The 69,910-nt window shown below is 44.6% G+C and overlaps 5 protein-coding genes across 16 annotated transcripts; all 5 read right to left on the bottom strand.

Moving 5' to 3' along the window:
- Window positions 1–21,949: 21,949 nt before the first annotated feature.
- On the bottom strand, window positions 21,950–26,115 carry LOC115176711 (gastrula zinc finger protein XlCGF57.1-like). 4 transcript variants are annotated; one of them, XM_029736917.1, is made up of 3 exons: window positions 25,512–26,115; window positions 24,667–25,177; window positions 21,950–24,251 (listed from the first exon to the last, which is right to left on the bottom strand). In XM_029736917.1, exons 2-3 carry the CDS (start codon window positions 25,121–25,123, stop codon window positions 22,828–22,830), a joined length of 1,881 nt encoding a protein of 626 aa, XP_029592777.1. In that variant the 5' UTR covers window positions 25,124–25,177; window positions 25,512–26,115; the 3' UTR covers window positions 21,950–22,827. The 4 variants fall into 4 exon arrangements, with proteins under 4 accessions (XP_029592777.1, XP_029592778.1, XP_029592775.1 ...); XM_029736918.1 differs by having other exon boundaries at window positions 25,822–26,115; XM_029736915.1 differs by having other exon boundaries at window positions 25,540–26,114.
- A 2,430-nt stretch (window positions 26,116–28,545) lies between these two features.
- On the bottom strand, window positions 28,546–40,395 carry LOC115176386 (zinc finger MYM-type protein 1). The gene is made up of 3 exons (XM_029736395.1): window positions 40,110–40,395; window positions 29,245–31,907; window positions 28,546–29,107 (listed from the first exon to the last, which is right to left on the bottom strand). Exons 2-3 carry the CDS (start codon window positions 31,819–31,821, stop codon window positions 29,105–29,107), a joined length of 2,580 nt encoding a protein of 859 aa, XP_029592255.1. The 5' UTR covers window positions 31,822–31,907; window positions 40,110–40,395; the 3' UTR covers window positions 28,546–29,104.
- Window positions 40,396–41,076: 681 nt separating this feature from the next.
- LOC115177516 (gastrula zinc finger protein XlCGF57.1) lies at window positions 41,077–45,540 on the bottom strand. Of its 4 annotated transcripts, none has more exons than XM_029738360.1 (4): window positions 45,095–45,540; window positions 43,041–43,420; window positions 42,856–42,931; window positions 41,077–42,619 (listed from the first exon to the last, which is right to left on the bottom strand). In XM_029738360.1, the coding sequence occupies exons 2-4, from the start codon at window positions 43,386–43,388 to the stop codon at window positions 41,235–41,237; spliced, it is 1,809 nt and encodes a 602-aa protein (XP_029594220.1). In that variant the 5' UTR covers window positions 43,389–43,420; window positions 45,095–45,540; the 3' UTR covers window positions 41,077–41,234. The 4 variants fall into 4 exon arrangements, with proteins under 4 accessions (XP_029594220.1, XP_029594221.1, XP_029594219.1 ...); XM_029738361.1 differs by lacking the exon at window positions 45,095–45,540 and adding an exon at window positions 44,649–44,965; XM_029738359.1 differs by lacking the exon at window positions 45,095–45,540 and adding an exon at window positions 44,563–44,964.
- Window positions 45,541–51,177: 5,637 nt separating this feature from the next.
- On the bottom strand, window positions 51,178–55,333 carry LOC115177517 (gastrula zinc finger protein XlCGF57.1). 3 transcript variants are annotated; one of them, XM_029738364.1, is made up of 4 exons: window positions 55,253–55,333; window positions 53,154–53,533; window positions 52,967–53,042; window positions 51,178–52,712 (listed from the first exon to the last, which is right to left on the bottom strand). In XM_029738364.1, the coding sequence occupies exons 2-4, from the start codon at window positions 53,499–53,501 to the stop codon at window positions 51,328–51,330; spliced, it is 1,809 nt and encodes a 602-aa protein (XP_029594224.1). In that variant the 5' UTR covers window positions 53,502–53,533; window positions 55,253–55,333; the 3' UTR covers window positions 51,178–51,327. The 3 variants fall into 3 exon arrangements, with proteins under 3 accessions (XP_029594224.1, XP_029594226.1, XP_029594225.1); XM_029738366.1 differs by lacking the exon at window positions 55,253–55,333 and adding an exon at window positions 55,138–55,207; XM_029738365.1 differs by lacking the exon at window positions 55,253–55,333 and adding an exon at window positions 53,823–54,455.
- A 1,646-nt stretch (window positions 55,334–56,979) lies between these two features.
- LOC115177515 (gastrula zinc finger protein XlCGF57.1-like) lies at window positions 56,980–61,141 on the bottom strand. 4 transcript variants are annotated; one of them, XM_029738357.1, is made up of 4 exons: window positions 60,957–61,141; window positions 60,216–60,522; window positions 60,025–60,112; window positions 56,980–58,929 (listed from the first exon to the last, which is right to left on the bottom strand). In XM_029738357.1, the coding sequence occupies exons 1-4, from the start codon at window positions 60,974–60,976 to the stop codon at window positions 57,497–57,499; spliced, it is 1,848 nt and encodes a 615-aa protein (XP_029594217.1). In that variant the 5' UTR covers window positions 60,977–61,141; the 3' UTR covers window positions 56,980–57,496. The 4 variants fall into 4 exon arrangements, 2 of the variants coding, with proteins under 2 accessions (XP_029594217.1, XP_029594218.1); XR_003872418.1 differs by lacking the exon at window positions 56,980–58,929 and adding an exon at window positions 59,248–59,517 and having other exon boundaries at window positions 60,957–61,132; XR_003872419.1 differs by lacking the exon at window positions 56,980–58,929 and adding an exon at window positions 59,248–59,456 and having other exon boundaries at window positions 60,957–61,132.
- Between the last annotated feature and the right edge of the window lie 8,769 nt (window positions 61,142–69,910).

Here is a 69,910-nt window from a genome sequence, read left to right as displayed (position 1 = left end):
CTACAGGGTAGGGGGGCTCTGATAGGATGTCTAGGAGGCAGAGCAGTAGCCTACAGGGTAGGGGTACTCTGATAGGATGTCTAGGAAGCAGAGCAGTAGCCTACAGGGTAGGGGTGTTCTGATAGGATGTCTAGGAGGCAGAGCAGTAGTCTACAGGGTAGGGGGGGTCTGATAGGATGTCTAGGAGGCAGAGCAGTAGCCTACAGGGTAGGGGTACTATACTAGGATGTCTAGGAGGCAGAGCAGTAGCCTACAGGGTAGGGGTACTATACCAGGATGTCTAGGAAGCAGAGCAGTAGCCTACAGGGTAGGGGTACTATATTAGGATGTCTAGGAGGCAGAGCAGTAGCCTACAAGGTAGGGGTGCTCTGATAGGATGTCTAGGAAGCAGAGCAGTAGCCTACAGGGTAGGGGTGCTATACTAGGATGTCTAGTGGGCAGAGCAGTAGCCTACAGGGTAGGGGTGCTCTGATAGGATGTCTTGGAGGCAGAGCAGTAGTCTACAGGGTAGGGGTGCTATACTAGGATGTCTAGTGGGCAGAGCAGTAGTCTACATGGTAGGGGTGCTCTGATAGGATGTATAGGAGGCAGAGCAGTAGCCTACAGGGTAGGGGGCTATACTAGGATGTCTAGGAAGCAGAGCAGTAGCCTACAGGGTAGGGGTGCTCTGATAGGATGTCTAGGAGGCAGAGCAGTAGCCTACAGGGTAGGGATTCTCTGATAGGATGTCTAGGAAGCAGAGCAGTAGCCTACAGGGTAGGGGTGCTATACTAGGATGTCTAGGAAGCAGAGCAGTAGCCTACAGGGTAGGGGGCTATACTAGGATGTCTAGGAAGCAGAGCAGTAGCCTAGAGGGTAGGGGTGCTCTGACTGGATGTCTAGGAGGCAGAGCAGTAGCCTACAGGGTAGGGGTGCTCTGATAGGATGTCTAGGAAGCAGAGCAGTAGCCTACAGGGTAGGGGTGCTATACTAGGATGTCTAGTGGGCAGAGCAGTAGCCTACAGGGTAGGGTTGCTCTGATAGGATGTATAGGAGGCAGAGCAGTAGCCTACAGGGTAGGGGGGTATACTAGGATGTCTAGGAAGCAGAGCAGTAGCCTACAGGGTAGGGGTGCTCTGATAGGATGTCTAGGAGGCAGAGCAGTAGCCTACAGGGTAGGGATGCTCTGATAGGATGTCTAGGAAGCAGAGCAGTAGCCTACAGGGTAGGGGTGCTATACTAGGATGTCTAGGAAGCAGAGCAGTAGCCTACAGGGTAGGGGTGCTCTGATAGGATGTCTAGGAGGCAGAGCAGTAGTCTACAGGGTAGTGGTGCTCTGATAGGATGTCTTGTGGGCAGAGCAGTAGCCTACAGGGTAGGGGTACTATACTAGGATGTCTAGTGGGCAGAGCAGTAGCCTCCAGGGTAGGGGTGCTCTGATAGGATGTCTAGGAGGCAGAGCAGTAGTCTACAGGGTAGGGGTGCTCTGATAGGATGTCTAGTAGGCAGAGCAGTAGCCTACAAGGTAGGGGGGCACTGATAGGATGTCTAGGAGGCAGAGCAGTAGCCTACAGGGTAGGGGTGCTCTGATAGGATGTCTAGGAGGCAGAGCAGTAGCCTACAGGGTAGGGGTGCTATACTAGGATGTCTAGTGGGCAGAGCAGTAGCCTACAGGGTAGGGGTGCTATACTAGGATGTCTAGTGGGCAGAGCAGTAGCTTCCAGGGTAAGGGTGCTCTGATAGGATGTCTAGGAGGCAGAGCAGTAGTCTACAGGGTAGGGGTGCTCTGATAGGATGTCTTGTGGGCAGAGCAGTAGCCTACAGGGTAGGGGTGCTCTGATAGGATGTCTAGGAAGCAGAGCAGTAGCCTACAGGGTAGGGATGCTATACTAGGATGTCTAGTGGGCAGAGCAGTAGCCTACAGGGTAGGGGTGCTCTGATAGGATGTCTAGGAAGCAGAGCAGTAGCCTACAGGGTAGTGGTACTATACAAGGATGTCTAGGAGGCAGAGCAGTAGCCTACAGGGTAGGGGGGCTCTGATAGGATGTTTAGGAAGCAGAGCAGTAGCCTACAGGGTAGGGGTACTCTGATAGGATGTCTAGGAAGCAGAGCAGTAGCCTACAGGGTAGGGGTGCTCTGATAGGATGTCTAGGAGGCAGAGCAGTAGCCTACAGGGTAGGGGTGCTATACTAGGATGTCTAGGAAGCAGAGCAGTAGCCTACAGGGTAGGGGTGCTCTGATTGGATGTCTAGGAGGCAGAGCAGTAGCCTACAGGGTAGGGGTGCTCTGATAGGATGTCTAGGAAGCAGAGCAGTAGCCTACAGGGTAGGGGTGCTATACTAGGATGTCTAGTGGGCAGAGCAGTAGCCTACAGGGTAGGGGTGCTATACTAGGATGTCTAGTGGGCAGAGCAGTAGCCTACAGGGTAGGGATACTATACTAGGATGTCTAGGAAGCAGAGCAGTAGCCTACAGGGTAGGGGTGCTATACTAGGATGTCTAGGAAGCAGAGCAGTAGTCTACAGGGAAGGGAGATATACTAGGATGTCTAGTGGGCAGAGCAGTAGCCTACAGGGTAGGGTTGCTCTGATAGGATGTATAGGAGGCAGAGCAGTAGCCTACAGGGTAGGGGGGTATACTAGGATGTCTAGGAAGCAGAGCAGTAGCCTACAGGGTAGGGGTGCTCTGATAGGATGTCTAGGAGGCAGAGCAGTAGCCTACAGGGTAGGGATGCTCTGATAGGATGTCTAGGAAGCAGAGCAGTAGCCTACAGGGTAGGGGTGCTCTGATAGGATGTCTAGTGGGCAGAGCAGTAGCCTACAGGTTAGGGGTGCTATACTAGGATGTCTAGTGGGCAGAGCAGTAGCCTCCAGGGTAGGGGTGCTCTGATAGGATGTCTAGGAGGCAGAGCAGTAGTCTACAGGGTAGGGGTGCTCTGATAGGATGTCTTGTGGGCAGAGCAGTAGCCTACAGGGTAGGGGTACTATACTAGGATGTCTAGTGGGCAGAGCAGTAGCCTCCAGGGTAGGGGGGTATACTAGGATGTCTAGGAAGCAGAGCAGTAGCCTACAGGGTAGGGGTGCTCTGATAGGATGTCTAGGAGGCAGAGCAGTAGCCTACAGGGTAGGGATGCTCTGATAGGATGTCTAGGAAGCAGAGCAGTAGCCTACAGGGTAGGGGTGCTATACTAGGATGTCTAGGAAGCAGAGCAGTAGCCTACAGGGTAGGGGTGCTCTGATAGGATGTCTAGTGGGCAGAGCAGTAGCCTACAGGTTAGGGGTGCTATACTAGGATGTCTAGTGGGCAGAGCAGTAGCCTCCAGGGTAGGGGTGCTCTGATAGGATGTCTAGGAGGCAGAGCAGTAGTCTACAGGGTAGGGGTGCTCTGATAGGATGTCTAGTAGGCAGAGCAGTAGCCTACAAGGTAAGGGGGCTCTGATAGGATGTCTAGGAGGCAGAGCAGTAGCCTACAAGGTAGGGGGGCTCTGATAGGATGTCTAGTAGGCAGAGCAGTAGCCTACAAGGTAGGGGGGCTCTGATAGGATGTCTAGTAGGTAGAGCAGTAGCCTACAAGGTAGGGGGGCTCTGATAGGATGTCTTGTGGGCAGAGCAGTAGCCTACAGGGTAGGGGTACTATACTAGGATGTCTAGTGGGCAGAGCAGTAGCCTCCAGGGTAGGGGTGCTCTGATAGGATGTCTAGGAGGCAGAGCAGTAGTCTACAGGGTAGGGGTGCTCTGATAGGATGTCTAGTAGGCAGAGCAGTAGCCTACAGGGTAGGGGGGCTCTGATAGGATGTCTAGGAGGCAGAGCAGTAGCCTACAGGGTAGGGGTGCTCTGATAGGATGTCTAGGAGGCAGAGCAGTAGCCTACAGGGTAGGGTTGCTATACTAGGATGTCTAGTGGGCAGAGCAGTAGCCTACAGGGTAGGGGTGCTATACTAGGATGTCTAGTGGGCAGAGCAGTAGCTTCCAGGGTAAGGGTGCTCTGATAGGATGTCTAGGAGGCAGAGCAGTAGTCTACAGGGTAGGGGTGCTCTGATAGGATGTCTTGTGGGCAGAGCAGTAGCCTACAGGGTAGGGGTGCTCTGACAGGATGTCTAGGAAGCAGAGCAGTAGCCTACAGGGTAGGGATGCTATACTAGGATGTCTAGTGGGCAGAGCAGTAGCCTACAGGGTAGGGGTGCTCTGATAGGATGTCTAGGAAGCAGAGCAGTAGCCTACAGGGTAGGGGTGCTCTGATAGGATGTCTAGGAGGCAGAGCAGTAGCCTACAGGGTAGGGGTGCTATACTAGGATGTCTAGGAAGCAGAGCAGTAGCCTACAGGGTAGGGGTGCTCTGATTGGATGTCTAGGAGGCAGAGCAGTAGCCTACAGGGTAGGGGTGCTCTGATAGGATGTCTAGGAAGCAGAGCAGTAGCCTACAGGGTAGGGATGCTATACTAGGATGTCTAGTGGGCAGAGCAGTAGCCTACAGGGTAGGGGTGCTATACTAGGATGTCTAGTGGGCAGAGCAGTAGCCTACAGGGTAGGGATACTATACTAGGATGTCTAGGAAGCAGAGCAGTAGCCTACAGGGTAGGGGGGCTCTGATAGGATGTTTAGGAAGCAGAGCAGTAGCCTACAGGGTAGGGGTACTCTGATAGGATGTCTAGGAAGCAGAGCAGTAGCCTACAGGGTAGGGGTGCTCTGATAGGATGTCTAGGAAGCAGAGCAGTAGCCTACAGGGTAGGGGTGCTATACTAGGATGTCTAGGAAGCAGAACAGTAGCCTACAGGGTAGGGGTGCTCTGATTGGATGTCTAGGAGGCAGAGCAGTAGCCTACAGGGTAGGGGTGCTCTGATAGGATGTCTAGGAAGCAGAGCAGTAGCCTACAGGGTAGGGGTGCTATACTAGGATGTCTAGTGGGCAGAGCAGTAGCCTACAGGGTAGAGGTGCTATACTAGGATGTCTAGTGGGCAGAGCAGTAGCCTACAGGGTAGGGATACTATACTAGGATGTCTAGGAAGCAGAGCAGTAGCCTACAGGGTAGGGGTGCTATACTAGGATGTCTAGTGGGCAGAGCAGTAGTCTACAGGGTAGGGAGATATACTAGGATGTCTAGGAGGCAGAGCAGTAGTCTACAGGGTAGGGGGGCTATACTAGGATGTCTAGGAGGCAGAGCAGTAGCCTACAGGGTAGGGTTGCTCTGATAGGATGTATAGGAGGCAGAGCAGTAGCCTACAGGGTAGGGGGGTATACTAGGATGTCTAGGAAGCAGAGCAGTAGCCTACAGGGTAGGGGTGCTCTGATAGGATGTCTAGGAGGCAGAGCAGTAGCCTACAGGGTAGGGATGCTCTGATAGGATGTCTAGGAAGCAGAGCAGTAGCCTACAGGGTAGGGGTGCTATACTAGGATGTCTAGGAAGCAGAGCAGTAGCCTACAGGGTAGGGGTGCTCTGATAGGATGTCTAGTGGGCAGAGCAGTAGCCTACAGGGTAGGGGTGCTATACTAGGATGTCTAGTGGGCAGAGCAGTAGCCTACAGGGTAGGGATGCTCTGATAGGATGTCTAGGAAGCAGAGCAGTAGCCTACAGGGTAGGGGTGCTCTGATAGGATGTCTAGTGGGCAGAGCAGTAGCCTACAGGTTAGGGGTGCTATACTAGGATGTCTAGTGGGCAGAGCAGTAGCCTCCAGGGTAGGGGTGCTCTGATAAGATGTCTAGGAGGCAGAGCAGTAGTCTACAGGGTAGGGGTGCTCTGATAGGATGTCTTGTGGGCAGAGCAGTAGCCTACAGGGTAGGGGTACTATACTAGGATGTCTAGTGGGCAGAGCAGTAGCCTCCAGGGTAGGGGTGCTCTGATAGGATGTCTAGGAGGCAGAGCAGTAGTCTACAGGGTAGGGGTGCTCTGATAGGATGTCTAGTAGGCAGAGCAGTAGCCTACAGGGTAGGGGTGCTATACTAGGATGTCTAGGAAGCAGAGCAGTAGCCTACAGGGTAGGGGTGCTCTGATTGGATGTCTAGGAGGCAGAGCAGTAGCCTACAGGGTAGGGGTGCTCTGATAGGATGTCTAGGAAGCAGAGCAGTAGCCTACAGGGTAGGGGTGCTATACTAGGATGTCTAGTGGGCAGAGCAGTAGACTACAGGGTAGGGATACTATACTAGGATGTCTAGGAAGCAGAGCAGTAGCCTACAGGGTAGGGGTACTATACTAGGATGTCTAGTGGGCAGAGCAGTAGCCTACAGGGTAGGGGTGCTATACTAGGATGTCTAGTGGGCAGAGCAGTAGCCTACAGGGTAGGGATACTATACTAGGATGTCTAGGAAGCAGAGCAGTAGCCTACAGGGTAGGGGTGCTATACTAGGATGTCTAAGAAGCAGAGCAGTAGTCTACAGGGTAGGGAGATATACTAGGATGTCTAGGAGGCAGAGCAGTAGTCTACAGGGTAGGGGGGCTATACTAGGATGTCTAGGAGGCAGAGCAGTAGCCTACAGGGTAGGGGTGCTCTGATAGGATGTCTAGGAGGCAGAGCAGTAGCCTACAGGGTAGGGGTACTATACTAGGATGTCTAGGAGGCAGAGCAGTAGCCTACAGGGTAGGGGTACTATACTAGGATGTCTAGGAGGCAGAGCAGTAGCCTACAGGGTAGGGGTACTATACTAGGATGTCTAGGAGGCAGAGCAGTAGCCTACAGGGTAGGGGTACTATATTAGGATGTCTAGGAGGCAGAGCAGTAGCCTACAGGGTAGGGGTGCTCTGATAGGATGTCTAGGAAGCAGAGCAGTAGCCTACAGGGTAGGGGTGCTATACTAGGATGTCTAGTGGGCAGAGCAGTAGCCTACAGGGTAGGGTTGCTCTGATAGGATGTATAGGAGGCAGAGCAGTAGCCTACAGGGTAGGGGGGTATACTAGGATGTCTAGGAAGCAGAGCAGTAGCCTACAGGGTAGGGGTGCTCTGATAGGATGTCTAGGAGGCAGAGCAGTAGCCTACAGGGTAGGGATGCTCTGATAGGATGTCTAGGAAGCAGAGCAGTAGCCTACAGGGTAGGGGTGCTATACTAGGATGTCTAGGAAGCAGAGCAGTAGCCTACAGGGTAGGGGTGCTCTGATAGGATGTCTAGTGGGCAGAGCAGTAGCCTACAGGGTAGGGGTGCTATACTAGGATGTCTAGTGGGCAGAGCAGTAGCCTCCAGGGTAGGGGTGCTCTGATAAGATGTCTAGGAGGCAGAGCAGTAGTCTACAGGGTAGGGGTGCTCTGATAGGATGTCTTGTGGGCAGAGCAGTAGCCTACAGGGTAGGGGTACTATACTAGGATGTCTAGTGGGCAGAGCAGTAGCCTCCAGGGTAGGGGTGCTCTGATAGGATGTCTAGGAGGCAGAGCAGTAGTCTACAGGGTAGGGGTGCTCTGATAGGATGTCTAGTAGGCAGAGCAGTAGCCTACAAGGTAGGGGGGCTCTGATAGGATGTCTAGGAGGCAGAGCAGTAGCCTACAGGGTAGGGGTGCTCTGATAGGATGTCTAGGAGGCAGAGCAGTAGCCTACAGGGTAGGGGTGCTCTGATAGGATGTCTAGGAAGCTGAGCAGTAGCCTACAGGGTAGGGATGCTATACTAGGATGTCTAGTGGGCAGAGCAGTAGCCTACAGGGTAGGGGTGCTATACTAGGATATCTAGTGGGCAGAGCAGTAGCCTACAGGGTAGGGGGGCTCTGATAGGATGTCTAGGAGGCAGAGCAGTAGCCTACAGGGTAGGGGTGCTCTGATAGGATGTCTAGGAGGCAGAGCAGTAGCCTACAGGGTAGGGGTGCTCTGATAGGATGTCTAGGAAGCTGAGCAGTAGCCTACAGGGTAGGGATGCTATACTAGGATGTCTAGTGGGCAGAGCAGTAGCCTACAGGGTAGGGGTGCTATACTAGGATGTCTAGTGGGCAGAGCAGTAGCCTACAGGGTAGGGGTGCTCTGATAGGATGTCTAGGAAGCAGAGCAGTAGCCTACAGGGTAGGGGTACTATACTAGGATGTCTAGGAGGCAGAGCAGTAGTCTACAGGGTAGGGGTGCTATACTAGGATGTCTAGGAAGCAGGGCAGTAGCCTACAGGGTAGGGGTGCTATACTAGGATGTCTAGGAGGCAGAGCAGTAGCCTACAGGGTAGGGGTGCTCTGATAGGATGTCTAGTGAGCAGAGCAGTAGCCTACAGGGTAGGGCTGCTCTGATAGGATGTCTAGGAGGCAGAGCAGTAGCCTACAGGGTAGGGGTACTCTGATAGGATGTCTAGGAAGCAGAGAAGTAGCCTACAGGGTAGGGGTGCTCTGATAGGATGTCTAGTGGGCAGAGCAGTAGCCTACAGGGTAGAGGTGCTCTGATAGGATGTCTAGTGGGCAGAGCAGTAGCCTACAGGGTAGGGGTTCTCTGATAGGATGTCTAGGAGGCAGAGCAGTAGCCTACAGGGTAGGGGTGCTCTGATAGGATGTCTAGGAGGCAGAGCAGTAGCCTACAGGGTAGGGGTACTCTGATAGGATGTCTAGGAAGCAGAGCAGTAGCCTACAGGGTAGGGGAACTATACTAGGATGTCTAGGAGGCAGAGCAGTAGTCTACAGGGTAAGGGTGCTCTGATAGGATGTTTAGGAAGCAGAGCAGTAGTCTACAGGGTAGGGGTACTCTGATAGGATGTCTAGGAAGCAGAGCAGTAGCCTACAGGGTAGGGGTGCTATACTAGGATGTCTAGTGGGCAGAGCAGTAGCCTACAGGGTAGGGTTGCTCTGATAGGATGTATAGGAGGCAGAGCAGTAGCCTACAGGGTAGGGGGGTATACTAGGATGTCTAGGAAGCAGAGCAGTAGCCTACAGGGTAGGGGTGCTCTGATAGGATGTCTAGGAGGCAGAGCAGTAGCCTACAGGGTAGGGATGCTCTGATAGGATGTCTAGGAAGCAGAGCAGTAGCCTACAGGGTAGGGGTGCTATACTAGGATGTCTAGGAAGCAGAGCAGTAGCCTACAGGGTAGGGGTGCTCTGATAGGATGTCTAGTGGGCAGAGCAGTAGCCTACAGGGTAGGGGTGCTATACTAGGATGTCTAGTGGGCAGAGCAGTAGCCTCCAGGGTAGGGGTGCTCTGATAAGATGTCTAGGAGGCAGAGCAGTAGTCTACAGGGTAGGGGTGCTCTGATAGGATGTCTTGTGGGCAGAGCAGTAGCCTACAGGGTAGGGGTACTATACTAGGATGTCTAGTGGGCAGAGCAGTAGCCTCCAGGGTAGGGGTGCTCTGATAGGATGTCTAGGAGGCAGAGCAGTAGTCTACAGGGTAGGGGTGCTCTGATAGGATGTCTAGTAGGCAGAGCAGTAGCCTACAAGGTAGGGGGGCTCTGATAGGATGTCTAGGAGGCAGAGCAGTAGCCTACAGGGTAGGGGTGCTCTGATAGGATGTCTAGGAGGCAGAGCAGTAGCCTACAGGGTAGGGGTGCTCTGATAGGATGTCTAGGAAGCTGAGCAGTAGCCTACAGGGTAGGGATGCTATACTAGGATGTCTAGTGGGCAGAGCAGTAGCCTACAGGGTAGGGGTGCTATACTAGGATGTCTAGTGGGCAGAGCAGTAGCCTACAGGGTAGGGGGGCTCTGATAGGATGTCTAGGAGGCAGAGCAGTAGCCTACAGGGTAGGGGTGCTCTGATAGGATGTCTAGGAGGCAGAGCAGTAGCCTACAGGGTAGGGGTGCTCTGATAGGATGTCTAGGAAGCTGAGCAGTAGCCTACAGGGTAGGGATGCTATACTAGGATGTCTAGTGGGCAGAGCAGTAGCCTACAGGGTAGGGGTGCTATACTAGGATGTCTAGTGGGCAGAGCAGTAGCCTACAGGGTAGGGGTGCTCTGATAGGATGTCTAGGAAGCAGAGCAGTAGCCTACAGGGTAGGGGTACTATACTAGGATGTCTAGGAGGCAGAGCAGTAGTCTACAGGGTAGGGGTGCTATACTAGGATGTCTAGGAAGCAGGGCAGTAGCCTACAGGGTAGGGGTGCTATACTAGGATGTCTAGGAGGCAGAGCAGTAGCCTACAGGGTAGGGGTGCTCTGATAGGATGTCTAGTGAGCAGAGCAGTAGCCTACAGGGTAGGGGTGCTCTGATTGGATGTCTAGGAAGCAGAGCAGTAGCCTACAGGGTAGGGCTGCTCTGATAGGATGTCTAGGAGGCAGAGCAGTAGCCTACAGGGTAGGGGTGCTCTGATAGGATGTCTAGTGGGCAGAGCAGTAGCCTACAGGGTAGGGGTGCTCTGATAGGATGTCTAGTGGGCAGAGCAGTAGCCTACAGGGTAGAGGTGCTCTGATAGGATGTCTAGTGGGCAGAGCAGTAGCCTACAGGGTAGGGGTTCTCTGATAGGATGTCTAGGAGGCAGAGCAGTAGCCTACAGGGTAGGGGTGCTCTGATAGGATGTCTAGGAGGCAGAGCAGTAGCCTACAGGGTAGGGGTACTCTGATAGGATGTCTAGGAAGCAGAGCAGTAGCCTACAGGGTAGGGGAACTATACTAGGATGTCTAGGAGGCAGAGCAGTAGTCTACAGGGTAGGGGTGCTCTGATAGGATGTTTAGGAAGCAGAGCAGTAGTCTACAGGGTAGGGGTACTCTGATAGGATGTCTAGGAAGCAGAGCAGTAGCCTACAGGGTAGGGGTGCTCTGATAGGATGTCTAGTGGGCAGAGCAGTAGCCTACAGGGTAGGGGTACTATACTAGGATGTCTAGGAGGCAGAGCAGTAGCCTACAGGGTAGGGGTGCTCTGATAGGATGTCTAGGAAGCAGAGCAGTAGCCTACAGGGTAGGGGTACTATACTGGGATGTCTAGGAGGCAGAGCAGTAGCCTACAGGGTAGGGGTGCTATACTAGGATGTCTAGGAAGCAGAGCAGTAGCCTACAGGGTAGGGGTGCTCTGATAGGATGTCTAGTGGGCAGAGCAGTAGCCTACAGGGTAGGGGTACTATACTAGGATGTCTAGGAGGCAGAGCAGTAGCCTACAGGGTAGGGGTGCTCTGATAGGATGTCTAGTGAGCAGAGCAGTAGCCTACAGGGTAGGGGTGCTCTGATTGGATGTCTAGGAAGCAGAGCAGTAGCCTACAGGGTAGGGCTGCTCTGATAGGATGTCTAGGAGGCAGAGCAGTAGCCTACAGGGTAGGGGTACTCTGATAGGATGTCTAGGAAGCAGAGCAGTAGCCTACAGGGTAGGGGTGCTCTGATAGGATGTCTAGGAGGCAGAGCAGTAGCCTACAGGGTAGGGGTGCTCTGATAGGATGTCTAGGAGGCAGAGCATTAGCCTACAGGGTAGGGGTACTCTAATAGGATGTCGAGGAAGCAGAGCAGTAGCCTACAGGGTAGGGGAACTATACTAGGATGTCTAGGAGGCAGAGCAGTAGTCTACAGGGTAGGGGTACTCTGATAGGATGTCTAGTGGGCAGAGCAGTAGCCTACAGGGTAGGGGTACTATACTAGGATGTCTAGGAGGCAGAGCAGTAGCCTACAGGGTAGGGGTGCTCTGATAGGATGTCTAGTGGGCAGAGCAGTAGCCTACAGGGTAGGGGTACTATACTAGGATGTCTAGGAGGCAGAGCAGTAGCCTACAGGGTAGTGGTGCTCTGATAGGATGTCTAGGAAGCAGAGCAGTAACCTACAGGGTAGGGTGCTATACTAGGATGTCTAGGAGGCAGAGCAGTAGCCTACAGACAAAGTCAAGTGAAGAGGACGTTTTAAAAGGCCTAATCGGAGCGGAATGAGCCATGAGAGGAGGGAGGAACTAACGAACACTGACTAGCAGGTCTCCCCTGACCTCTCTCTAACTCCTTCTCTCCCACCTCTACTTTCCCTCCCTTCATTTCCTCACTTCCTTCCTCCCCGTCCGTCCTCCACTCTTTCCCTTCCATCTACAAACAAAGTTGCCCAGTGTTGACTGGACTCTGGAGGCTTCAACAGGAAGGTGGGGGAGAGAGAAAGAAGGGGAGATAGAGAATGAGAGAAAGAGAGAGAGAAAGAGGGGGAGGAGGAGATTGAAGCGTTTCTAATTTAAATAAACCCTTCGGCAGGCTGAAACTGGCAGCAAGCTTCCCCTCCACGCGCCAGTGAAAGAAAGAGGAAAAGGGAAAAGAGGGAGGGCAAAAGGAAAGAAGAGATAGATAGATGGATATAGAGATGTCTCCATGTTGGTTTGGTTATCCGCATGGGAGAGCTAGGGACGGGGGTCGAAGGGAATAGGCTAAAGTGGAAAAAGATAGGGAGGTATATAGAGGGGAAAGAGGTGGGACAGGTAGAAATAATTGGTCCCAAAGAGAAAGGAAAATGGAGAAGATACAGGAAGTGAAGAGGTAGGGGGAAGAGGAGAGAGCTGGGAAAAGTTAGGCGTTAAGGAGAGAAGTCACTGTGTGTGCGTATGTGTGTGTGAGAGAGAGAGATTGGGAAATAAGGGACACCGGCATGAGGTCATCCATTGGGAGACCTCCAGTCATGCTCCCTGTTTCAACCACACACACATTCAGACAGGGTCTCTCAGCGGTGGGCCGATCAGTCTAATTTCATCAAAAGTGGGCTTAAGTTTTTTGGCTTGTTCCCAGGACATAATGCTAGTCAGTCAGATTGTCTCCCCCTGCCCCAGCACAGCAGTGGCCCTCCCTCTCTATCTCTCACTGGGCCACAGATCACCCACCTGGAGGGATGGTTCAGTACAGCCACTAGGCTGAGCTATCATTAAAGTCCCACTGTTGAATGCCTGAGTTAAGGGTTGTTGGCCAGTGGTATCCTAAGGATTTATTTGTTCATGAAAAGTTTGTGGTTCGGAAAAAAACTGTCAGTTCAGTCAGTTCAGTCATAAACAGTAATAAAAGAAAAACAGATGGCATTTGCCTGCTTTCCTTTCAGCGTCACAGACATACAGTATATATTAAAACTATGAATGTAGTCTGTAGAAACTCAGAACCAAAGCATCCTGTCACCCTGCACTACATCAAGTATAGACTATCACCTAGCTCCATAAGAGGCACCAGTCGAAGAAACAGGTCCTATAACATGCATGTAGACAAAAATGACAAGATGCGATTACACAGTCCCGGAATAAAGGAGCATGTGCACATAGCGAGACACGCGACTCTGTTTGTGTATATGCAAGGTATGTGGGGAGGGAGAGAGAGAGAGAGAGAGAGAGAGAGATCACCCCCTCCTTTCTTCAAACACACACACACACACACACACCGAGAACTGGCTTTGGCTTCGGCGGCGCTGGAGTGGAGCGGAGACGACGGGAGAACCATAAATCTTCATATAGCGGCTGTTTTGATTAATGCAGCCGAGTCGAGCTAGGGGGCTGGACCTATCCCATTACGGCCTAATGGAAGATGGAGCGGCGCTGTCTCCACCACTAGGCCCCTGTCATTTGTTCCACTTTGCAGTCCATTTGGCCGAGAGACTACAAGCCACTCCATCAAAAATATTTTCAGAGTTAATTTCCGCCCGCTTAATTCGCCTTGATTCGGATTGCGTATCGAATGGCAGAATCGATTTTCGCCTGGCGTCTAAATTAAATAAAAGAGGGGGGTATACTTTAAGTCTGCGTTTTCTTGCTTTTCTCTTTTCCATTTCATTCTTCCACCCATTTTTCCAACCATCCTTTACTGTTGGTTCCCCTCATTCTTTTTTTTCGATGCATCTCATTTCCCACCTCTCTCTTAGATTTTGATATGTTTGGGGAGGAGGAGGAGGGAGAGTGGGCACAGATCCGTGGGTGTAGTTACAGATGAAGGTAGACCTATTGAAAGACAAGTAGTTTAGGTTGATAGATTTATGGATTTGTCATAAATTATAAACGGGCACAAATAAAGACACTCGTTTTGGGTAGCCTATGGGTTAAGTAGCATGATCCCACGCGGAGAGTAGCATCATGGAAGTGGTTGATCATGGGTTAAATGTAAGCAGGTAGTTTATTATTAATAATACATAATAGCCTAATGCAAAAAAGAAAAAGACAAACAGATACAATTTTAGGCGAACAGTAGCCTAACCAAGACAAAAACAATGTGGGAAATGTGTAAAGAGAACGGATGGAACAGGATGGGGTGAAGAAGAATTGGATAGACGGGAAAAGCGGGGTAAATTAGGGGCATCGGGGTGTTGAAGCGGCGAAAATAATAGGGGGGAAAGTACAAAAAAAATAAATGAAAAAAGGTAAAGAGCGCAGTGACAAATTGGTCGAGTGTGTCGCGAATTCCCTTTCAGATTTAAAGCCGCGTGTAGCCTATCGTCATATCTTTCCAGAGTCATTTATTTTCTCATTTCTCCTCCAGTCTCTCTCCCTCAGTCTCTCTCTCTCTCTCAGCCCCCACACAGGCTCCAGTCACGTGCGATTGAGGAGGGGGAAAAGTCAATACAAGTCTCCAGCGACAACTGTTTCCCCCCCGTCGGCCTCTAGCGTATCTAGCACTCTCTTCCCGGTTTCGCCTTTTATTTGTTTATTCGTAAAAGTTTATCTTTGTTTCTTTCCCGTCCTCTTTCTCTCTCCTGTCTCTCAACCTTTCCCTTTCTGTCACATTGCTTCATTTATTCTCCTCAGCAGTCAACATTTAGATATTGATTTGATTCTTCCTCCTCAACTGTTCACACTGAAATGAATGATTAGCCTAAATCCCTCTCGAGTCCAGAGGGGAAGTTCTTTAGAAATATGAACACAGGCATAGACATACATGGGGGTCACAGTTGATAAGGCCTCTGCATAGCCCACCCTGAATGGGTAAGACATGTCCAGATAGGAGGACTGATGACCAATGTCTACTAGTGATATGACCAGTGCACTCAACCCATCCCGATATGTGTCTCTATTTCAGACCCCACATCTGTTATTGTAAGATCTTTAAGAAAAACTGCCTGAGCACAGAATAATGAAATCAAAACACAACACACACAGTCAACAACCCTCTGGTAAGAAACACACCGTGTCAATATTAATCACACTGACAGAAAGTCGAAATATGGCATCTGCCACAGCCATCTTCCCTCTCTCCTGTCTTTCTTTGTGGAGGACGGAGAGATGGAGGGAAAGGCAGAGAGGGGGAGGTTTAGGGTGAGAAAGAAAAGGGAAGGTGCTTTAAATGGAGGAGTTGCAGGGTCCGTAGAGAAGAGGGGATTTTGAAAGTGAAGGTATATGAGGTATAGGCCTAATGATGTGCACAGTCTAGTTGCCTTGGTAATGTTTAGTGTGCTAGTTTGAGTTAATTCAGTAGGAAAGGTCTCAACATAATGCTAATGGCATCAAAACTAGGGTTAATAGTGTAAAAAGCATGGAGGGAAAATGACCACAACGCAGTAAATATATGTTTTGTTTGGTTGATGTGGAACTCCCTTACAATACACTTCCCTTTAAGAAATGAAGTGATTGAAGGCCAAGGTCTGAGGTTCAACAAGTCTCTAAAATTGAGATCCGAAGCCTGTCTGTCTTCATAGTTAGAATGACATCAGGATCTACACATTGTCAGGAATCACACTTGTAAGAGCTCAAACAATATAGAATCCATTCTCTGTCCCTCTACATTTCATCAGTCTTCCTGTTTCCTATGCTTCCCCAAATACACCCACTATCCTCTATTTATCCCTCAATCCTCTCGTCCTCTCCCCATCTGCCTCCTCCAATTGCCCCTCTCCCTCTTTCTCCCTTCTTCTTTGGCTATACGGTGGTCACTTCTCTGTTGCCGCTCCTTCGCTCGCTCCTTTCCTCTCCTCCTTGCTCCTTTCCTGTACCCTCCATTCTGCCCCTCTCTGTCCCCCTCCTCCCTCTCTCCCTTTCCCCTGTGATGAATGAGTCTGTCTACTGGGTGCAGTTCATATTTACTGAGCAGGGGAGCGCACACTGTCAGTCTCTCTCGCCCTCCACATTTCTATCCCTCCCTACACAGACAGAGGGAGCAAAAGGTTACATTGGGATGGAGGAGGAGGGAGGCCGAGGTCAGAGAGCCACGACAGCAGCGGCCGCGACAGATGCTAGCTGGATGGTACACCTGGACAAGCCCTTAATCAAGCAAAGAGAAAGTGGTTAGCAGTTCCTGTTAGTGATAGCCCTGGAAGTCCTCACTACATGTACTGACTAGGAAAACCTCTGGAACCATATAGGCTATATAACTAAGGCCCTGAGTTTTTCTAGGTCAGATCTTCAAAACACAGGCCCTATCTATAGGCCTACATGCCAGAGGGTGTAAAACAAATAGTTGGCAGCAATTGTCTAGGACAGAGGGTGTTATACTTTTTCAGCCTGCCCAGCAAACCAAAACTGTTTCTGTGAAAGTTCCCAGAACATTCGTTAGGTTGTGGCAAATGTTCTCATAACATAAAAACTGTCCAGTCGTGCTGATGATTATAGAATGTTTGTATAAAACATTCAATCTGATGTTGCAAAAATATCCCTAGAACACATTTCATCTGTTCTTTAAAAGGTTCCCAGAATGTTTCATTACTCTATAGAAACATTCTGGTGAGAACATTATGGGGATATCACAAAATATATGTTCTCAAAATACAAAAACTGTCCAGTTGTGTGGTTGATTCTGCCAGTTGTGTGTTTGATTCTTTTAGGGTGCAAAACAAAATAACCTGATGTTACCAGAATGTTCCCAGAACACATTTCATCTGTTCTTTAAAAGTTCCCAGAATAATTTTTTGGGTAATTAAAAAAAATAAAAAATTTAGTTATCATCCTAACATTAGATAAAACCATAACTTGAACTTAATGGGAATCTTAGCTAATGTTCTGGGAATTTTACCAGTTTTTTGGGTGGGACCTAAATGAGAAATTCAGTCTTTTCCATGGGCTCAAGCTCCTGAAAACATGCCCCCTTATGGGGGCCCTTTTTTGCAATTTTATAACAATTTTCAGCAATTCTACTCATTTTGCCATGGGATGGAGTGAAATCTTTTCAGTTTTAAAGGTAGACTCAGCGATATGACGTAGATGCAGAAAGTAAACAGCATTGTGGGTCTGTGTGCCCTCCATGTCCGGTTGGTATTCAGTCTTGATTACTTCAAGTTTAGATAAACTGGATAGATTCATTTACCAATCTAAAAATTATTCGCTGACATGACTGAGTGACTGTCAGTGACTGACATAACAAGATGAAAACTGCTGAGGCACAACCAAATTTTGAAATTGCACCTTGTGTATTTTACTATTCTAACACTCAACCGTAAGGTGAGAGCCCAGAGGGAGTTCCTAATAAATGTACAAAATATATAGGCTATATATATATATATATATTTTACTCTGACATGTCGCGATCCACCATTAACATATCAGTGGCCCACTTTGGGTCGCGACCCCACTAACATACTCAGGTTGTTCACCAGCCTCCTCATTGTACTCTTTACCAAACAATTGAGTTGTTTTTTTTCCTTCTTCTTTTGTGTAAACCAATAGTTTTTGGCATCTTTGGACTTGTGAGAGAGTGAGGCGAAATAACTATTACCAGCTGCAGCCTATACCAAAGCCACCCCAAAATACCCAGTTTCATCTACGCCTACACACCAGCGCGTCTCTCCAGTCTAATGGGATGTTTTGACCCGCATTTTGACCCCTTCATGAATGAGAGGAGTGGATGCAGACCTGGTGGAGCCCAAAGGGACGGGCCGAGAGCGGCTCCAAAGCCCCCATAGAGCCACCCTCTCTTCCCACACACTGGCCTCCAGGGCCGACGAGAGCCAAAACCACCGTACCGCGACGACACCGGTGACACCGAAGCACCATCACATACAATGTGTTCCTCTGCCAAATTGACAAAAATATAGACAGTAAATACGAGGAAAATTGGATACCTCAAATTACATCACAGAAAGAAAATCCCCCCAACTGGACTTTTATAGGATCCAATATGAGGTAATTCAATTTTTAGACTGCAACCTAAAAGACTACCAACTGTCTGTCAGGGGGACCGATTGAAAATGCTTTTGCTATTTGTCTTTGGGATGTCGAAGGCTAAATAAATGTTTGCTTTCATGTTTCGATTTATTGATGATTTGCAGTAGTATCCGCAATAGTATCATCTATATTGTACTGATGAAATATAATGTCATTGCAGAGTCAGACATTCATAGAGTATACTGGAGCACCATAAATACAATGTATCTGAGGCTGGGGAGAGATAATGGATGGAAAATAAGAGCCATAGAGAAAAAAATACATTATTGAAGGGAGGGAAGAGATGCATCATGCCATAATTATGTGAATATTATAGAAAATAGGACAGAATGTAGGAGAGAGATGTTTGTCATTGGACACAATGACTGGTTCCAAAATAGGAAACACAAAATCTTTGGCTGTGTTGTCTCTCTCTACAGGTTCTAAAAGCAGTTTTAGCCGGAAAAAAACACAGTGCTAAATAAAAGGGGTGTATTCCACTTGTGGCATGTAGCACTGACCAACATTATAGATACAAGAACACATGTAACACAAATCAACATTATAGACACAAGAACACATGTAACACTGATCAACATTATAGATACAAGAATACATCTAACACTGACCAACATTATAGATACAAGAACGCATGTAACACTGACCAACATTATAGATACAAGAATACATCTAACACTGATCAATATTATAGATACAAGAACACATGTAACACTGATCAACATTATAGATACAAGAATACATCTAACACTGACCAACATTATAGATACAAGAACACATGTAACACTGATCAACATTATAGATACAAGAATACATCTAACACTGATCAATATTATAGATACAAGAACACATGTAACACTGATCAACATTATAGATACAAGAATACATCTAACACTGATCAATATTATAGATACAAGAATACATCTAACACTGACCAACATTATAGATACAAGAATACATCTAACACTGATCAATATTATAGATACAAGAACACATGTAACACTGATCAACATTATAGATACAAGAATACATCTAACACTGACCAACATTATAGATACAAGAACACATGTAACACTGATCAACATTAGATACAAGAATACATGTAACACTGATCAACATTATAGATACAAGAACACATGTAACACTGATCAACATTATAGATACATGTATTCTTGTAACACTGATCAACATTATAGATACAAGAATACATGTAACACTGATCAACATTATAGATACAAGAATACATGTAACACTGACCAACATTATAGATACAAGAATACAAGAATACATGTAGCACTGATCAACATTATAGATACAAGAATACATGTAACACTGACCAACATTATAGATACAAGAATACATGTAACACTGATCAACATTATAGACACAAGAACACATGTAACACTGATCAACATTATAGACACAAGAACACATGTAACACTGATCAACATTATAGATACAAGAATACATGTAACACCGACCAACATTACAGATACAAGAATACATGTAACACTGATCAACATTATAGATACAAGAATACATGTAACACCGACCAACATTATAGATACAAGAACACATGTAACACTGATCAACATTATAGATACAAGAATACATGTAACACCGACCAACATTATAGATACAAGAACGCATGTAACACTGATCAACATTATAGATACAAGAATACATGTAACACTGATCAACATTATAGATACAAGAACACATGTAACACTGATCAACATTATAGATACAAGAATACATGTAACACTGACTAACATTATAGATACAAGAATAAATGTAGCACTGATCAACATTATAGATACAAGAACACATGTAACACTGATCAACATTATAGACACAAGAACACATGTAACACTGATCAACATTATAGATACAAGAATACATGTAACACTGATCAACATTATAGATACAAGAACACATGTAACACTGATCAACATTATAGATACAAGAATACATGTAACACTGACTAACATTATAGATACAAGAATAAATGTAGCACTGATCAACATTATAGATACAAGAATACATCTAACACTGCTCAACATTATAGATACAAGAATACATGTAACACTGATCAACACTATAGATACAAGAATACATTATCAAATGGAATAGAGACCTTCTGATTCAGAACATTCTGTGCTTATCTGAAACAATGTGTTAAGTCTGTTAACTCCCGTCTCTAGCTTGTGCCATTTAACAGCACTCAAGCTCTTCCTCCTGCCTGCCCCTAAATCAGAGACGGAAAGATTTCCTCCCGTATTCCCTGGCTGAAGCATCCATCGACAGCTAGCGGTTTCCCCCTGTTGCCCTGAGAAAGGAACTGCTTGTCAATTAGGACCCTTCAGTGACAATTCACGGGTGAACTCATCTGCAATAAGGCAGTTCTGGACTTCAAACTATGACAGATCCAGCCATTACAGTACTAACCATAACAGAGACACACACTCACTCAACATATCTTCACACTAACGCCTTTATCTGTGAGGCAGGATACATTCTCTGCTGCTGCCCTGTGTGTGTGTGTGTGTACTCTGTTTTATCCACCACCACCACAACCCCTGATCATATTTGTCCATCTTCCTGCCAAACCAATGGAACATTCTAAATATGTCTGCTGCACAATCCATCTCAATTTTCTAAATCTATTAACTTTCTTTGTGTGGCCTGCCTCCCCTAACGCCCGATCTTTAAAACCCGTGGTTGTTCAACACTTATGATAACGGCAACAGGGGATTTAGAAGATCCAGCCCATTTATCTCCTGACCCCTCCTCTGCACAGACATGACGCGGCTAAATGAAAAATGGACACGGTTTAAAACGTATTGATTCCAGCTTTAAACAAAGGTACACTCAATATTATTTAGCTCTAAATACATCTTTGTTATCTGTGCCCGAGTGGTAGTTACAGCTACGTCCTCGTAATCAGACATAAAAATAATAGAGCAATTCTCCTTGAATTGACCCAGACAAGCTTGTTTGGGACCCTTGTCCAAGTGATGCATATTCAGGCTGTAAATAATGTGTGAGTAAGGTTCAAAGCTGATGACTGGCTGGCTTACTTTAGGATACTATTAGGGACAAAAGTGTTTGTGGTCCTCAATGACCTGAGGAGTGGATTTAACACAAGTTCAAACGATGCAAGTGATTTCAAGAATGCACAGCAGCAAATAACTTAGTGCCTTTGAATGGGGTATGGTACTAGGTGCCAGGCGCACCGGTTTGTGTCAACAACTACAACGCTGCTGGGATTTTCCCGCTCAACAGTTTCCTGTGTGTATCAAGAATGGTCCACCACCCAAAGGACATCAAGCCTACTTGACACAACTGTGGGAAGCATTGGAGTCAACATGGGCCAGCATCCCTGTGGAACGCTTTCGACACCTTGTAGAGTCCATGCCCCGAAGAATTGAGGCTGTTCTGAGGGCAACTCAATATTAGGAAGGTGTTCCTAATGTTTGGTATACTCAGTGTATATCAGCAGAAAGGAAGAGGCGAAGCGAAAGGGTTCACTCTCACCAAAACCTGTCCAAAATAATCCCAATGCATTTCTATGGGCTTAAGCTACCTTCCCGCCTTTGGGAAACTACTCCGGGCCGAGACGTGAGCATTTTGTCATTATATACAGATCTTTCACTTAAACCTATGGTTGTCTAGCAATGACCAACAACCAATTTGACAGAGCTGAGGCAAATGTTATACAATCACAGGTGTGGAAAGCTCTTAGAGACTTACCCAGAAAGACTTGCAGTTGTAATACTGACTCAGGGGTGTGAATACTTATGTAAATGAGATATTCCTGTATTTAATTTTCAATATATTTGCAAAAAGTTCTAAAATCATATTTCACTTTGTCACTATGGGGTATTGTGTGTACATGGGTGAGAATTATTATTTTTTTAATCAATGTTAAATTCAGGCCTTAACACAAAATGTGGAATAAGTCAAGGGGTATGAATACTTACTGAAGGCACTGTACATGCTATATTAATTCCTAGCATCTATTAGGCCTACATTGTACAGAAATGGTAAGGTTCAAAACAGAACACATCCACCTAATAAAACAATATCAATATACAATTTTTTAAAATAATTTATTGCATTGTGCAAGGTTTGGTTAAACAGCCTTAACATTGTTGTTCATATTTATTAGTCAATGTAATGACTTAGTAGATATCAAGTCATTGACACATTCTTAAAAACAACAGTTGCCTAATCATTTAGAATAAATACAATGTAACGAATCAGTTAACACTATTTATCACACACTAAGACAACACTACTATTTATCACGCACACCAAGACAACACTATCAGTTAAAGTAGGTTATAGATTCAGTACATAGGCTGCATAAAGAGTATTTGTTTCTTGTATGTACTGCAGAGACCCAATCTGCTCACCTTCATAAGAAAAAACGTATCATACATTCAGTAAAATAGTGACAAGATTTTAGATATAGTACAAAACAGAGATAATTCACTCGAAATAGTAATTGACATGACAGACGTCTACCTTACATTTAAGTCACTTTATAGCGCTATAATCCCATCTTGACGTTTTGATGAATCGTCTACACCTAAAGCCATGGTAAGTGGGAAAGTATATACATTTGTATTTTGTAGTGAACTATCCCTTAAACGTCCAGAAAATAAATCTGAAACTGCATGCAAACTAAAAACTCTGCCCAGCATCTGGCTGTATCTAGCGGAGTGTCAATGTCTGGAGCTCTTACACCTTCGAATTGATGCTTCCTACATCGTCTTGTTTGTCCGCTGTAACAGTCAGCCAAATACCCCCCCCCACCCACCACCTCAGTGTTCTGGTGAAATATGGCTGATCCCCCAGGTAAGGGCTATACATTGGGAGTAGTGAAAAGGGTGAGTTACCCCCATAAAGCATAATGCAATGAGTTTGAGAAAGGCGCGACACAGCCAGGCAAACCATTATCATCAATCAGCGACACTGAGCCAGGTGAACAGAGAGGTGGTGGGTGCGAGCGAAGGTCCGGAGGCAGCGGGGGCAGGAGTACGGTCTCTCCCCAGTGTGGGTCCTCATGTGAGTTTTAAGGTGGCCGACCAAGCGGAAGCTCTTGTCACACTCCTGGCAGGGAAAGGGACGTGAACCATTGTGGATCCTCATGTGTTTCCCCAGATCCCCTGAAGAGGTATAGCAGCCGTGGCAGACAGAACATTCATACGGCTTCTCTCCAGTGTGGGTGCGTATGTGTTTTGTGAGATCTCCAGACTGAGCAAAGCTCTTGCTGCACTCCGAACAGACGTATGGTCTCTCACCTGTGTGAGTGCGTTGGTGGTTCTTCAGATGTTCCAGTCGAATGAACTGCTTGCTGCACACTGTGCAGTGGTAAGGCCTCTCGCCGGTGTGTGAGCGCATGTGTGTCTTCAACGCCCCAATGTCTATCACCTTCAGGCCGCACTCCCCACACTGGTGGCCTTTCTCATTGTTGTGGATCTTTAGGTGAAGCCTCAGGTTTCTCTTGATAGAGAAGTCTTTACCACACTCTGTGCAGTGAAAGGGTTTCTCCCCTGTGTGAGAGCGTAGGTGAATGGTCAGACTAGACTTGTATCCAAACTGCCGGTCACAGTGGGAGCAGGAGTACTGCTTTTTGCCAGAATGAGTGGTCATGTGACTCCTGAGACCCTTCATACGGGCAAAATCCTTCCCGCATTCCTGGCATTTGAATGCCTTGACTCCAGAGTGTATCAGCAGGTGTTTGCGTAAACTGCCGCTCTCAGCAAATCTTTTGCCACACTCCTTGCAGGCATAAGGCTTCTCTCCGGTGTGAATTCGCATGTGAATGTTCAGGCTCTGAGGACTACAGAGGATCTTGCCACACTCTGAGCAATGGAAGCCGACATCCAGACAAACCACAGGCTTAATGTCCTGAGGTTCAGTGCCCTCTGGTTCGTGACACTGGTGAGGTCCCAGTCCCCAACAATTCTTGAAGCTCTTCCCACAATCGGCACAACTGAGGTGTCCATTGGTGCTGACAACAGCCATTTTGTGTGAAAGCTCACAGTGGTTTTGCAGACTGCCCAGGTACCTGAATCTGCGGGCACACTGTGGGCAGGTGTAGAGTTTCACCGAAACCCTGTGGGGACGGGCAGGTTTCCGGGGAGTGGCTGAAGGGTGGATCTGGCGGGTGTGGATGCTAAGCAGCCGTGGGGTTTGGAACATGAGGCTACAGTGGAGGCAGCTGTGTGTTGGGACCGTCTCTGTTCCACTGCTCTTTGAAAAACTGTTTCTCAACATGGCTAGATACTCCTTCTGGTGGTTCCACTTGATGTGCTTCTCCAGGAAGGAATGGTCAGTGAAGGAGATGGTGCAGTATGTGCAAGGAAAGAACTGAGGAGAAGAGACTGAGGGAGAGGGAGAGTGGTAGAAGCAGGGGTAGAAAAAGACAAAGGGAGAATACTAGATGGTTATAATAAGGAGTATTTTTGACCTGACTCTTTTTATTGTTATTATTGCTATTGACTGATGTACTGCGTAGTTGAGGGCGCTAGCGCATAAGCCTTTCACTGCACCTTTTATACCTGCTGTAAACTGTGTATGTGACGAATAAAATGTGATTTGATTTACAGAAGAGGGACATGAAAACCAAAATAAGAAACAATATAATTCCAAAAGTAAACGAGAGTAGTCTTATAGTTTCATGATGAATCTTAAATTCAAAGTCGATATCAAATAGCCATTTAGCCTAGTCAGTCAATATCAAATATTCAAGCAAATTTTAAGATTACACAGATTTTAAAGATGGGTGTGCATGCATACCTCTGTTGCTGTCTGTATCCCTCCTGTCTTCGGTGTCCTCATCTGTGTTTTCTTCACCCACATTCTCCTCCTTCATGAAACACACTTGAGTTTCTCTCTTAACCACCACCTTATGTATTTCAGAATCAGAATCATACTCCGCTTTTATCTCTACTGTTCCTTGGCTAATGTAAACGGAATCTGTTTCAGTCTTGGTTATGACGGATCCAGAATCCTTGTGGAGTGCTCTAGAATCCAAGCAATGACTTTGCACTTCAAAGTCTGCTGGTTCCTCTTTAATTTGGATGGAGTTGGAAGTGACCCCTTTCGTGTTGGGAGAGGGAGCTTGGCTAATGTCTGGTTCTTCTCTTTTGCAGTTAACATCATCTGACTGTGTTTCACACTCTGTTTTGATGGGGTCTCGATGGTGTTTAGACCTCTTGATTTTGTGTTGCTTTTTCACAGGTTTGTTCTTCATCTTGTTGACTAGTGTGTCTCTGCTAAGGTCAACACCTTCCCATTACTTTACATTCTGTGGAGAAAAGACCATGTTTGATTGAACATCACCCTTACAGAGAGCTACCAGGGATCATAATAACCCATCCAACATGTAAAAAGTAAGAAACCCCAATTCTGCATTAGCTATGCTGAAGTCTGGTTTAGTAACTCTCAATAGCCTACTACTTCATAGCCTTCCATTACACCGCATTATCATCATTACCACGGTCAAATGGACATCCTGCTAGCATGCAGAGTAACTTTTGGTTACAACCTAACTAGCTATATTTTTACGCCGTCGTTGGTAACCTTTATACGCTTGCATAGTTGTAGCAAGATAGCTAAACGTGTCTGTTAGCTAACGTTACCTTGCTACTTTGTAAGATTGTCACCCACCAAATGTAGCTATCTTGATTATGAAGCCAACCACGAGAGGAAAAGGTTGTGTTTCTCGTATAAATGCTCACGGATAAAAAAAAAGCAGCCTAGCAAAGTTTTGAAAATAGCTTTGCTAGCTACCTTATTTCTGATTGTTGTCATCTGAAACAGAGGCGGAAGAGGAAGCGAGACATCCCACTCCCTAAGTATTCTGGTTCATCTACGGTCAATGAACTAAGCAGACCAGACCAAACTGCTAATGCATTGGAGAGCCACCACGTTAAGAAGACCGGAACTGACCATTTTATTTAAATGATCAACGGCCTGAGTGGGACATCATTATTTATCCACCATCTTTAATCGGAAAGACGCTGCATTTCCTGGATTGTTATCGTCATGAAACCTGTCCAATCAGGCAAAGGTCCCTGGGTCATGTGCGACTGATTCGACTGATTCATTCTAGCCACATTCATTCTCGACAAAAAGTATCTGCCATAGAGAACGATGAAGGCCTCTAGTGGCCAACAGGCCGAATTAGCATGGCCAGCACAATTGAGCGATTCCACCATTTTAATGTAGCCAACTGGGTGGGACTTACAACTTCATTGGCTGATCACTCCTGGAGACCCTGTTGCAGTCATGTCCAACCAGGCCATCAGGAGGGATCAGCCAATTGTGAAGAAGAAAATTGACCACCTCAAAATGGAGATTACTGCAATGTCGCTGCCCATACTGTCACAGACACTATAATCACAGATAGAACAACGAGCCAGATATTTTACTGGATGTAAACGTGAAGCATCCGGTTGGCGTTTCTACTCACTACAAAATATGGTGAAGAGATGAAGCCCAGTGGCCAGAAGTAGGAGAAGATGGAGCGAGATGGATTTTGTCCAACATTCTGCAAATGTTCTAATCAATGAAGCATTTTATCTCCATACAGTTTTCTGTTTCCAAAACTAGAATCCGTAACAGTATATATCCGTAACAAGGTATTTTGTAGACTTGACCCTTTGCCAAAGTTTTGCAAAAATGGTGTTGTTTAGAAGGAGTGCAAGGGCAAATTGAGTTATTACACATGCACATTTCACAGAGTTGGTGTTCCCTAATGGAAATAGGCAAATAAATGCTAGAACGTGCCAATAGGATCTCACTAGCTCGTGCTTAGCTCTGCCCACCTCCTTGCTTGTTCTGCCCACTATGATCAATTTGCTCCCATTGGAAACAACAGGCTCTGGTCTATCTTGGGTTAGTTATAAAAAAAATATTTGCTGTAATAGCACATATACAAAGATGAGTCTTCTATCTATCTCTATGTTATCAGCACAGAAAGGGGAAAGTTACAAGTACACTACATGACCAAAAGTATGTGGACATCTGCTCGTCGAACATCTCATTCCAAAATCATGGGCATTAATATGGAGTTGGTTCCCTTTTGCTGCTATAACAGCAACATTTAGTGGAATGCCTTCCCACTCACTAGATGTTGGAACATTGCTGCAAGGACTTGCTTCCATTCAGCCACAAGAGCATTAGTGAGGTCGGGCACTGATGTTGGGCGATTAGGCCTGGCTCGCAGTTGGCGTTCCAATTAATCCCAAAGGTCTTCAATGGGGTTGAGGTCAGGGCTCTGTGCAGGCCAGTCAAGTTCTTCCACACCAATCTCGACAAATCATTTCTGTTTGGACCTCGCTTTGTGCACGGGGGCATTGTCATGCTAAAAAAGGAAAGGGTCTTCCCCAAACTGTTGCCATGAAGTTGGAAGCACACAATCGTCTAGAATGTCATTGTATGCAGTAGCGTTAAACTTTCCCTTCACTGGAACTAGAGGGCCTAGCACAAACCATGAAAAACAGCCCTAGACTATTACTCCTCCTCCACCAAACTTTAAAGTTGGCACTATGCATTCGGGCAGGTAGCGTTCTCTTGGCATCCACCAAAACCAGATTCGTTGATCGGACTGCCAGCGTGATTCATCACTCCAGTGAACGCATATCCACTGCTTCAGAGTCCAATGGCGGCGAGCATTACACCACTCCAGCCGACGCTTGGCATTGACATGGTGATCTTAGGATTGTGTGCGGCTGTTAGGCCATGGAAACCCATTTCATGAAGCTCCCGACAAACAGTTATTGTGCTGAGGTTGCGTCCAGAGGCAGTTTGTAACTCGGTAATGAGTGTTGCAACCGAGGATAGGTGATTTTTACACACTACGTGCTTCAGCACTCAGCAGTCCCGTTCTGTGAGCTTCTGTGGCCTACCACTTTGTGGCTGAGAAGTTGTTGCTCCTAGACATTTCCACTTCACAATAACAGTACTTAGTTGACCGGGGCAACTCTAGCAGGTCAGAAATTTGACGAACTGACTTGTTGGAAAGGTGACATCCTATGATGGTGCCACTCTGAAAGTCACTAAGCTCTTCAGTATGGGCAATTGTACTACCAATGTTTGTCTATGGAGATTGCATGGCTGTGTGCTCAATATTTATACACCTGTCAGCAACGGGTGTGGCTGAAATAGTCAAATCCACTAATTTGAAGGGGTGTCCACATACTTTTGGTATCAGTTTTGTAGCAGTTGCGCCCTTCTCATTTTATAGCTTTATCAAAGCAGTACTTACTGTAATAGTGTTGTCGAAGATGAAATGTGTCCATTGAATTAGCAAGATGACGGTTATTGTAACCAATATCTAAACTACAGTGGAGGCTGGTGGGAGGAGCTATTGGAGGACGGGCTCATTGTAATGGCTGGAATGGAGAAAATAGCATAGGAACAATAATCTAATTGGTAGAGACCATCACTATCAAGATGTGGGAATGACAATGTAGCCTTCATGCTTGGCCCAATCATCTTCAATAGAATGAATGTGTATGATTATTAGCAACTGAGACATGGTGCAATATCAAAACCAGTGCAGGCCATTGATGGCATATGGATTGACACAAATCAGTTATGACAGGCTGTTTAAGTGATTACTGTATATTTGATTTTAAAGTCATGTCTAATGTGCAATTACCAAACGTGTCCTCTTTCACATACTTTATTCACAGCAATCATTGTTACTTTTGTCATCCCCAGGCAGTAAGTCAGGCATATACAACCATCTGTGCATCACTTTTCCCTTGTTAATGAACTACAAAAATGTTATAACTGCCTTAATGTTGCTGGACTCCAGGAAGAGTAGCTAATGGGGATCCATAATAACTAGAAAATACAACACAAAATCAAGAATTGGCATGCTGTACTCAACAATTCAAATAAGTCTTTGGGTGCAGGGTCCAAAAGGCATATAAACTACAAAAGGAAAACAGGCATTCAGCAAAATAGTTTAAGTTTTAATGTTCTTTAGTAGCAACAGCAGAGGTCAAACAAACTGACATCTTTCGATGACACTGATAGCTTTAGTCAATGCTGACTGCAGTGCATGAGAAGGGTTGAGGTCTCCAGAGGAAGAATGAGAGGTTGTGGACATGTGCACATGCTTACAAACAGGAGCTACACGCTGCTTTTAATACATTACTGGCATCATGGGACCTTTTACTCCCTCTCAGTAGTTCAGGGAGTTTCCACCATCCAGTCTCAATCACTGTTGGAAACAAACCAATTCATAACACAGTTGGGCCGAGAAAAAATACTATTTACGTAAATATACAATCTATTACACATATGGATGCAATAAAAAAAACAGAGCACAATTTAAAAATGTTTTTAAATTAAGGTTACCTTGAATATAAAGTCCATTCTTCTCATAGTCTGGTTGGCAAACTGGTCAATGACCCTCTCATACCAGTGAGGATTCTTCTGCAATGATTTAAGAATTCTCCTTTCTATGGATAGGATTGCCAGGTTCTTGAGTCGCTCTTGTCCCATGGTGTTCCTTGTGTAGCTTTTCAGCCTCTTCAGACGAGAGAATCTGCTCTCCACGCCCGCTGACGTTGCCCCTATAGTTGCAACTAGGCACATGAGCCGGTACACCTCAGGCATCACTTCATTCAATCCACACCCCTTGAAATGCAAGATTCTGTCACACAGTTTTCGACTGTTCCCTTGAAGCTCCTCGCCACAGTAGAACACTTGCAGCTCATTTTTCAGTTTTTCCATGTTGAAAAAACGGCCATAGCTCTGGGACAGGCTTTCCATTGCATTTGTAGGGAATTCACTCCGGAATGACTCAAATTTCTCATCATCTAACAACTCCATGTATCTCCTGCTGTCCAGGCTTTGGAACCTCTGTGCTATTTGTATCTTGATATTGTCATGGATTGAATCGTACAGTGATTTGTACGTCTGCATTACATCCTGAGTGCCCTGCCTCCGCTTCCTTCTGTGCATCAACTCTGGATCATCTGTCATGTTCGAAGCCTTCTGATATATAGCACTAAATTCTTCTTCAGATTTGTGCTCCTCTATCTTGAGTAAAATATTCTCAATCCTCCTCTTACAAAATTCTACATCCATGGCATTCTGTTGCACACTGTCAAAAACCACATCTGTGCAAGCAAATATATATTCAAAAGTGAGAAGTAAAAAAATAAAATGAAAATCTTCCAGCTGTGTCTTGAACCCATTTGCATCGAAGATCGTGTCATCATCCATGTTAGGATGCTCTGTGATACTTGTGAATGTGTCCAACAGATGCTCAAAGTTTTTTGCCACCGTGTTAACGACTCTGGACGTGAAATTCCAATGTGTTGGTGCGTTTTTTGGCAAACTTGCACAAGCGGCCTTTTCTAGCAGCATTCTATTTGTCGACTTACAAAAAAAAGTTGCGAAGCCACCCAGTGTGGCAAAGAAAACCTTGGTCTTGGGCATAGACTTCACGCTCTGGCTTAATACGGAGTTGAGGGGATGTGCATAGCAATGCACAAAGGTGGCGCTCGGAGCTACAGCTCTTACTTTTGCTTGCAGATCATTTAAATCAGAAGCCATTACAGCAGCGCCATCATATGTTTGAGCGACTAGTTTCTCCACAAAGTTAAACTCTGACATCTCCGAATTCACTAGATCAAAAACAGACTGTGCATCTCGCCCAGCTGACACATCAAAGTAGCCCAAGAAACGCTCCTGGACACACCCCCGATCATCCACATACCTGACAATGACAGACAACTGCGAATGGTCTGTAGTTTCATCCATTTGCCAAGAGAAAAATGGAGCAGCGTCAACCTCGCTTTTAATCTCACTTCTAATTGATGATGCGATAGCAGTTATCAAGTCGTTCTGAATTGTTCTTGACATTCCAGTGAACACAGTTGAAGATTCCATATGCTGAGCAAGTAAAGCATCATACCGCGCGATTACCTCTGCCAATTCCCTGTAGTTGCCTTTGTTAGCGGAACTTTCCGTCTCATCGTGCCCCCTAAAAGCCAACTCTTGCATGCCTAAGTATGCAATGCTGTCAATGAGTCGTTTAAGAACATCCCTGTTTCTTCGGACCTTCTCATTGTGTTGCGCAGCTTGAATACGCAGGCCTTCATTAAGTGAGTGATTGGCACGATGACTCGGCTGTCCCAAAAGCTTGAGTTTTGCATAGGAGTTGAGATGCTCCCGGCTTTCGTCATGTCGTTTAGCTGAACGGTCAATGTTCTTTAGGTCACTGAACCCCCCTTTAGCCCAAGGCTCAAACGTTCCAAAGAGCAGACAAGGCCAGCAATACAAGCGGCATGATGAAAGACTCCCTGTTAGCCATTGATACTTTTTATACCAGTTGGTATTGAACGCCCTCCTCACTTTGTCATCCTTCCTTATGTACTTGATTTCAGGCAGAGGTCGACCCTCGGTTTTAATTTGCACCCTTTCTGTGGACTCCAAAGAATGAAACGGGGTCTTCAACAAAAAATCCACAATGTTGTCAGAATTCGCGACCTGGCAGGTGTGGACAAGTAGCTGCTGTGGTGTGTGGAACATGCAACTGCAGTGGGGGCAGCTGTGTGAGGGGGCGTACACTTTAGTTTCTATCTTAACCACTCTGATTTCAGAATCATGCTCAGCCTTAATTTCCGCCGTTCCTTGGCTAACGTAAACAGAATCTGTTTCAGTCTTGGTTTTGATGGTTCCAGAATCCTGGTGGAGTGCTCTAGAATCCAAGTGACAATTTGATCTGATTCCGTTTTGTTCCTCACTTGTTTCATGCACTTCAAAGTCTGTTTCCTCCTCTTTGATTTGGATGATGTTGAAAGTAAACCCATTACTGCTGAGAGAGTGTGCTTGGCCAATGTCTGAATCTTCTCTACTGGAGTCAACATCATCTGACTGCGTTTCACAATCTGTTTTGATGTGGTCACGATGACTTCTAGTCATCTTGGTTTTATTGCGTTGCTTTTTCCCAGGTTTGATCTTAATCTTGTCGATTGGTTATTGTCTACACCTTCCTCTTCATTTGCATTCTGTGAAGAAAAAAAAAAGAGTTGATTTGAATAAACGTCACCCTTGCAGAGACACCAGGTCAGGAATCATCTTATCCAACACCACAAAGTAAAACAAACAGGCTGGTACATACTAAGGAGAGCATTTGGTTACAACATGCATTTTTACATAGCTAGCTAGCTCGCCCATCGATTAGCTAAGTTGCATAGCTAGCAAGACAGTAGCCCAATATTGGACAAAAGGAGCCTAACGTTACTACTTAGTCCAAGGACCTTACATGTTTAAAGGGCGAATTGGCTCTCGAATCCAAAACAGCTAAATACTCATAAACGTGAATCGATTCTTAATTGCAGTACGGTTCTAGAAACATAAAGCCCTCTACTTTCATCTCACATCAAAATAATTTCACAAATGCAAAATATACACTTACTGTAAGCTAATTAGCACAGGTAGTCGACTGTCTTTCGTAAACAAGCGCTGTAACATGGAAATATGGCCGTGTGGGGAACCCTAACCCTATAAAAAGGTGTATATCAATTTAACCTTTGGTTTATTGAAAATTATTTCTCGGCAATATGAAAGATAAGGTCCTTATGCTTCCAAAACCGTACCGCAAGTGATCAAATGTTCAGGCCGAGCGTCACTGCTCTTAACAAAAACTACCCACTACAGAAGACACCTTAGTCCAATTACTCTTTTTATGTGTAATGCAGAGCCATATACAATGCATTCAGAAAGTAATCACACTCCTTTACCTATTCCACATTCTGTTGTGTTAGACTACATTTTGTATTGGTTCAATTGAGATTGTGTCAATGATCTACACACAATACCCCATAATGTCAAAGTGGAATTTGTTTTGTAGTTTTTTAAAATTATTAATTAAAAAAATGCTGAAATGTCTTGAGTCAATAAATATTCAACCCCTTTGTTATGGAAAGCCTAAATAAGTTCAGGAGTAAAAATGTGCTTAACAAGTCACATAAGTGGCATGGACTCATTCCGTGTTCAATAATAGTAGTTAACATGATTTTTGAATAACTACTCCATCTCTGTACCCCACATACAGTTGCCTGTAAGGTCCCTCAATCGAGTAATGAATTTCAAGCACAGATTAAACCACAACAACCAGCAAGGTTTTCAATGCCTCGCAAAGAAGGGCACCAATTGGTAGATGTGTAATAAAAAAAGCAGATGCTGAATATCCCTTTGAACATGGTGAAGTTATTAATTAGGCTTTGGAAAGTGTATCAATACACCCAGTCGATACAAAGATACAGGCGTCCTTCCTAACTCAGTTGCGGAGAGGAAGAAAGCTGCTCAGGGATTTCACCATGAGGACAATGGTGATTTTAAAACTACTGCGTTTAATGGATGGATCAACAACATTGTAGTTACTCCACAATACTAACCTAAATGACAGAGTGAAAAGAATGAAGCCTGTACAGATAAAAAAATATTCCAAAACATGCACCCTGTTCGCAAGTAATACTTAAGTAATACTGCAAAAAAATATGACAAACAAATATACTTTTTGTCCTGAATAGAAAGCGTTATAAACTCGGCAAAAAAAGACATCCCTTTTTCAGGACCCTGTCTTTCAAAGATAATTCGTAAAAATCCAAATAACTTCACAGATCTTCATTGTAAAGGGTTCAAACACTGCTTCCCATGCTTGTTCAATGAACCATAAACTATTAATGAACATGCACCTGTGGAACGGTCTTTAAGACACTAACAGCTTACATACGGTAGGTAATTAAGGTCACAGTTATGAAAACTTAGGACACTAAAGAGGCCTTTCTACTGACTCTGAAAAACACCAAAAGAAAGATGCCCAGGGTCCCTGCTCATCTGCGTGAACGTGCCTTAGGCATGCTGCAAGGAGGCATGAGGACTGCAGATGTGGCTAGGGCAATAAATTGCAATGTCCGTAATGTGAGAAGCCTAAGACAGCGCAACAGGGAGACAGGACGGACAGCTGATTGTCTTTGCAGTGGCAGACCTTGTGAAACAACACCTGCACAGGATTAGTACATATGAACATTACATTACAAACATTTCTAAAAACACATTTTCACTTTGTCATTCTAAGGTATTGTGTGTAGATGGGTGAGGGAAAAAAATATATTTAATCCATTTTGAATTCAGGCTGTAACTAAATAAATGTGGAATAAGTCAAGGGGTATGAATACTTTCTGAAGGCACTCTGTGTGTGCGTGTGTGTGTGTGATATATACATACATACATACATACATATACACACAGCTCAGGTGTAATGGAATGGAACTGAACCATGGTCAAGGGCTAGCAAGATACAGTTAAAGTCAGAAGTTTACAAACACTTAGGTTGGAGTCATTAAAACTCGTTTTTCAACCACTCCACAAATTTCTTGTTAACAAACTATAGTTTTGGCAAGTCGGTTAGGACATCATTGTGCATGACAAGTAATTTTTCCAACAATTGTTTACAGACAGATTATTTCACTTATAATTCACTGTATCACAATTCCAGTGGGTCAGAAGTTTACATACACTAAGTTGACTGTGCCTCTGAACAGATTGGAAATTTCCAGCAAACTATGTCATGGCTTTAGAAGCTCCTGCAAGATTAATTGACATCATTTGAGTCAATTGGAGGTGTACCTGTGGATGCATTTCAAGGCCTACCTTCAAACTCATTGCCTCTTTGCTTGATATCATGGGGAAATCAAAGGAAATCAGCCAAGGCCTCAGAATTTTTTTTTGTAGACCTCCACAAGTCTGGCTCATCCTTGGGAGCAATTTCCAAATGCCTGAAAGTACCACGTTCATCTGCACAAACAATAGTACGCAGGTATAAACACCATGGGACCACGCAGCCGTCATACCGCTCAGGAAGGAGACGCGTTCTGTCTCCTAGAGATGAACCGACTTTGGTGCGAAAAGTGCAAATCAATCCCAGAACAACAAAGGACCTTGAGCGTTATTTCTAACTTATTTTGTACATAATGTTTCTGCAACCATATCTTACAGCAAAAAAAGAGCTTCTGGTTATCAGGACAGCAATCACTCACCTTGGATTAGACAAAGCTATTTTCTACAACAAGGACGACGCACAAGACATTTTCCAAACACCCCACAGGCCCGACATCCCCGTTATTTGCAAGAGGAAGCGACGCAGGTACAGAGGACAAAGAGCCGGATGCCTGGTCAGGACCCGGAGAAGGCAAGTGGGAAAGCTGCCGTTACTGTCAATACTACTCGCCAACGTGCAATCATTGGACAATATTTTAGACAAGGTATGATCACGAATATCCTACCAACGGGACATCAAAAACTGTAATATCCTATGTTTCACTGAATCGTGGCTGAATGACGACATGGATATTCAGCTAGCGGGATATACGCTGCACTGGCTAGATAGAACAGCACACTCCGGTAAGACGAGGGGGGGGGGGCGGTCTGTGCATATTTGTAAACAACAGCTGGTGCACAAAATCGAAGGAAGTCTCTAGATTTTGCTCGCCTGAAGTAGAGTATCTTATGATAAATTGCAGACCACACTATTTGCCAAGCGAGTTTTCAGCTATACTTTTCGTGGCTGTTTATTTACCACCACAGACGGATGCTGGCACTAAGACCGCACTCAATGAGCTGTATCAGGAAATAAGCAAACAGGAAACTGCACACCCAGAGGCGAGGCTCCTAGTGGCTGGGGACTTTAATGCTGGGAAACTTAAATCAGTTCTACCAAATTTCTATCAACATGTTAAATGTGCAACCAGAGGGAAAAAAAATTCTAGATCACCTGTACTCCACACACAGAGATGCGTGCAAAGCTCTCCCTCACCCTCCATTTGGTAAATCCGACCACAACTCTATCCTCCTGATTCCTGCTTACAAGCAAAAATTAAAGCAGGAAGCACCAGTGACTCGGTCTATAAAAAAGTGGTCAGATGAAGCAGATGCTATCACAGACCGGAACATGTTCTGGGATTCTTCCGATGGCATTGAGGAGTACACCACATCAGTCACTGGCTTTATCAATAAGGGCATCGAGGAAGTCGTCCCCACAGTGACTGTACGTACATACCCCAACCAGAAGCCATGGATAACAGGCAACATTCGCACTGAGCTAAAGGGTAGAGCTGCCGCTTTCAAGGTGCAGGACTCTAACCCGGAAGCTTACAAGAAATCCGGCTATGCCCTGTGACGAATCATCAAACAGGCAAAGCGTCAATACAGGGCTAAGATTGAATCATACTACACCGGCTCCGACGCTCGTCTTATGTGGCAGGGCTTGCAAACTATTACATACTACAAAAGGGAAGCCCAGCCGCGAGCTGCCCAGTGACACGAGCCTAGCAGACAAGCTAAATCACTTTTATGCTCGCTTCGAGGCAAGCAACACTGAGGCATGCATGAGAGCATCAGCTGTTCCGGATGACTGTGTGACCACGCTCTCCGTAGCCGACGTGAGAAAGACCTTTAAACAGGTCAACATACACAAGGCTGCGGGGCCAGAAGGATTACCAGGACGCGTGCTCTGGGCACGTGCTGACCAACTGGCAGGTGTCTTCACTGACATTTTCAACATGTCCCTGATTGAGTCTGTAATACCAACATGTTTCAAGCAGACCACCATAGTCCATGTTCCCAAGAACACAAAGGCAACCTGCCTAAATGACTACAGACCCGTAGCACTCACATCCGTAGCCATGAAGTGCTTTGAAAGGTTGGTAATGGCTCACATCAACACCATTATCCCAGAAACCTTAGACCCACTCCAATTTGCATACCGCCCAAACAGATCCACAGATGATTGCACTCCACACTGCCCTTTCCCACCTGGACAAAAGGAAAACTTATCTGAGAATGCTATTCATTGACTACAGCTCAGCGTTCAACACCATAGTAACCTCAAAGCTCATCACTAAGCTAAGGATCCTGGGACTAAACACCTCCCTCTGCAACTGGATCCTGGACTTCCTGACAGGCCGCCCCCAGGTGGTGAGGGTAGGTAGCAACACATCTGCCACGCTGATCCTCAACATTGGAGCCCCCCAGGGGTGCGTGCTCAGTCCCCTCCTGTACTCCCTGTTCACCCACGACTGCGTGGCCATGCATGACTCCAACACCATCATTAAGTTTGCAGATGACACAACAGTGGTAGGCCTGATCACCGACAATGACGAGACAGCCTATAGGGAGGAGGTCAGAGACCTGGCCGGGTGGTGCCAGAATAACAACCTATCCAGCAACGTAACCAAGACTAAGGAGATGATTGTGGACTACAAGAACAGGAAGACCGAGCACGCCCCCATTCTCATCGACGGGGCTGTAGTGGATCAGGTTGAGAGCTTCAAGTTCCTTGGTGTCCACATCAACAACAAACTAGAATGGTCCAAACACACCAAGACAGTCGTCAAGGGTGCACGACAAAGCCTATTCCCCCTCAGGAAACTAAAAAGATTTGGCATGGGTCCCGAGATCCTCAAAAGGTTCTACAGCTGCAACATCGAGAGCATCCTGACTGGTTGCGTCACTGCCTGGTACGGCAATTGCTCGGCCTCTGACCACAAGGCACTACAGAGGGTAGTGCGTACGGCCCAGTACATCACTGGGGCTAAGCTGCCTGCCATCCAGGACCTCTACACCGGCGGTGTCAGAGGAAGGCCCTAAAAATGGTGAAAGACCCCAGCCACCCCAGTCATAGACAGAGTGTGCTCTCTACTCCCACACGGCAAGCGGTACCGGAGTACCAAGTCTAGAACAAAAATAATTCAAGTTTTTACCCCCAAGCCATAAGACCCCCGAACAGGTAATCAAATGGCTACCCGGACTATTTGCATTGTGTGCCCCCCCAACCCCTCTTTTATGCTGCTGCTACTCTCGGTTTATCATATATGCATAGTCACTTTAACTATACATTCATGTACATACTACCTCAATTGGGCCGACCAACCAGTGCTCCCACACATTGGCTAAACGGGCTGTCTATCTGCATTGTGTCCCGCCACCCGCCAACCCCTCTTTTACGCTACCGCCACTCTCTGTTCATCATATATGGATAGTCACTTTAACCATATGTACATACTACCTCAATCAGCCTGACTAACCGTTGTCTGTATGTAGCCTCGCTACTTTTATAGCCTCACTACTGTATATAGCCTGTCTTTTTACTGTTGTTTTATTTCTTCACTTACCTATTGTTCACCAAATACCTTTTTTGCACTATTGGTTAGAGCCTTTAAGTAAGCATTTCACTGTAATGTCTACACCTGTTGTATTCGGTGCACATGACAAATAAACTTGATTTGAAGATGCTGGAGGAAACAGGTACAAAAGTATCTATATCCACAGTAAACCTGAAAGGCCGCTCAGCAAGGAAGGAGCCACTGCTCCACAACCGCCAAAAAAAAGCTAGGCTACGGTTTGCAACTGCACATGGGGACAAAGATAGAACTTTTTGGAGAAATGTCCTCTGGTCTGATGAAACAAAAATAGAACTGTTTGGCAATAATGACCATCGTTATGCTTGGAGGAAAAAGTGTGAAGCTTGCAAGCCGAAGAACACCATCCCAACCGTGAAGCACGGGGGTGGCAGCATCATGTTGTGGGGGTGCTTTGCTGCAGGAGGGACTGGTGCACTTCACAAAAGAGATGGCATCATGTGGATGGAAAATTATGTGGATATATTGAAGCAACATCTCAAGACATCAGTCAGGAAGTTAAAGCTTGGTTGCAAATGGGTCTTCCAAATGAACAATGACCCCAATCATACTTCCAAAGTTGTGGCAAAATGGCTTAAGGACAACAAAGTCAAGGTTTTGGAGTGGCCATCACAAAGCCCTAACCTCAGTCCCATAGAAAATTTGTGGGCAGAACTGAAAAAGCATGTGCGAGCAAGGAGGCCTTCAAACCTGATTCAGTTACACCAGCTCTGTCAGGAGGAATGGGCCAAAATTCACCCAACTTATTGTGGGAAGCTTGTGGAAGGCTACCCAAAATGTTTGACCCAAGTTAAACAATGTAAAGGCAATGCTACCAAATACTAACTGAGTGTATATAAACTTCTGACCCACTGGGAATGTGAAGAAAGAAATTAAAGCTGAAATAAAATCACTCTACTATTATTCTGACATTTCACATTCTTATAATAGTGGTGATCATAACTGACCTATGACAGGGAATTTTTACTAGGATTAAATGTCAGTAATTGTGAAAAACGGAGTTTAAATGTATTTGACTAAGGTTTATGTAAACTTCTGACTTCAACTGTAGATACTACAGAGTAAACAAAATACTAGGCTGGTGGAAACACAATTCTGCCTTAGTAAACAGACTTAGGGTTTTGTCTTCGACATACCTTAATTGAACAACATTATCGTCACAGTACAAGTCATAATACCCATAAAACCTAGCAGTCAAACAAGGAAATAGTTCCAATTGTTTTTCCACCATACATTTTTCCCCATTGGGGATTTTAGAAACTTCAAATATGGGCTTTGTTTCATGTAGGTTTACCCTGGCGTGACGTTTTGATAACCATGTGAATCTCTCTAGGACAATGTGACTTTTACCAATATATTCACCTATATTTACCCCCTCCAAAATTAAATGTGTAGTCTTGCATATCTACTTTGATGCTAATTAGCAATTGTTGGATCTGAGAGTAAATAGAGCTGAATATATTGATTAAAGTCACCGTGTCCAAAATATATTTACATGGTTATCAAAACGTCATGATAGGGTAAGCTTCCACGAAACGCAGCCCTTATTTTAAGTGTTTCTGCAATACCCTATGGGAAAGATGTATGGTGGAAAAACGATTTGAACCATTTCCCAGTTTGACCGCTAGGTTCTATTGGTGTTAGGACACCTTCACTGTGGGTCTCTACAACAACGGTCACCTGGACATACAACTATCAAAAACAGTAGCACCGAGTTTCTGTACTGTCTCAAATCATAGGTTTAACATGCTGAGGAGAGCATTTGAAAACATCATACATTTTTACGTTATCATTGGGAGGTTAGTTAAGTTAGCTAGGTTGCATATCTTTCTGGGTCAGAAATGGACTCTCTTCGCCTGGCTAACGTTAGCTAGCAAGATTAGCTAGATAGTAGATAATGTAAGCTACTTTACTGCTTTTGACGACTAGATATCACCCACCAAATACTGATTGTAAAGATATTAACCATTAGAGGAACAAGTTTATGTTTCTCGTACAAATACTCACGAATAGAAAATAAAGTTTCGCTACTCCGGAAGAATTACGCGTTTCCGTACAGAGGAAGAGGCGAAGCGAGAGGCTTTACTCTCGTTAAAATCTGTCCGCGAGACAAATGTTTCGTTGTTGTATGGAGGTCTATGAGAGTGTCGAATTACGTGAGGCTTTTTTTTGATAAAATATAAGTTTCGTAATGTTTAGGTTGTTACAAATGTACGGATATAAGTGGATGCACGTGGCATTGCGGCAGCAAGGATAAAAACGACTTAGTCCTGCCTGTTGTGCCCAAGTTTATCTGCCCTCTCATTGGCTAGAATGGTCCCGCCTGTCTTCCATCATTGAGGGAGAACATGCATTTCCATTGCTAGAGCGGTCACTTGACTATCTTGTCAACATAATAGACAAACATTGCTTTTCTGCAGTTAAAACGTCACGGTACCTGACCAATCAATGGCCCCTCGATTATATGCAAAAAAATAGAGGCTGTTGATTGGTGTGTATTCTTAAATAAATATACATTTTCGCCAAAAGTATCAGTTTTGTATCAGCAATTTTTTGTAGCTATGCCAGTTCTGGACTCTAATCTTATTTATCAAGGACGAATTGTGGTCATTGTAATAGCAAGAAGATAGTTATGTACGGCTAAAGCATCTGTTGTAAAGAAGATAGAGCATACCCTTTAATTTACTGTCCTGATTCTCCATAGGCAGACAGGTTGACTCCCACACTAACAATGTTGCCCTAGGTCTGGGATTTCAGAAACAAATAAACTCAATTGTTAAATCGATCCTCTTCAAAAGCTTTCATATTGTAATATGAAATGTACGGCTTATTGTAATATCAAAACCAGCCAGTGCAGGCCAATAATGGTTTACCAATAGAATACTGGGAGACTGAAATGTATGTGATATGAGGCTCTTATTTCAGCTCAAAGAAAACATACAAAAAAACACCAGAACCACACAACAGGCATGCCATCTTTCACAGAATATAGCAGCCTTTATTGACATTACCATTTATTGTTATTAACACAACAAAGTCAGGAACAAAACCATCTTCTGTACATCACTGCTCCTTTATTAAATAACTACAACAAGAGTAAAAGAGTTGACTGTATATAAATAATCAAATCATTCAGCAACATCTAGGCAGGTGACCAGAGAGGTGGTGGGCGCGAGCAAAAGTACGATGGCAGCGGGGGCAGGAGTACGGTCTCTCCCCAGTGTGGGTCCTCATGTGAGTTTTAAGGTGACCGACCATGCGGAAGCTTTTGTCACACTCCTGGCAGTGATATGGCCGTGAGTTATTGTGGATCCTCATGTGTTTGCCCAGATCCCCTGAAGAGGTATAGCAGCCGTGGCAGACAGAACATTCATACGGCTTCTCTCCAGTGTGGCTGCGTATGTGTTTTGTGAGATCTCCAGACTGAGTGAAGCTTTTGCTGCACTCAGTACATGTGTATGGTTTCTCACCTGTGTGAGTGCGCTGGTGGTTCTTCAGGTGTGCGTGTCGGAAAAATGTCTTGTCACACACTGTGCAATGGAAAGGCCGTTCCCCAGTGTGTGTGCGCTGGTGGGTTTTCAATGCTGCAATGTTTATGAACTTCAGCCCACAAACCCCACAATGGTAGTTCCTTTCATTGTTGTGGATCTTCAGATGCGTCTTCAGATAACCTTTGTCCGCAAAGTCTTTACCACACACAGTACATTTGAAAGGTCTCTCCCCTGAGTGTGTGCGCAGGTGAAGCTTCAAAGAATAACTGTATGCAAACCGCCTGTCACATTTGGGGCAGGATAAAGGCTTCTCGCCAGAGTGAACGGTCATGTGAACTCGGAGGTGCCACATCCGGGCAAAATCCTTTCCGCAGTCTTGGCATTTGAATGGCTTGACCCCTGAGTGTATCATCATGTGTTTGCAATGACTGCTGGCTTCTGAGAAGCTCTTGCCACACTCCTTACAGACGTAAGGCTTTTCGCCGGTGTGTGTGCGCATGTGAATGCGCAGATTCTGAGGACTAGAGCAGCTTTTGCCACACTCTGAGCATGGCATGCCGATGTTCAGACAGACAGGGCCATCCTCAGGCTTAGTGTCCTCAGGTTTGTGACACTGGTGAGGCCCCAGTCCCCAGGAATTCTTGAAGCTCTTTCCACAGTCAGCGCAACTGAGGTATCCATCGGTGAAAGTAACAGCCATTTTGTGCCAAACCTTGCAGTGAGTATGCAGTCTGGCTATGTACTGGAAGCTGCGGGCACAATAGGGGCAGGGGTGGAGTTTCCTTAGAGAGGGAGAGGGGTGGGCCTGACGGATGTGGACGTGTAGCTGTCGTGGGGTATGGAACATACAGCTACAGTGGGGACAGCTGTGTGTGGGGGCATACACGGTTTTACTTGTTGAGACATGGCTTTTGAACAAAGCCAGGTACTGCTTCTGGTGTTTGGTCTTGATATGGTTCTCCAGGAAGTAACAGTCAGTGAAGGAGATGGTGCAGTGTGGACAAGGAAAGAACTGAGAAGTAGAGACTGAGGGAGAGGGACAGAGCAGTGGAAAGAAGGTAGAAAGAGAAAGATGAGGGAACAGAACATAGTTACGATTTCCTACATTTCCTCATTCAACAATAAAATGCTTGAGTAAATATCTCTGCTAAATATTAATTTCAAAGTTTGGTAAATTAATGTTCAAATGATGTTCAAGTAATCCCATCATCCATTTCAAATGCAGTGTTGAGGGTGGACTGGATCTATGAACTATGCCCTACCTTCATCTGTCTCGTCTGGGTTTTCCTCCTTCACCAAACACACTTTAGTGTCTCGCAGAAGAGTCTTAACCACCACCTTATGGATTAGAAAGATGAAGAAACCACAGTATGTATTAACCAAAAGTAAATACTATTTTCTAGTTACTAACTGTCACATGTTGGGAAAGACCACTAACTCTTCTTACATTAGACAATCTTGTAAGCATCACCACAGGACTCCTTGATATCTCGCTACATCCGGTCATAGGACTGGATGTATTTTGATGTTTGATGTGGTTCTTCTGGAAGGAAGGAACAGAACGGTTTGGTTCCTCTCCCATTCCCTGCTGTTCAAAGTCTGTTGGTTCCTCTTTGATTTTGATGGAGCTGATATATACCCCTTTAGTAATGTAGGGTGATTGGCTAATGTCTGGTTCTTCTCTATTGCAGTCAACATCATCTAACTGTGTTCCACACTCTGTTTTGATGGGGTCTCGATGGTGTTTAGTCCTCTTGGTTTTGTTGTGTTGCTTTTTCCCAGGTTTGCTCTTCATCTTGTTGACTAGAGTGCTTCTTCATTTGAATTCTGTGGGGAAAAGAGCAGGTTTTATTGAGCATCACCCTTAGAGAGCTATACCAAGCAGTGATCCTATTAATAAACCATGCAACACACTATAAGTCACAGGAAGGCCAAAAAGATGATCAAGGACAACAACCACCCGAGCCACTGCCTGTTCACCCAGCTATCATCCAAAAGGCGAGGTCAGTACAGGTGTATCAAAGCTGGGACAGAGACTGAAAAACAGCTTCTATATCTCAAGGCCATCAGACTGTTAAACAGCCATCACTAGCACAGAGAGGCTGCTGCCTACATACAGACTTGAAATCATTGGCCACTTTAATAAATGTAACACTAGTCACTTTAATAATGCCACTTTAACAATGTTTACATATCTTGCATTACTCATCTCATATCTATTGCATCTTAGCCTATGCCGCTCTGACATTGCTCATCCATATTTTTATACATTCTTATTCCATTCCTTTAGTTAGATGTGTGGGTATTAGGCTTTTGTTTTGTAATTGTTAGATATTACTTGTTTTATATTGCTGCACTGTCGGAACTAGAAGCACAAGCATTTCGCTACACTCGCAATAACTTCTGCTAACCATGTGTATGTGACCAATCCAATTTGATTTGACCAATCATCGGGTAATTGAAGAAAACACAAGTCTGTATGAACAATAAATGTAACTGCATACGTTTCCAACAGTCAACCTACCAGTAATAATTGGCCTATAGACGGGTTGGTTGTTTAGCAACAAAACCGACGCGAACACAACTAGGGCAAAACAGACGGGGTTGTTGATAACATGTAAACTATATTTCGTCTCCAATGTCTATTGAATACATAAATACATTTGCAAAATGAGAACTTGTCTCTCAAATACATCGTTACAGTTGTTGGTTAGCTAGTTAGAGGAATTTAGCCATTATAGCATAGATGACGTGGCAACAGTTAAAACACCTCACGGCAGCTTCTAGTCATTGTTGATGTTAGCTAGTTGGACATCCAGAATCACAACACATGGAGTTCTGCCCCATTGAAGCATCGTTTTCGTGACGTTGTCAGCTAACCCTTCAATATGACATTAGCATTCATGTTGCTCCCAACCCGCTCAGACATAAGCATAGCTCGTTATAGGATATTACCTAACGATACTTACTGTTGCAGCCAACTAGCTAGCTACTGTTTTGAGCTGCTAGTAGCCTAGTCTTTGTAAACGAGAACAACACAGCAAAGGCCAATTACTTTGTATCTTGTCAATTCTCAATGATAGCTCAATGATAGAATGGCACACAGCTTCGCATTCCTTTGTTGACGCCATAAAACGCTGCACTTTCTGGTCTATGTCCGCAACGTTCCACCACTGATAGAACAAGGTCGTCACTAGTTACCACAGCCACAAAGTCGTAAACCGCGCCTTTTTTAAACATCATACCTCATTTAGCAGACACTCATATACCGTAGTGAATGCATACATTTTTGTACCGTTCCCCCGTGCGAATCGAATGCACAACCCTGACGTTACAAGCGCCATGCTCTACCAACTGAGCCACACGGAACCTATTTCTACAATTTCTCAAAAATGTGGGTTTAAACCTTAACCACACTGCTAACCTTATGTCGAAACCAATTTAGATGTTGTGGCTTTGGTAACTAGTGGAAACCATAGAAAAAGGGAACAGATGTTTTACCGGATGTATAAATCTGAAGCATCCGGTTGGAATTCCCACTTCACACCAAATATGATGAGAAGAAGCCCAGTGGTCAAGCCTGGCCACTGAAGTATAATAAGAATGAGCCTGATGACTTGCACTAAATTCTTCCACTGCTCTGTCGTTCGCTACATACTTTAGTCTGAGACTCCCATAATTGAAGTCGTTTGTTGTGAAGAGGGGCACGAGTATCAAAGCCAACAACATATTGTAATGACCCGGCTGGGTCATAAAAGGAAAAGAGACGGACTCTGGGTGTGCAGGTCAGAACACAGATTTATTCCTAAACTGGGCTATTGCTCAGGCCACAGCCCACGCCGCTAAATACCGAACGTACACAATTATACCATGTCGAGTTAAGAGTCACCCCCATAGGGACAGATCAAGGCCCGAACAGAAAGAGAGAAAGATGAGACAGTAATCCCTATTTATGCATTTCCAAATCCCGCGGGATTACCCATCATACCCCCCCAACCTTTCCCTCTGTCCTGACACATTTAACCCCTGCTAGTAGCCATGAGAACCATAACACACCCACAAACACAGAACACAATACCGGGTCGTTACAATATTTTCAAACCACCGCTTTACCCAGGGAGAAAGACTGCCCCCTTCTCATTGAAGCATAGACAGCGTTAAAATCACTAGACAGTGATAGCGCTGACGTCATCCACCTATTCCTATGGAAAACTCCCAATGGCGAATTTGAAACGCGCTGCGCCATATTGCCACAGAATAATCAGCAAGATATTTCACAGGATGTATTAGTGTGAAGCATCCGGTTAGCGGTTCCACTCACTACCAAAAATGGTGATGAGAGAAAGCCCAGTGGCCGGCAGTGGGAGAAGATGGAGTGAGATGGATTTTGGCCTACATTATGCTAATGTTCTCATTGACGAAACGTTTGACCTCAATACAGTTTTCTGTTCCCAAAACTAGAATCTGTTACGAACAGAGTGGACTAATTTTAGTAGATTTGACCCTTTAAACAACTTCTTTTTTTTTTACTTTGGTAGAAGGAGTGAAAGGGCGAATTGGCTTGCTGGAGTGTTTACGGACATGTTCAATCTCTCCCTATCACAGTCTGCTGTCTCCACCTGCTTCAATATGTTCACCATTGTTCCTGCACCCAAGAAAGCAAAGGTAACTGAACTAAATGACTATCACCCGTATAACTCACTTATGTCATCATGAAGTGCTTTGAGAGGCTAGTTAAGGATCATATCACCTCTACCTTACCTGACACCCTAGACCCACTTCAATTTGCTTACCGCCCTAATAGATCCACAGAGGATGCAATTGCCATCGCACTGCATACTGCCCTATCCCATTTGGACAAGATGAATACCTACAGCAGAATGCTGTTCATTGTCTATAGCTCAGCCTTCAACACAATGATACCGTCCAAGCTCATCATTAAGCTCGGGGCCCTGGGTCTGAACCCCGCCCTGTGCAACTGGGTCTGGGACTTCCTGACAGGCCGCCCCCAGGTGGTGAAGGTAGGAAACAACACCTCCACTTCGCTGATCACTAGCACAGGGGTCCCACAAGGGTGCGTGCTCAGCCCCCTCCTGTACTCCCTGTTCACCTATGACTGCGTGGCTACGCATGCCTCCAACTCAATCATCAAGTTTGCATACGACACAAACGTAGTAGGCCTGATTACCAACAATGACGAGACAGCCTACAGGGAGGAGGTGAAGGTCCTGGTGGAGGTGTTCCAACTGATCGTATACTTCCGGAAACAGCAGAGGGAGCACACCCCTATCCACATCTACTGGACTGCAGTGGAGAAGGTGGAAAGCTTCAAGTTCCTCGGCGTACACATCACTGACAATCTGAAATGGTCCACCCATGCAGACAGTGTGATGAAGAAGGTGCAACAGCGCCTCTTCAAACTCAGGAGGCTGAAGAAATTTGGCTTGGCCCCTAAGACCCTTAGAAATTTTTACAGATGTACAATTGAGAGCATCCTGTCAGGCTGTATCAACGCCTGGTACGGCAACTGCACAGCCCAAATCCGCAGGGCTATCCAGAGGGTGGTGTGGTCTGCCCATTTGCCTGCCCTCCAGGACACCTACAACACCCGATGTCACAGGAAGGCCAAAAAGATCAAATGACATCAATCATCTGAGCCACGGCCTGTTCACCCCGCTATCATCCAGAAGGAGAAGTTAGTACAGGTGTATCAAAGCTGGGACCGAGAGACTGAAAAACAGCTTCTATCTCAAGGCCATCAGACTGTTAAAAAGCCATCACTAGCCAGCTACCACCCGGCTACTCAACCCTGCACCTTCGAGGCTGCAGCCCTATATACATAGACATGGAATCACTGGCCACTTTAATAATAGAACACTAAATCAAATCAAATCTTATTAGTCGCATGCGCCGAATACAACATGTGTAGACCTGTAGACCTTACAGTGAAATGCTTACTAGTCACTTTAATAATGTTTACTCATCTCATCTGTTTACTCATGTATATACTGTATTCTATTCTACTGTATTTTAGTCAATGCCACTCCGACATTGCTCGTGCTAAATATTTATATATTTTTTCATTCCATTCTTTTACTTTAGATTTGTGTGTTGTTGTGAATTGTTAGATATTACTGCACTGTTGGAGCTAGGAACACAAGCATTTCGCTATACCCACAATAACATCTGTTAAATATATGTTTGTGAACAATAAAATTTGATTTGGATTATTGCACACCCGCACAGAGTAGGCGGTCCCTAATGGAAATATGCAAATACTTGCGAGAACGGCCAATAGGATCTCACTAGCTTGTGCTTGGCTATGCCCACGTCATTGCTTGTTCTGCCCACTATGACTTATTTGTTCCCATTGGAAATGACAGGCTGTGGTCTATCTTGGGTTAGTTATAAAAATCTTCGATATTTCTGAAGATCCATGCTATCCGGGTTCATTGGGACATCCCAACTCTGACTTTACCCCATTGAAGTTGAAATGTAAAATGGTTAGGAAAGGGTAATGGTTAAGGTAGGGGAAGGGTAAGGGTTAAGGTTACAGTTAGCGTTAGGGCAGGGACGTCCCAAGGATCACAAATAGAACTACCCATTTCTGAATGGGGCAGAATCAAGGGGCCACGGAGATGCACCGTTTCGACTGCTCCTACAGTTTAGCTTCGTTACTACAGTTTAACTGACGCTCGGCCCAGAAATAGCATTTCTATACATGTCCACATAGAGAAGTCAGATTTGAAAATTCCTAATTTTTTTAAATTTAAATTTCACCTTTATTTAACCAGGTAGGCTAGTTGAGAACAAGTTCTCATTTACAATTGCGACCTGGCCAAGATAAAGCAAAGCAGTGCTACACAAACAACAACACAGAGTTACACATGGAATTAACAAGCGTACAGTCAATAACACACTATAAAAAGAAAGAAAGTCTACATACAGTGTGTGCAAATGGCGTGAGGAGGTAAGGCAATAAATAGGCCATAGGGGCAAAGTAATTACAATTTAGCAAATTAACACTGGAGTGATAGATGAGCAGATGGTGATGTGCAAGTAGAAATACTGGTGTGCAAAAGAGCAGAAAAGTAAATAAAAACAATATGGGGATGAGGTAGGTAGATTGGGTGGGCTATTTACAGATGGGCTATGTACAGCTGCAGCAATCAGTTAGCTGCTCAGATAGCTGATGTTTAAAGTTATTGAGGGAAATATAAGTCTCCAGATTCAGCGATTTTTGCAATTCGTTCCAGTCATTGGCAGCAGAGAACTGGAAGGAAAAGCGGCCAAAGGAGGTGTTGGCTTTGAGGATGACCAGTGAGATATACCTGCTGGAGCGCGTGCTACGGGTGGGTGTTGTTATCGTGACCAGTGAGCTGAGGTAAGGTGGAGCTTTACCTAGCATAGATTTATAGCAGACCTGGAGCTAGTGGGTCTGGCGTCGAATATGTAGCGAGGGCCAGCCGACTAGAGCATACAGGTCGCAGTGGTGGGTGGTATAAGGGGCTTTGGTGACAAAACGGATGGCACTTTGATAGACTGCATCCAATTTGCTGAGTAGAGTATTGGAAGCTATTTTGTAAATGACATTGCCGAAGTCAAGGATCGGTAGGATAGTCAGTTTTACGAGAGTATGTTTGGCGGCGTGAGTGAAGGAGGCTTTGTTGCGAAATAGGAAGCCGATTCTAGATTTCATTTTGGATTGGAGATGTTTAATATGAGTCTGGAAGGAGAGTTTACAGTCTAGCCAGACACCTAGGTATTTGTAGTTGTCCACATATTCTAAATCAGAACCGTCCAGAATAGTGATGCTAGTCGGGCGGGTACGGGCAGCGAACGGTTGAAAAGCATGCATTTGGTTTTACTTTCATTTAAGAGCAGTTGGAGGCCACGGAAGGAGTGCTGTATGGCATTGAAGCTTGTTTGGAGGTTAGTTAACACAGTGTCCAAAGAAGGGCAAGATGTATTCAGAATGGTGTCGTCTGCGTAGAGGTGAATCAGGGAATCACCCACAGCAAGAGCGACATCGTTGATATATACAGAGAAAAGAGTCGGACGAGAATTGAACCCTGTGGTACCCCATAGAGACTGCCAGAGGTCTGGACAACAGGCCCTCCGATTTGACACACTGAACTCTGTCTGAGAAGTAGTTGGTGAACCAGGCGAGGCAGTCATTTGAGAAACCAAGGCTGTTGTGTCTGCCGATAAGAATACGGTGATGGACAGAGTCGAAAGCCTTGGCCAGGTCGATGAAGACGGCTGCACAGTACTGTCTTTTATCGATGGCGGTTATGATATCGTTTAGTACCTTGAGCATGGCTGAGGTGCACCCGTGACCAGCTCGGAAACCGGATTGCACAGCGGAGAAGGTACGGTGGGATTCAAAATGGTCAGCGATCTGTTTATTAACTGGATATATGGATATAGGTCTATAACAGTTTGGGTCTAGAGTGTCACCCCCTTTGAAGAGGGGGATGACCGCGGCAGCTTTCCAATCTTTAGGAATCTCGGACGATACGAAAGAGAGGTTGAACAGACTGGTAATAGGGGTTGCAACAATGGCGGCAGATCATTTTTGAAAGAGAGGGTCCAGATCGTCTAGCCCAGCTGATTTGTACGGGTCCAGGTTTTGCAGCTCTTTCGGAACATCTTCTATCTGGATTTGGGTGAAGGAGAAGCTGGGGAGGCTTGGGAAAGTAGCTGCGGAGGGTGCGGAGCTGTTGGCCGGGGTTGGGGTAGCCAGGAGGAAAGCATGGCCAGCCGTAGAGAAATGCTTATTGAAATTCTCGATTATCGTGGATTTATCGGTGGTGACAGTGTTACCTAGCCTCAGTGCAATGGGCAGCTGGGAGGAGGGGTTCTTACTCTCCATGGACTTTAGTGTCCCAAAACTTTTTGGAGTTAGAGCTACAGGATGCAAATTTCCTTGATTACCTTTGACCTTTTTCAAAAGGAGGCAAGGAGAGGATGGAAGAATTAGCTAACCAATTGAGAATGTCCTTATGTCCTCATTTGACTATCAAAATGTGGGAATGATAGTGTAGCCTAAAAACCAATTTATGCTTGATCTGCATATGTGGTCGGAGGCTTTGTATGGCGTGTATGAGCCTCCGGAGGCATGCAGAGGCCAAATCAAGCTCCGTACCACATCGCTGTGCGCCTCTCACATTTTGTAACAATGCGGAGGGCTCTGTATAGCCCTGTATAGCCCAGCATTGACATGATTTGTTGACGGTAGGTGGGGGCGGAAAGTCCTGTATAAACACAAACCTATTTACTTAAAAAGTTTGTTTCCTCTGAATACTGCGGTGGCTGCATCTCAGTAAATGCTATACTGCCAATGCAGATGGCGGATTGACCATGCAGAGACTTTAAGAGCTTGAATCATTCCTCTTCAATAGCTTGCATATTGTAATATGCAGAGTCAGACATGCTGCAATATCAAAACCAGCCAGTGCACGCCTCCAAGACCAATGAATACTGGGAGACTGAAATGTATGTGATATGACTCTCTTATTGGCTACACACGCCTCCAACTCAATTATCAAGTTGGCATACACAAAAACACCAGAACTACACAACAGAATATAGAGGCCTTTAATGTCATTACTATTTATTAGCATTACCAGGTCAGAGTCGGGCACAAAATCATCTTCTGTACATCACTGTTCCCTTATTAAATAACTACAATAAGAGTAAAAGAGTTTATTTATATAGTCTAATTTCATCATTCAGCGACATCTAGGCAGGTGACCGGTGAGGTGGTGGGTGCGAGCAAAGGTGCGATGGCAGCGGTGGCAGGAGTATGGTCTCTCCCCAGTGTGGGTCCTCATGTGAATTTTAAGGTGTTTGGCCAAGCGGAATCTCTTGTCACACTCTTGGCAGGGATATGGCCGTGAGTTATTGTGGATCCTCATGTGTCTGGTCAGATCAGCAGAACAGATAAACCGTCGGTGGCATTCAGAACATTCAAATGGCCTCTCCCCAGTGTGGATGCGCTTGTGTTTGGTCAGATCTCCAGACTGAGTGAAGCTTTTACCGCACTCTGTACAGGTGTATGGTTTCTCACCTGTGTGAGTGCGCTGGTGGTTCTTCAGGTGTGCGAGTCGGAAAAATGTCTTGTCACACACTGTGCAATGGAAAGGCCTTTCCCCAGTGTGTGTGCGCTGGTGGGTTTTCAATGCTGCAATGTTTATGAACTTCAGCCCACAAACCCCACAATGGTAGTTCCTTTCATTGTTGTGGATCTTCAGATGCGTCTTCAGATAATTTCTGTAAGCAAAGTCTTTACCACACACAGTACATTTAAAAGGTCTCTCCCCTGAGTGTGTGCGCAGGTGAAGCTTCAGACAGTCCTTGTATGCAAACCGTCTGTCACATTTGGAGCAGGAGAAAGACTTCTCGCCAGAGTGAATAGTCATGTGAACTCGGAGGCGCCCCATCCGGGCAAAACCCTTTCCACAATCCTGGCATTTGAATGGCTTGACCCCCGAGTGAATCATCATGTATTTGCGGTAACTGCTGTCTTCTGAGAAGCTCTTGCCACACTCCTTGCAGACGTAAGGCTTTTCGCCGGTGTGTGTGCGCATGTGAATGCGCAGATTCTGAGGACTAGAGCAGCTTTTGCCACACTCTGAGCATGGCATGCCGATGTTCAGACAGACAGGGCCATCCTCAGGCTTAGTGTCCTCAGGTTTGTGACACTGGTGAGGCCCCAGTCCCCAGGAATTCTTGAAGCTCTTTCCACAGTCAGCGCAACTGAGGTATCTATCGATGAAAGTAACAGCCATTTTGTGCCAAACCTTGCAGTGAGTATGCAGTCTGGCTATGTACTGGAAGCTCCGGGCACAATAGGGGCAGGGGTGGAGTTTCCTTAGAGAGGGAGAGGGGTGGGCCTGACGGATGTGGACGTGTAGCTGTCGTGGGGTATGGAACATACAGCTACAGTGGGGACAGCTGTGTGTGGGGGCATACACGGTTTTACTTGTTGAGACATGGCTTTTGAACAAAGCCAGGTACTGCTTCTGGTGTTTGGTCTTGATATGGTTCTCCAGGAAGTAACAGTCAGTGAAGGAGATGGTGCAGTGTGGACAAGGAAAGAATTGAGAAGTAGAGACTGAGGGAGAGGGACAGAGCAGTGGAAAGAAGGTAGAAAGAGTGAGAAGAGAGAGATGGGAGGAGAGAGGAAACAGAACATAGCTGTGGTTTCTTACATTTCCTCATTCAACAATAAAATGCTTGAGTAAATATCTTTGCTGAAAATTAATTTTAAAGTTTGGTAAATTAATGTTCAAATGATGTTCAAGTAATCCCATCACCCATTTCAAATGCAGTGTTGAGGGTGGACTGGATGTATGAACTATGCCCTACCTTCATCTGTCTCATCTGGGTTTTTCTCCTTCACCAAACACACTTTAGTGTCTCGCAGAAGAGTCTTAACCACCACCTTATGGATTAGAAAGATGAAGAAACCACAGTATGCATGAACCAAAACTCTAACTCTTATTGTCTAGTTACTAACTGTCACATGTTGGGAAAGACCACTAACTCTTCTTACATTAGACAATCTTGTTAGCATCACCACAGGACTCCTTGATATCTCGCTACACCGGGTCATAGGACTGGATGTATTTTGATGTTTGATGTGGTTCTTCTGGAAGGAAGGAACAGAACGGTTTGGTTCCTCTCCCATTCCCTGCTGTTCAAAGTCTGTTGGTTCCTCTTTGATTTTGATGGAGCTGATATATACCCCTTTAGTAATGTAGGGTGATTGGCTAATGTCTGGTTCTTCTCTATTGCAGTCAACATCATCTAACTGTGTTCCACACTCTGTTTTGATGGGGTCTCGATGGTGTTTAGTCCTCTTGGTTTTGTTGTGTTGCTTTTTCCCAGGTTTGCTCTTCATCTTGTTGACTAGAGTGCTTCTTCATTTGAATTCTGTGGGGAAAAGACCAGGTTTTATTGAGCATCATCCCTTAGAGAGCAATAACAGGCAGGGATCATACTAATATCGAACCAGGGTCTGTAGTGACGCCTCTAGCACTGAGATCCCGAGTGGTGCAGCGGTCTAACTAGCTAATGTCTTGAGCTGCTAGGATTTTATTAGGATGCCCATTAGCTACTGCTAAAGCAGCAGCTACTCTTACTGGGGTCCCAACAAAACATGACATATTACATACCATTAATAGATAGGTACAGAACATACATTTTAAATTAGAATACACACTTTTATACAATTATGCCTTGGCATTCCATGCATAATGTAGTCATTATAACGGCAATACTGCAGCCATTAATTTCCCATATAGTGCCACCCTTTGCTCTACCGTTAAAAATAGCTTTGTCTAAAAGCCGATTAATGCTTGATACGAAAATGTGGTCAGAGGCTCTATATGGATAGTGTGGCGCAATCTCGAAGCCTCTGGTGGCATGCAGAGGCCAAATTGAGCTCCATACAGCACCGCCGTGCGCCTCCCAAATGTTGTAACAATGTGGAGGGCTCCATATAGCTCCTTCGCATTGACATTGTTGGGTGACGGTAGGTGGGGATGGGAGGTCCTGTATAAACACAAACTCATTCTTTGACAACTTCCTTTACAACAGATCTGCGCTGCTCCGCAAAGCGCAATAAATATAAATGCCCTGACTTCTGCAGAGGCGTATCGCCGTAAATGCTGAACGCCAATGCAAACATCAGATTGACCACGTAACGCCTTTAAACAGGTCCTGCTATACTAATCTAGCAGCATCCTTGAATCCTGATATAATAATCTCACAGCAGAAGTGGTTTTGTAAACACCAGAGAGAATCTCAGAACATCAGGGGTGTAATCATTAGTCCAAGCACGAGTTTCTATTGGACAAATTCAGATAAGTCCCTCCCCGTTTCGTTCCTTTTGCTTCCGTTAAAGAAACGTTTTGAAACAGAATCAGCGTAATGAATAGCCCCTGGAACCATCCTGTCCTTGGTTCTTCCGTTTACGTCAATCCTATGTAATCGTGTGATTCATCGATGCTACTGAACGCAAGTGCAACCAGATAGGAAGAGGCAAAGCGAGAGCGTGTCTCTGCCCAAAATCTGTCCACGTTAAGCAGATCATTATTTATGTGAGGAGTGTGTGTATGGGGTTGGGGCAATGAGTGTCGAATTTAGTCACGATAAAAAGGAAATTATATTTTTATACGTGTGGCTTATTTGATATAATATAAGTTTGGTAATGCTTAGGTTGTTACGAATATACTGATATAAGTGTGATGCACTGACATCCCGGCAGCTTTGAGAAAAAACACTTTATACAAGAGTTGTTCTTGTTGAAATTCGAGACGGTTTTACAGGCGGCGGACGTCAACACCCCTCATAGAATATTCAAAAACCGAGATGTATCCACCTATCTAAAGAAAGGAATAGGGGGGAGCCCGCCGTTATGCTCTGTAGACAACGAATCCCCATTGTTAGGGCGGAGACAAGCATCTCGTCATTATATCCAGTATCTTTGGTGCAACACACGAAAACGAAAATGCAATAATCATATGGAGTTGCACCTTAGTCGTTAACAAGTAGTCTCGTCTTTGTTGAGAATAATACAGCAAAGGCTAACGTATTATTTTATATCTCGTAAATGCTCAATGATAGAAGGGCCAACACAGCCTCGCCTACCTTTGTCGACGCCATAAAAACGCTGCACTTCCTACTTTATGTCCTTAAAGTGCCTACTCAACGTGGCCTTGACCAATCAGGTAATGGCTCCTCGATATACAACAACGATTTGGAGGCGGTTTATTGGTGTGGATTCTTAAAGATATATTCCTCAAAATAAATGATATTGGCAATATGTTATGTTTATGATAATAAAAATAGTTATTTAATTGCAATAATAACAGGCCTCTTCTGTCAAAATGTGGGAACGATACAGTACAGCATTGGTTCCCAACCGTTTTTGGTTACTGTACCACCAACTAAAATATGCTTTGTCTGGAGTACCCTTGAAGAATACCATAATGTGCATTTTAGCAGTAGGCCTATAGTCTCATGAGTCTTCTCAAGTACCCCCAGGGGTCCTAGACTTGTACCCTTAGTTGGGAACCAATACTCTACATGACAAGCTAATATCAACACCACTACAAGCCAATGATGGTTCTTAGCTTATGGACTGGTAAAAATCAGTTAATGACAGGATGGGTGGTTCTCTGTTCAAGTGGTAACCCTGTTAACTTAATTGACATTACTCTGGGAGTGATGTGGGTTCATGTTTTCATGTGGATTTACGTTAAAGGTAAACTGAGCGATATGACGTACATGCACAAAGTAAACAACATAGCGGGTCAATTCCTGCAAGAACTAAGTGCATTGAAGTGCGAGGCTAAATCTCTCTGCGGTTTTGGTCCTGGTGCCATCATGCTGTAATAGTATGAAGTGACCCACGCACATAGCGTAGATCAGAGGAGGCTGGTGGGAGGAGCTATTGGAGGCCAGAATCATTGTAATGGCTGGAATGGAATAAATGGAAAAGTAAAAAACAAAAACATGGAAACCATGTTTGACTCGATTCCATTCCAGACATTCCAACGAGCCCATCCTCCTATAGCTCCTCCCACCAGCCTCCACTGGCGCAAATACTGTGTGAGAGCAAAGTCTTGCATCTCGCTCATCGCAATATCTGTGGTGCTGCTCGTGGCAATGTCATTTCGCTGAGTCTACCTTTAAGCACAAAACAGACATGCCATATTTCAAACTGTCACCTTTATTGTCAGTCATCACCAGGAGTCGGCATACAAATCTCATGTATATCATTTAAAAAGCGATGAAATTAAGAAAAAAAAAATATGAAAAAAGTACAAAACAGTTCATTAAACAATGTAACTATAACCTAATGACGATCCATTATAACGTTATAATTTCACTGTGGTGGAGTCATCTCCAAGTGATACCTATGAATACAATGTGTTTCATTATATACGGTGTTATATAAAAAAGCCAAATCATGATAATTTAGAACATTAGGCAGGTGTTTCAAGAGGTTTGGTTTGTGAGTGAAGCTGGAGAAGCAAGGGGGGCAGGGGTACGATCTCTCCCCCGTGTCCTCATGTGGCATCTAAAGTGTTTCAGTTCATAGAAGCTTTTCCCACATTCTTGGCAAAAGTATGGCTTCATAAGTTTAGCACTGTAATATTACAACCAGTGCAGGCCAATGATGGCTTATGGACTGAAACAAATCATGTGTTCCAACTGTTCAAGTGGTCTTTATGTAATTAACTTAATAAAAAAAAAAAGTAAACTATGCAAGTCAGTTAAGAACAAGTTCTTATTTACAATGACGGCCTACACCGGCCTATCCCGGACGACGCTGGGCCAATTGTGCGCCACCCTATGGGACTCCCAATCACGGCCGGTTGTGATACAGCCTGGATTCGAACCAGGTCTGTAGTGACGCCTCCAGCACTGAGATGCAGTGCCTTAGTGGCGCAGCAGTCTCAGGAGCCCCATGAATCTAATGCCATGTTTATAACAATACTAGGGGAGTGACCTTTACATAAATGCTCCTCTTCTTCCAAATCAAGGTATACACTACAAACAAAAAGGAAAATAAACATCCCATCATCTTTTCGAAACATTATCACCTACTAATCACTAGGACAATCAGTAAAACAATCTTCTGTATATCACTGTCCCTTAAAAAAATAGATTTAAAAATATAAAATACAGGTTAAAAACAAACAGACAAAAACGTAACTAACAATCTAATGTATATGAACAAATTGGAGTATTGCTAAAGACATTGTGGCATCATAGGTAGATTTTGTGATATGGAGTTATCATACACAGTAGGGGTACAGTTCACATCTGTTGTCCAGCATCGATCACTGAAGGGAACGAATCCACCCCCCCATTCATAGGTTTAACTCATTTAAGTTTAGGACATCTAGACAGGTGATTGGAGAGGTTGCTCTTGCGAGCAAAGCATAAAAAGCAGTGGGGGCAGGAATACGGTTTCCCCTTGTGGATTTTCATGTGGACTTTTACATGACTCTGTTCATAAAAGCTCTTCCCACACTCTTGGCAGGAGTATGGCTTTACATCACGGTGAGTGTGGGTCCTCATGTGCAGGGTCAGAGAACCTGAACAGATAAACCGGCTGTGGCATTCAGAACATTCAAATGGCCTCTCCCCAGTGTGGTGGCGCTTGTGTTTAGCCAGATCTCCAGACTGAGTGAAGCTTTTACCGCACTCTGTACAGGTGTATGGTTTTTCACCTGTATGAGTGAGATGATGGTTCTTAAGGTGTGAGAGTCTAAAAAACTTCTTGTCGCACACTGTGCAGTGGTAGGGCCTCTCCCCGGTGTGTGAGCGCATGTGTAACTTCAACAACCCAAGCCTTATGAACTTACGCCCACAAACCCCACAATGGTAGTTTTTCTGGTTGTTGTGGATATTCAGGTGTGTTTTCAGATAACATTTGTCAGCAAAGTCTTTACCACACACAGTACATTTGAAAGGTCTCTCCCCTGAGTGTGTGCGCAGGTGAAGCTCCAGACTACCCCTGTATGCATACCGCTTGTCACAATGGGAGCAGGAGAACTTTCTCTCACCAGAGTGAACAGTCATGTGATTCCTGAGAAGGTTTGCCTGGGCGAAAGCCTTCCCACAATCCTGGCATTTGAATTCTTTGACCCCCTTGTGTATCAGCAGGTGTTTGCCTAAACTGCTGCCGTTCGAGAATCTTTTGCCGCACTCCTTGCATTCATAAGGCTTCTCTCCGGTGTGGATGCGCATGTGAGTGTTCAGGCTCGTAGGGGTAGTGAGGATCTTGCCACACTCGGAGCAATGGAAGCCGACTTCCAGACATATCACAGGCTTAATGTCCTTAGGTTTAGTGCCCTCTGGTTCGTGACACCGGTGAGGCCCCAGTCCCCAACAATTCTCAAAGCTCTTCCCACAATCCGCGCAACTGAGGTGTCCATCGATGCGAACAACAGCCATTTTGTGCAAATTCTTGCAGTGCTTCAGCAGGGTGCCCAGGTAAGGGAATCTGCGGGCACACTGCGGACAGGGGTGGAGTTTCCCCGGAACCCTGCGGGGATGGGAAGGTTTCTGGGGACGGGCAGAGGGGTGGGCCTGGCGGGTGTGAATATCTAGCTGTCGTGGTGTATGGAACATGCAGCTACAGTGGGGACAGCTGTGTGTGGGGCCGTACACTCTTTTACTCTTTGAGACTTGGCTTTTCAACATGGCCAGGTACTGCTTCTGGTGTTTGTTCTTGATATGGTTCTCCAGGAAGTAACAGTCAGTAAAGGAGATGGTGCAGTGTGGACAAGGAAAGAACTGAGGAGACAAGACTGAGGGAGGACAGAGATGGGTGGAAGGAAGGTAAAGAAGAAGGGTATGATAAAAGGAGAGAAAGGGAACAGAAATGTCATTTTCCTCAAAAAAACAAGTTAGAAATCCTTGCTGACATTTAATTCACCTTCAGTAATTCATCACCCATTTAATCCTGTGAGACAAGGATTTTTGCAACACTTGTTTTCTACATAATCACTACATCTTAGAGATGATAGGACACAAATGCTTCTAAGAGATACATCTGGGTAGTGCCGAGTGATTAATCGAAATGTTGGTTATTTAAAAAATAAAAAAAACTCAATGACCGACGTCGGTTCAATTATTCAAATTCAATTTATTTTGATGTGAGCTCAATGCACAGTTTCTCTAGAGATTAATCAGATCAAGCCCGAACTCTGCAATGTAGTATGGAGTTGTAGTTCCCAAATAGTCAACATAGTTTTGCAGTGAAAACATAGTAATTAACTACAATGACCATAATCCATTACGTGCCTATTTATCCGGTCCATTTCTTTTCCGCCTCCTATGTAAAAGAGACATTAGAATGCACGATCGAGAGCAGTTGCTTCGAGAGGTATCTTTACCTGAAAATACATGATCTAAGTGATTGATAGTTGGTAATCAGCAGTCATAAAAGTATACCTTATTTACATTGAACTACTAAAATAGTGATTTTGTCAGAAAATAGGCAGCAGCTCTATAGAGAGGAAATGATGACTTGGAATGTAATAATAAAGTGTAATAGACAAATATTTTAAGTTAAGTAAAGTAATGGGAATAAATTATGGTTAATAAGTGATAAGCAGTAATGGGCATCAAATGACTTTCATTAATTGTTATATTGTATGTTACAGCATTCAACCTACATAATGCATGGTGCATTTAAGCTTTTAAACTGATCCAACTGAAAACTGTGAACTTTTTTATATTTTCATTGAAACAGAACAACCCTAAAAAAGCACTAATCACTCAGCACTATATCTGGGTCACAGGAGATGAACTATGTAGTGTTTGACATGAATTAAGACTCTTACAGGGTTAAACTGCAGTGTTGGGAGTAGACTGAAGTATGTATGAACACTATATCCTACCTCCATTGTTGTCTTCATCCCTCCTGGCATCTGTCTCTTCCTTCACCAAACACACTTTAGTATCTCTCAGAAGAGTCTTAACCACCACCTTATGGATTAGATTGAAGAAAACAGCATGCATTAACAAACAATCTAAATACTCTTGTCTAGTTATTAACTGTCACATGTTTGGAAAGACTAACTCTTCTGACCTTAGACAATCTTGTTAACAGCACTAGAGGACTCCATGATATCTGACTACACATGGTCAGTTGGTTGGATGTAGTTTGTTGTTGCTTGACATGCTTCTTCAGTAAGGAAAGTTTGGAACGGTCACCATCACCAATTTCCTTCTGCTCAAAGTTCCTTGGTTCCTTTTTTATTTGGATGGAGTTCAAAGTAACCCCATTCGTTTTGGACTGTTTAGTCCTCTTGGTTATGTTAACTTTCTCCAGGTTTGTTCTCCATCTAGTTGACTTGAGTACCTCAGTCTGGTTAACATTCATCTTTCTTTGAATTCTGTGGGGAAAAGACCAAGCTGACTGAACTCAAGAGCTAGACCAGGCCATCACCTATCCAACACAAAAATGTAACATTAGGCTGCATTATCAAATGCTATGAACTAGCGAACTAGTCTACTTATAAACAAACCATCAGCGGCGATCGATTGACATTCCCATAATGTTGCGGGTTGCTACCATGTCAGAACGTGCCTTTTATGGTATTTTATGGCACTAGCCTCTTTGCTAATGATGTAGCAAGTTAGCTACAAGTCTGCACCGTAGACCTGTGTCTGCACTAAATTGACTACTGCTAGCGCTAGGTAGCTAGCTAATAATGATCTTTGTTGATGCGAACAGAGCGAGCTAAAATAGCAAACCACCGCCTGCAATTCAATGCTATATACTGGCAAGCAAGAAAGCTAACGTTAGAAAACTTTTAACCCGTCTCACCTAAATATTACCAAATTCATCAGAAACAGTTTTTGTTTATCGTTAATCTTCACGGATAAAACAGCATGGATTTCGTACTAGCCGAGATTAAAACCAGAAAACAATTTACTTTAGCGGGGACAACTGGCCAATCAGGTAATAGCCAAAGATTAAGAGACTGTTGATTGGGTGTGTATTCTTAAAGGAATATTCCCGTGGAATCATATACATAATAAATTGTAGTCAAAATGTAGGAATGATACTACCATAGATATACAATATAGATAGATATACAGTATATATACATACTCCCTGGACAGTTTTATCTCCATCTCTTCATTCAAAGACTCAATCATAGACACCTTACTGACAGTTGTGGCTGATTCGCGTGATGTATTGTTGTCTCTACCTTCTTTATATATATATATATATATATATATATATATATATATATATATATATATATATATATATTTATATATATTTATATATATTTATATATATATATATATATATATATATATATATATATATATTTATATATATTTATATATATATATATATATATATATATATATATATATTTATATATATATATATATATATATATATATTTATTTCACCTTTATTTAACCAGGTAGGCCAGTTGAGAACAAGTTCTCATTTACAACTGCGACCTGGCCAAGATAAAGCAAAGCAGTGCGACACAAACAACACAGAGTTACACATGGGATAAACAAAGGGACAGTCAATAACACAATAGAAAAATCTATATACAGTGTGTGCAAATATATACAGTGTGTTCTTTCCCTTTGTGCTGTTTTCTGTGCCCAATAACATTTGTATCATGTTTTGTGCTGCTACCATGTTGTCGTCCTGTTGTGTTGCTACCATGCTATATTGTTGTCTTAGGCCTCTCTTTATGTAGTATTGTCTCTCTTGTCCTGATGTGAGTTTTGTCCTATATTTTTCATCCCAGCCCCCATCCCCATAGGAGGCCTTTTGGTAGGCCATCATTGTATATAGCTAGCTAGTCTATTAATAAACAAACCACCAGCTATAGCAGCGATCTATTCCCAACATGATCATAATGTTGCGGGTTGCTACCATGTCAGAAAGTGCCTTTTATGGCACTGGCCTCTTTGTTAATGCTATAGCAAGCTAGCTACTAGTCTGCACCGTAGACCTATGTCTGCACTATATTGAATACTGCTCCTGAGTGGCTCAGCGGTCTAAGGCACTGCATCTCAGTGCTAGATGTGTCACTACAGACATCCTGGTTTGAATCCAGGCTGTATCACAACCGGCCGTGATTGGGAGTTCCATAGGGTGGTGCACAATTGGCACAGCGTGGTCTTGGTTTGGCTCGTGTAGGCCGTCATTGTAAATAATAATTTGTTCTTAACTGACTTGCCAAGTTAAATTAAAAAAAACACAATATATACAATGCATTTGTAAACTATTCAGGCCCGTTTCCACATTTTGTTATGTTACAGTCCTATTCTAAAATGTATTGAATCGTATTTTCCCCCTCATCAATCTACACACAATACCCCATAATGACAAAGCGAAAACAGGTTTTTAGACATTTTTGTAAATGTATTACAAATAAAAAACCGAAATATTACATTTACATTAGTATTCAGACTCTTTGCTATGAGACTCAAAATTGAGCTCAGGTGCATCCTGTTTCCATTGATCATCCTTGAGATGTTTCTACAACTTAATTGGAGTTCACCTGTGGCAAATTCAACTGATTGGACATGATTTGGAAAGGTCAGTACAGGTGCATCAAAATTGGGACTGAAAGACTGAAAATTAGCTTATATCTCAAGGCCATCAGACTGTTAAACAGCCATCACTAACACATAGAGGCTGCTGCCTACATACAGACTTGAAATCATTGGCCACTCGAACAAATGGATCACTAGTCACTTCATTAATACCACTTTAATAATGATGTTTACATATCTTCCACTACTCATCCCAGATGTATATACTGTATTTTAGGTCTTCGGTGTGGCTCAGTTGGTAGAGCATGGTGTTTTCAACACCAGCCTGGTGTGTGCAACGCCAGAGTTGTGGGTTTGATTCCCACGGGGGGCCAGTACAAAAAAAAAAAAAAAATGCATGAAATGAAATGTATGCATTCACTACTGTAAGTCGCTCTGGATAAGAGCGTCTTCTAAATGACTAAAATGTAAATGTATACCATCTATTGCATCTCGTCTATGCCGGTTGGTCATGGCCCATCCATATATTTATATGTACATATTCTTATTCTTATTCCCTTTACTTAGATGTGTGTGTATTAGGTAGTTGTTGTGGAATTGTTAGATCACTTGTTAAATATTTCTGCACAGTCGGAACAAGAAGCACAAGCATTTCGCTACACTTTACTGGTCACATATAATAAAATTTGATTTAATTTATATAAGGTCCCACAGTTGACAGTGCATGTCAGAGCAAAAACCAAGCCATGATGTTGAGGGAATTGTCAGTAGAGCTCCAAGACAGGATTTGGTCAAGGCACAGATCTGGGGAAGGGTACAAAAAAAATATCTGCAGCAACCCTAAGCACACAGCCAAGCTAACGCAGGAGTGACTTCAGGACAAGTCTCTGAATGTCCTTGAGTGGCCCAGCAGAAGCCTGGACTTGAACCCGATCGAACGTCTCTGGAGACCTAAAAATAGCTGTGCAATGATGCCCCCCAACCTACCTTGACACAGCTTGAGTGGATCTGCAGAGAAGAATGGGAGAAACTCCCCCAATACAGGTGTACCAAGCTTGTAGTGCCAAAGGTGCTTCAACAAAGTAATGAGTAAAGGGTCTGAATACTTACGTAAATGTAATTTCATTTTTCAACTCTAAAAACCTGTTTTTGCTTTGTCGTTAAGGGGTATTGTGTTTAAATTGAGGAAAAAGTATTTCATCCATTTTAGAATAAGGCTGTAACATAACAATGTGGAAAAAGTGAAGGAGTCTGAATACTTTCCTGAATGCACAGAGAGAGAGAGAGAGATTAATAATACTATATGCTTGTCAACCATGTTCAAATGTTTGGTAATGCAATAAATCACAACCAGTGCAGGGTTCCCGAGTGGCACAGCATGTCAGTGCTAGAGGCATCACTACAGACCCTGGTTCGATCCCGGGCTGTATCACAACCAGCCGTGAGCAGGAATCCCATAGGGCGGTGCACAATTGGCCAGCGTCGTCCGGATTAGACCATCAATGTAAATAAAAACTTGTTCTTAACTGACGTGCCTAGTTAAATAAAGGTTGAAACAACAAAGAAAATGGCCAATGACGGCTTATGGACTGAAGCAAATAATGTGGTCTCTAACTAATTAACTTAGATAAAAATATGTTTATAACAATACTAGGGGCGTGACCTTTACATAAATTATTTTTCCAAATCAAGGAATACACTAAAAACACAAAGCAAAAAAACTGAAGCTCTTTCAGAATGTATTATCACCTACGGATCACCAGGACAATCAGTCATGATACCATCTTCTGTACATCAGTATATTTTATTTGTTTGTTTAAAGAGCAAATAAAAAAAAACACAAAAACAACTAGTGTTTAAAACCTCTTAGACTTAAGGTCCCGTTCGGGAGACCTGTGTGGTTCTGGTACAGGTTCAGACCCTCTAACGTAGGATGTGAAATCTTACACCACTTGAAGCTGGGATGTCCCTTCTATCATTTCAATCGCTCTTCCAACTGTCCAGCTCCTGGCTGAACCCAACATCACAGCCACTGACAAAGCCCATGCCTGAAATCCTTGTATCATAGCGCAGCAGGAGTGGTTTCATCACAGTTGCACATTCAGAGATTATTGGCTATAAATCAATCTAAAATAATTCAGAGATTTTAAACAAAAAATATTAATATAAAATGAAAGGAGAGTTCCTAATGAGATCATGAAGCCAATCTAGAGCTCTGTGAGACATTCACAGCAATGGGGGCAAACATTGACAGTAAACATACAAATATGTAATTTAAAGTTATAAGGAACATGAAATCTTAGTGTCATTTTATAATTTATTTATGCTATATTCAGAACAAGTCATTTCAAGCCTTATTCATACAATTTTGTTGAATAGGAAATACAATGAAACTATGCATCATATTTGTACTGTGTACTTGAGCTTGTGTCCTCAAAAAGTTACCACCTCAACAATTTCACTTTTTTTTTACCAGAAAAGTTAGATAAAACTCCTTCTTTGAGTATACAGCATTACTAGTTATTGTTCATGGCCCTCATGATAATTACTTTTGTGGATTACATTTTACTGGTTAAAAACAAATACCCATAGAACAAACCTATCTCCTGATTCTGCCTCCTCAACCCTCCTCTCCTCCCTTTCTGCATCCTTTGATTTTCTCTGTCCCTTATCCTCCAGGCCGGCTTGGTCCTCCCCTCCTGCTCCGTGGCTCGACGACTCACTGCGAGCTCACAGAACAGGGCTCCGGGCAGCCGAGCGGAAATGGATGAAAACTCGCCTCCCTGCGGACCTGGCATCCTTTCACTCCCTCCTCTCTACATTCTCCTCTTCTGTCTCTGCTGCTAAAGCCACTTTCTACCACTCTAAATTCCAAGCATCTGCCTCTAACCCTAGGAAGCTCTTTGCTACCTTCTCCTCCCTCCTGAATCCTTCTCCCCCCCCCTCCTCCCTCTCTGCGGATGACTTCGTCAACCATTTTGAAAAGAAGGTTGACGATGTCCGATCCTCGTTTGCTAAGTAAAACGACACCACTGGTCCTGCTCACACTGCCCTACCCTGTGCTTTGACCTCTTTCTCCCCTCTCTCTCCAGATGAAATCTCGCGTCTTGTGACGGCCGGCCGCCCAACAACCTGCCCACTTGACCCTATCCCCTCCTCTCTACTCCAGACCATTTCCGGAGACCTTCTCCCCTACCTCACCTCGCTCATCAACTCATCCTTGACCGCTGGCTACGTCCCTTCCGTCTTCAAGAGAGCGAGAGTTGCACCCCTACACTCGATCCCTCCGATGTCAACAACTACAGACCAGTATCCCTTCTTTCTTTTCTCTCCAAAACTCTTGAACGTGCCGTCCTTGGCCAGCTCTCCTGCTATCTCTCTCAGAATGACCTTCTTGATCCTAATCAGTCAGGTTTCAAGACTGGGCATTCAACTGAGACTGCTCTTCTCTGTGTCACGGAGGCTCTCCGCACTGCTAAAGCTAACTCTCTCTCCTCTGCTCTCATCCTTCTAGACCTATCTGCTGCCTTTGATACTGTGAACCATCAGATCCACCTCTCCACCCTCTCCGAGTTGGGCATCTCCGGCGCGGCCCACGCTTGGATTGCGTCCTACCTGACAGGTCGCTCCTACCAGGTGGCGTGGCGAGAATCTGTCTCCGCACCACGCGCTCTCACCACTGGTGTCCCCCAGGGCTCTGTTCTAGGCCCTCTCCTATTCTCGCTATACACCAAGTCACTTGGCTCTGTCATATCCTCACATGGTCTCTCCTATCATTGCTATGCAGACGACACACAATAATCTTCTCCTTTCCCCCTTCTGATAACCAGGCGGCGAATCGCATCTCTGCATGTCTGGCAGACATATCAGTGTGGATGACGGATCACCACCTCAAGCTGAACCTCGGCAAGACGGAGCTGCTCTTCCTCCCGGGGAAGGACTGCCCGTTCCATGATCTCGCCATCACGGTTGACAACTCCCTTGTGTCCTCCTCCCAGAGTGCTAAGAACCTTGGCGTGATCCTGGACAACACCCTGTCGTTCTCCACTAACATCAAGGCGGTGACCCGATCCTGTAGGTTCATGCTCTACAACATTCGCAGAGTACGACCCTGCCTCACACAGGAAGCGGCGCAGGTCCTAATCCAGGCACTTGTCATCTCCCGTCTGGATTACTGCAACTCGCTGTTGGCTGGGCTCCCTGCCTGTGCCATTAAACCCCTACAACTCATCCAGAACGCCGCAGCCCGTCTGGTGTTCAACCTTCCCAAGTTCTCTCACGTCACCCCGCTCCTCCGCTCTCTCCACTGGCTTCCAGTTGAAGCTCGCATCCGCTACAAGACCATGGTGCTTGCCTACGGAGCTGTGAGGGGAACGGCACCTCCGTACCTTCAGGCTCTGATCATGCCCTACACCCAAACAAGGGCACTGCGTTCATCCACCTCTGGCCTGCTCGCCTCCCTACCTCTGAGGAAGCACAGTTCCTGCTCAGCCCAGTCAAAACTGTTCGCTGCTCTGGCACCCCAATGGTGGAACAAGCTCCCTCACGACGCCAGGACAGCGGAGTCAATCACCACCTTCCGGAGACACCTGAAACCCCACCTCTTTAAGGAATACCTGGGATAGGATAAAGTAATCCTTCTAACCCCCCCCCCCCCCTTAAAAAGATTTAGATGCACTATTGTAAAGTGGTTGTTCCACTGGATATCATAAGGTGAATGCACCAATTTGTAAGTCGCTCTGGATAGGAGCGTCTGCTAAATGACTTAAATGTAATGTAAATGTAAACAAAAGTAACAACGTAATATACACTGAGCTCCAAAAGTATTGGGACAGTGAATTTTTGTTTTGGTCCTTTGGCTCTGTACCTCCAGCACTTTGGATTTGAAATGATACAATGACTATGAGGTTAAAGTGCAGATTGTCAGCTTTAATTTGAGTATTTTTATTCATATGAACTGTTTAGAATTTACACCACTTTTTGAACATAGTCCCTCAATTTTAGGGGACCAAAAGTATTGGGACAAATTCACTTGTGTAGTGAAGTAGTCAAAGGTTTAGTATTTGGTCCCATATTCCTAGGGACCAAATGATTACATCAAGATAGTAGAGTAACAAACTTGTTGGATGCTACCATGATAACTGATAGTCCTGAATACATTGTGAATATCGAGTGAGAAAGTTAAGAGTACAGACACACAAATATTATACCCCATGCTAACCTCTTACCATTACAATAACATGGGAGGTTAAGATTTTTGTCGGAGGGTATGATATTTATGCCTCTAACTTTCTCACTCATTAATCACGATTCATTCAGGATAATCTGTAATCATGGTAGCCACTAATATAGAAGAAAACATTATATTCTTATTTATAATAAAAAAAGTGACAATACATGATTTACCATTAATTTCTATTGGGCACAAAATACTCTGAAACACACCCAAACAAACAGCAAATGCATCCAGTCACAAGCTTGATGTAAGCATTGCGTGCTAGGAATATGGGACCAAATAATTTAACGTTTCCCTTAAAACGGGCGAGGAATATGTACTAAGTGTTGTTCTTTATAAACGGTTCACCCGCTATGGATGAAAATACCCCCAAATTAAAGCTGACAGTCTGCACTATAACCTCAGTCATTGTATCACTTCAAATCCAAAGTGCTGGAGTACAGAGCCAAAACATGTCACTTTCCCAATACATGGAGCTCACTGTGTGACCCAACTGGAGGACTGCTAAAACATTGTGGCATTATCATAAACAGGGCAGCAACATTTTGTTAGCATTTGTGGTCACACATCAGACAAGAGATCGGACTCCACTCCTATTAATTCATAAGAGTAACAGCTTCATAAAATGTGTTATGTTAAAAACATACATCATTATCATTTAGGTTTATGACATCTAAGCAGGTATTTGGAGAGGTTGGACTTGCGAGCAAAGCTGATAAAGCAGAGGGGACAGGAATAACGTTTCCCATTGTGGATTTTCATGTGGCCGTTCACATGACTCTATTCATAAAAGCTCTTCCCACACTCTTGGCGGGAGTATGGCTTTACATCACGGTGAGTGTGGGTCCTCATGTGCAGGGTCAGAGAACCTGAACAGAAACCGTTTGTGGCATTCAAAACATTCAAAATGGCCTCTCCCCAGTGTGGATGCACTTGTGTTTGGTCAGATCTCCAGACTGACTGAAGCTTTTACCGCACTCTGTACAGGTGTATGGTTTCTCACCTGTGTGAGTGAGATGATGGTTCTTCAGGTGGTCGAGTCGGGCAAATTGCTTGTCACACACTGTGCAGTGTGTGACAAGCATACACCAGCGTGTGAGCGCAGGTGTATGTTCAGCACCCCAATTCTTATAAACTTCTGCCCACAAACCCCACAATGGTCGTTTTTCTGGTTGTTGTGGATCTTCAGATGCGTCTTCAGATAACCTTTGTCCGCAAAGTCTTTACCACACACAGTACATTTGAAAGGTCTCTCCCCTGAGTGTGTGCGCAGGTGAAGCTTCAGACTCGCCCTGTACAGTGAGGGAAAAAAGTATTTGATCCCTGCTGATTTTGTACATTTGCCCACTGACAAAGAAATGATCAGTCTATAATTTGAATGGTAGGTTTATTTGAACAGTGAGAGACAGAATAACAACAAAAAAATCCAGAAAAATGCATGTCAAAAATGTTATAAAATGATTTGCATTTTAATGAGGGAAATAAGTATTTGACCCCTCTGCAAAACATGACTTAGCAGTACTTGGTGGCAAAACCCTTGTTGGCAATCACAGAGGTCAGACGTTTCTTGTAGTTGGCCACCAGGTTTGCACACATCTCATGAAGGGATTTTGTCCCACTCCTCTTTGCAGATCTTCTCCAAGTCGTTAAGGTTTCGAGGCTGACGTTTGGCAACTCGAACCTTCATCTCCCTCCACAGATTTCTATGGGATTAAGGTCTGGAGACTGGCTAGGCCACTCCAGGACCTTAATGTGCTTCTTCTTGAGCCACTCCTTTGTTGCCTTGGCCGTGTGTTTTGGGTCATTGTCATGCTGGAATACCCATCCACGACCCATTTTGAATGCCCTGGCTGAGGGAAGGAGGTTCTCACCCACGATTTGACGGTACACCGTCCCTTTGATGCGGTGAAGTTGTCCTGTCCCCTTAGCAGAAAAACACCCCCAAAGCATAATGTTTCCACCTCCATGTTTGACGGTGGGGATGGTGTTCTTGGGGTCATAGGCAG

Source organism: Salmo trutta, chromosome 37 (genome assembly GCF_901001165.1).
Source record: "Salmo trutta chromosome 37, fSalTru1.1, whole genome shotgun sequence".
In the NCBI taxonomy this organism is placed as follows: Eukaryota; Metazoa; Chordata; class Actinopteri; order Salmoniformes; family Salmonidae; genus Salmo; species Salmo trutta.
The sequence above is the reverse complement of the archived record's forward strand: the minus strand, read 5'-3'. Positions and strand labels throughout refer to the sequence as shown.

What these genes read in the sequence shown, in the direction of transcription:
- LOC115177517 (XM_029738364.1), bottom strand. Translation starts at nt 53,501, where the DNA reads ATGAAGAGCAAACCTGGGAAAAAGCAACACAACAAAACCAAGAGGACT. An exon ending in TGCTAACAAGATTGTCTAAT is followed by an intron (nt 53,043 to 53,153) that starts GTAAGAAGAGTT and finishes CTAATCCATAAG; the next exon opens with GTGGTGGTTAAGACTCTTCT. An exon ending in CCCAGATGAGACAGATGAAG is followed by an intron (nt 52,713 to 52,966) that starts GTAGGGCATAGT and finishes CCTCTCCCTCAG; the next exon opens with TCTCTACTTCTCAATTCTTT.
- LOC115177516 (XM_029738360.1), bottom strand. Translation starts at nt 43,388, where the DNA reads ATGAAGAGCAAACCTGGGAAAAAGCAACACAACAAAACCAAGAGGACT. An exon ending in TGCTTACAAGATTGTCTAAT is followed by an intron (nt 42,932 to 43,040) that starts GTAAGAAGAGTT and finishes CTAATCCATAAG; the next exon opens with GTGGTGGTTAAGACTCTTCT. An exon ending in CCCAGACGAGACAGATGAAG is followed by an intron (nt 42,620 to 42,855) that starts GTAGGGCATAGT and finishes CCTCTCCCTCAG; the next exon opens with TCTCTACTTCTCAGTTCTTT.
- LOC115176711 (XM_029736917.1), bottom strand. Translation starts at nt 25,123, where the DNA reads ATGAAGAACAAACCTGTGAAAAAGCAACACAAAATCAAGAGGTCTAAA. An exon ending in GGATACAGACAGCAACAGAG is followed by an intron (nt 24,252 to 24,666) that starts GTATGCATGCAC and finishes CCTCTCCCTCAG; the next exon opens with TCTCTTCTCCTCAGTTCTTT.
- LOC115176386 (XM_029736395.1), bottom strand. Translation starts at nt 31,821, where the DNA reads ATGACTAGAAGTCATCGTGACCACATCAAAACAGATTGTGAAACGCAG.
- LOC115177515 (XM_029738357.1), bottom strand. Translation starts at nt 60,976, where the DNA reads ATGAATTTGGTAATATTTAG. An exon ending in ATGAATTTGGTAATATTTAG is followed by an intron (nt 60,523 to 60,956) that starts GTGAGACGGGTT and finishes TTTTCCCCACAG; the next exon opens with AATTCAAAGAAAGATGAATG. An exon ending in TGTTAACAAGATTGTCTAAG is followed by an intron (nt 60,113 to 60,215) that starts GTCAGAAGAGTT and finishes CTAATCCATAAG; the next exon opens with GTGGTGGTTAAGACTCTTCT.